The following is a 67,945-nucleotide window of genomic DNA, read 5'->3' as shown; positions in this document are numbered from 1 at the left end:
GAATCTGCCTGCCTATGCAGGGGACACGGGTTCGAGCCCTGGCCTGGGAAGATCCCACATGCCGCAGAGCGGCTAGGCCCGTGAGCCACGACTACTGAGCCTGCGCGTCTGGAGCCTGTGCTCCGCAATGGAGAGGCCGCGACAGTGAGAGACCCGCGCACCGCGATGAAGAGTGGCCCCCGCTCGCCGGAACTGCAGAAAGCCCTCGCACAGAAACGAAGACCCAACACACCCAAAAATAAATAAATAAATAAATTTATTTAAAAAAAAAAAAAAAAAACAGGATGGGATGGAAGGGTAGCAAGCAGAGCTGCAGAGCCACAGAGCATGCCTCTGCCCCAGGTGTTTCAGCCTCAACCTTGACCCCAAACCTGCTACTTCTTCTCAAGCAGCGAGTGACACCACTGTCCACATAGCTCTGCAAGTCATAAAACTGGGAGTGAGGGAATTCCCTGGCGGTCCAGTGGTTAGGACTCTGTGCTTTCACTGCCATGGGCCTGGGTTCAATCCCTGGTCAGGGAACTAGGATCCTGCAAACTGTGTGGTGCGGCCAACACAAGCAAACAAACAAACCTAGGAGTGAGTCTACCTCCCACTGCCACTGACATGCAATCAGTCATCAAGCACTACCGATGCAAAAGTGCTTCTGAAAAGTAGATAACTCACATCTTGTCATGTCATAAGGATCTGTGAAACACTACCAGGATTGTGTCGAAAGAACATAGGAGCTGGGATTTCCTTGGCGGGCCAGTGGTTAGGGCTCCGAGCTCCCAATGCAGGGGAAACAGGTTCGACCCCTGGTTCGGGAACTAAGATCCCGCATGCCACACGGCACGGCCTAAAACAAAACAAAACACAGGAGCCAACCTGAATACACTTCCACTGGCCAAAGGAAGGATTACTTGAGCATCAGTAAGAATAATAACTGTAATAGACTGATTGACACCCATCAAACATGTTTAAATCCACTGATTCATATGCATTTTTAAAAGTAACTCATTTGTCCCTTTAGGAGGCTGCTAGGCAACTGGTAAATAAAAGGAAAGCATCAAATATTTAGCCTGTCTTTTATATATGATCTCTCCCTCAGGGTAAGTAAATAATCAATGAGGGGAAGTGTCACTTTGTAGAAGTATGCCTGCTAATAAAAGAAGAATAAATGATGTGGTTAAAATATCACAGCCCCGGGCTTCCCTGGTGGCGCAGTGGTTGAGAATCTGCCTGCCAGTGCGGGGGACGCGGGTTCGAGCCCTGGTCTGGGAAGATCCCACATGCCGCGGAGTGGCTGGGCCCGTGAGCCACAGTTGCTGAGCCTGCACGTCTGGAGCCTGTGCTCCGCAACAGGAGAGGCCGCGATAGTGAGAGGCCCGCGCACCGTGATGAAGAGTGGCCCCCACTTGCCGCAACTAGAGAAAGCCCTCGCACAGAGGCGAAGACCCAACACAGCCTAAATAAATAAATAAATTAATATTAAAAAAAAAATATATCACAGCCCCTCATGAATCCAGGCAATGAACATCAATGGCTGCAAATGTCACAAAAAGAGAGCCAACCAGAGATTAGGTGCTCCTGATGGGAGCACACATCACTGCCTAAGAAGCAGTCTTTAAAAAAAAAAAAAGTTGGATCTGAATTTGCTCAATTTACAGAAAATACAGAAGACAAAAGAACATACTAAATGGTACCACAGGGATGAAATCAGCCAAGTCCAGACTGTGGCAAACTACAATGATGAATGATCCAATTTGTTTCACAAAACAGTGTTACAAGGGACTTCCCTGGTGGCACAGTGGTTAGGAGTCCGCCTGCCAATGCAGGAGACACGGGTTCGAGCCCTGGTCCAGGAAGATCCCACATGCCGTGGAGCAACTAAGCCCGCAAGCTGCAACTACTAAGCCAGCGTGCCACAACTGTTGAAGCCCACGCACCTAGAGCCTGTGCTCCGCAGCAAGAGAAACCACCGCAGTGAGAAGCCCGTGCACCGCAACGAAGAGTAGCCCCCACTCGCCACAACTAGAGAAAGCCCGCGCGCAGCAACGAAGACCCAACACAGCCTAAATTAATTAATTAATTAATTAATTTTAAAAAATAAAATAAAAATAAAAAAGAAAATGAAAGAGAAGAAAATTATAAGATAATAAAAGAAATATAAATGCTGACTGGATTGCTGTTTCTGTTAATGAATTATTATTGATTTTTTGCATAATGTATTGTCTTATTTTAATTCCTTATCTTTTGGAGCTACATACTGAAATATTTACAGATGAAATAATATGATCTCTTGAGCTTGCTTCAAGATAATCCAGGAGTTGAGGGAGGAGTGGGCAAAGGTATAGGTGAAACAAGATTGGCTATATGACACAGAGGTACCCAGAGGTTCCTCATACTATTTCCTCTACTTTTGTATATGTCTGAAATTTTCCATAATAAGTTTTTAATGCCTCTATATTAGTCTGTTAAGAGCTAAAATGTGGCTGTGTAATAAATGACCCCCCAAAACTCAGAAGCTTATTCACCATGGAAAAGGCACTAGATACCAAGATGACTTGGCCATCTGACATCAGCCAACTTCAGTCATTGGCCACTCTGGTGCTGTCACAATGGGCACATGAAGGAAGTAGCCACAGTCAAAGGGATGGAGGCCATGCATGAACCCAACAAACAGTGTAGGTTCCCACTAACCAAGGCTGACTTAGCTACTGTTGCTAACGAATGTCCAAACTGCCAGCAACAGAGATGAACACCAAGTCCCCCATTTAATACCATTTCTCCAGAAGACCAATTGCCTCCTTGGTGGCAAGTTAACCTGGGGGCAAGTTAACTATTCTGGGCTCCTTCCATCCTGCAAGGACCAGTGATTCATTATCACAGGATAATGTTTATTCCAAATAGCATCTTAACCAAATAATCCCAACCAGTAAGAATATATTCATTTCAATTCCCAGACTCAAGTCACTCCAGAAAGGTTATGCTAAGAGGTATTGATTGTATTTTCCTACAGCAATTATACCAACACCCTGGTATGAACTATATAGCTAAGGTCTTAGGCTTCTATACTCCCATCTGTGAAATGATCTCCTGGGATTCTTTACTCTGTGCTTTCACTAGCAGTCTGTACATGAACTTGAACCATCTCAGCACTCTCCTGACTGCCTTTGGAATGTCTTCTGTGTTTGGGGGTTGAATGTTGCTTGATGGTAAGCTTTGCTGTCAGCAAAATGATGGTTGAGTTTATAAAAGCCTGCTAAATGCCATTATTTTTTTTCTAGCTTTATTGAGATATAATTGACATACAACACTGTATAAAGTTCAAGGTGTACCTAAAGTGCCATTATAAAATGATTACTTGTGCTATACCAAAACCAAAACAAAACAAAAACCACTCAGAAGCTTAAAACAATAACCACACATTGTCATGCTCATGGGTCTGTAAGTCAGCTGTACCTTGAGTCATCTAGTTTCAGGCTCCAAACCAGGTTGAGTTCAGGTGTGCTTTACATGTCTCTCATTCTCCTTGGACCAGTGGCTACCCAGGGCATATGGTCTGTTCCTGGACACTCATTCCAGGACCCAGACTGAAGGAGCAGCGGCTGTCCGGGGATTGTTTTTATCATGACAGATTACTGCAACACAAGAGGGCATGTCCTGTGAGCAAGCATATTTCAAAGCTTCTCTTGTCAGATTCACAAACTTCCTAAGAGCCAAAGCAAGTCACATAGCCAAACACAAAGTCAAAATGTGGGAAAGTATTCTCTGTCCACTATGACAAGGGTATGGATGGAGAATTCTTTTACAGGGAGCAAAGATTTGGACCAATAATTCAATTATCACAGCCACTTCAGCTCCATGCCACTTGCTTGGTTCAAGCTCTAGCATTAGACAATAGGAACATTCTGCTAGGAGCCCTGCCTGCCTCTTGTCTGGTCGTTCCAAACCTTGCTGCAGCCAGAGTGATTGTTTTTTCAGTAGTCCTCCTCCAGTTTTTTTTTCCTAATTGTGGTAAAAAACACATAACATAAAACTGACCATCTTAACCATTTCCAAGTATACAGCTCAGTAGTGTTAAGTGTATTTACGTTGTGGTGCTACCAGTCTCCAAAATTTTTTCAGCTTACAAAACCAAAACTCTATACCCATTAAACAACAACTCCCCATTTCCTACCCCCCACCCAGTCCCTGGCAACCACAATTTTTCTGTTTCTATTAATTTGACTACTCTAGAAACCTCATATAAGTGGAATCACATAGTATTTGTCTTTTTGTGACTGGCCTATTTCACTTAGCATAGTTCATCCAAGTTGTAGGATATGTCAGAATTTCCTTCTTTTTTAAGGCTGAGTAATATTCCTTTGGATATATATACCACATTTTGCTTATCCATTCACCTGTTGATGGACACTTGAATTGCTTCCATGTTTTAGCTATTTTAAGTAATGCTGCTATGAACATGGATATACACATATCTCTTTGAGACCCTGCTTTAAATTCTTTTTAGTACATACCCAGAAGGGGAATATGGTAATTCTATTTTTAAGTTTTTGAGTAACTTCTATACTGTTTCCCACTGTGGCTGTAGCATTTTACATTCCTACAAGCAGTGCACAAAAGTTCCAATTTCTTTGCATCCTCACCAACACTTGTTATTTTCTGTTTTGTTTTGTTGTTTGTTTGTTTTTGATAGCATCCATCCTAATGGGTGTCAGGGTTCTTTTTTAATTAAATTTTTATTTTGTAATAATTGTAGTCACATGCAGTTATAAGAAATAATAGAGAGATTCCCTTCGTTTGATTCCCATCCCCCAGCTTTCACCAATGATGACATCTTGTAATAGTAATAATAGCTACACCCTGGAAATTGACATTGATACAATCCACCAGTCTACTTCAGATTTCAGCAGTTTGCATGATTTTTTTTTTTTTTTTTTTTTTTTACTTATTTATTTATTTTTGGCTGTGTTGGGTCTTCGTTTCTGTGCGAGGGCTTTCTCCAGTTGCGGCAATTGGGGGCCACTCTTCATCGCGGTGCGCGGGCCCCTCACCATCGCGGCCTCTCTTGTTGCGGAGCACAGGCTCCAGACGCGCAGGCTCAGTAATTGTGGCTCACGGGCCTAGTCGCTCCGCGGCATGTGGGATCTTCCCAGACCAGGGCTCGAACCCGTGTCCCCTGCATTGGCAGGCAGATTCCCAACCACTGCGCCACCAGGGAAGCCCTGCATGATTTTTTAAACAGGTGAATCTGATCTGATTGTATCACTTCCCTGTTTAAAACTTTTCTAAGTATGTTCATTGCATCATTGTTTAAATTATTTAAAAAATAAAATAAAATAAAAATTAGAGGGCTTCCCTGGTGGCGCAGTGGTTGAGAATCTGCCTGCCAATGCAGGGGACACAGGTTCGAGCCCTGGTCTGGGAAGATCCCACATACCGCGGAGCAACTGGGCCCGTGAGCCACAACTACTGAGCCTGCACGTCTGGAGCTTGTGCTCCGCAACAAGAGAGGCCGTGACAGTGAGAGGCCCATGCACTGTGATGAAGAGTGGCCCCCACTTGCCACGACTGGAGGAAGCCCTCGCACAGAAACGAAGACCCAACACAGCCAAAAATAAATAGATAAATAAATAAATAATTTTAAAAAAAATTAGAAGCAATCCCAAATGTTCAGCAACAGAGGAACGGTTTAATTGATTACATTACATTCTTATAATAGGCATATAATGCAGCCATTAAAAAGAACATAGCAACCGTATATATACTGATACAGACTAGTTCCTATGGTCCATTATTTTGCTACTGAGAAGATGCAGAATAGTGAGTACCTTTTGGGTATAAAGACAGAGAATGTAGGGAAGGATAGGTAAGACATTGTCCACAGCAGTGGTCTTTGGAGAGAAGCAAACAGTAGGCTGTGATTCAGGAGTGAGATGAAGACATTCACTCTGTTTTGCAGCAGTTCTCAGACTTTTTAATTTGGGACCCTTTTATACTCAAAATTATTGAGGACCCCAAAGCACTTTTATTAATGAGGGCTATTAGAAATTAAGACTAAGAAAAATTTTAAATATTTATGTATTAATTCATTTAAAAATAGCTATAATAAACCAATTATATATTAATGTAAAGAACATATTTTTATGAAAAGAAACTATTTTTTCCAAAACAAAAAAATTTAGTGAGAAGAATGGCTTTGTTTTGCATTTTTTGAGAGCCTCTTTAATCCCTGGCTTAATAGAAAACAGCTTGATTCTCATATCTGCTTCTGCATTCACTCTATTGCAATGCATTTTTTTGGTTGAAGTAAGTGAAGAAAACTCAGTGTCACAAAGATATATAGCTAGAAAAAGGAGGAACCTTCTAATAGCCATTTGTGGATATTCTTTTCTGATAGCACATCAAAATTCGACAAGTGGCATTTTCTTAAAGGTTAGTTGCAATGTAAATCTGAAACCATAGCAAGAACATTTTTCATACTCTGTTACCTTAAAATCTATTGTTCTGTCTTGCACTTTGAATGAATCTTTTATATGTGCATGGCTTTGTAACATCATACATTTGTCATTTGGAAAATATTGATTGAGTTATACAGATCTTCCAAATTTTAACACATTTCATTATACAATATTGAAAAATCACATTTGTTACTATCACTACTAATCTCAGGCCTCCCATCTTCCCCCTTGTCCTCCAGGCTCCTGGTGGGAAGGAGCAGGAAGTGCCCAGCCCTGCAGATTCAATCAGAGTGAGGAGTGGGGCCAGGCCAGCCTCAGGAGTATTGCTAGGAGCCCCACTCTTCTCTAGTCTCCCGACCACCAAAGATCAAAAAGTGGGTGGTGCCAGAGAGCTCCCTTGCCCTCTTTCCACCATGTGAGGATGTGATGAGAAGAGAGCAGGGTGCAATCCAGACGAGGGCTCTCACCAGAACCTGACCGTGCTGGCTCCCTGATCTTGGATTTCTAGCCTCCGGAACTGTGAGAAATAAACTTCTGTTGTTTATAAGGCAAAAAAAAAAAAAAAAAAAAAAAAAAAAAGTTGTTTACCAAAGGTCTTTGAAAGGGATGGATTTTTCACATGTGTGGCAAAGGAATCTCTCCTATTTGTGCATTCTACTATGATGCTTGTGCACTCATAGCAATGTTATATTGCTAATGTATTGTCAGTTTGTTATTGTGCTTCTTATTTTTAAATCTTTTATTCAAAAGTAATACATGCTCATTGTAATCATTCATACAACATAAATATGTATAAAGAAAAAAAAAATGGCAAACTGTTTTGCTAAATTTGTGGGTAGTAGGTTTATGGGCTTGTGATAGATTATTCCTTGTACCTTCTTCCATGATGGAAATATTTTATTGTTAAAAATTTAAAACAATAAAATAAAAGTGTTATCAAAAAAAAAAAAAAAAAAAGTGGGTGGTGGCCCAATTTCTGGAAATCCCCACCCTTTCCCCAAAATAACTGGAATACTCCTCCCACTCATTAGCCTATGAAATTACCCACCCTATAAAAACTGACAACCCCATACCCTAGCGCCGCTCTCGCCTTCTGAGATGGCCCACACTCTGTCTGTGGAGTGTGTTTCTCTCTGAGTAAATCCACTTCTCACCTATCACTTTGTCTCTCACTGAATTCTTTCTGTGGTGAGACATCAAGAACCTGAGCTTCATTAAGTCCTGAGACTAGGTGTGTGATCTCAGTTAAAAGAACGTGGGTTCGAGACTTCCCTGGTGGTCCAGTGGTTGAGAATACGTGCTTCCAATGCAGGGGGTGCAGGTTCAATCCATGGTCGGGGAGCTAAGATCCCACATCCTGCGTGGTGCAGCCAAAAAAAAGAAAAAGAACATGAGTTCAAGTCCCAGTCTGGGTTTTGGCTTGCTTCAAGTCCAAGCACGTGGGTTCAAGTCCCAATCTGAGTTGCACGGTTTCACAATCCCCTCTAATCTTATGATTAGTTCCTCTGGCAACCAGCCCAACATCCTTCAGAAGTCATCTCAGGTGTGGTTGAAAGGGGCTTATGATGAATAACAAAAGACCTTCTTTCACCCCTATGACTCTGGAACTTCCAAGGGTTATAGGAGCTCTGTGCAAATAAATGGAGGAAAACCAAATACATATTTCTTATTATATCCCAGTTTTGATGCCAAAAACTCGGCCTCCGTGCCGAATTGAATCCTGGAGACAGAGTTTTGGGTGATGTAGAAAAGGATAACTTTATTGCTTTGCCAGGCAAAGGGGGACACAGCAGGCTTGTGTCCCTCAAAACTGTGTGTCCCAGCCTAGGAGGATTTGGTGAGGAGTTTTATAGCAATGGTTCAAGGGCAGGTTGCTGATAAGGATTAGGGTGTGTGCAGGGTCTGCACTCATTTAATCTGGCCTCAGGTGGTCTCCTCCTAATGAGCTTCTCTGGTTCCTTTAATCTGGCCTCAAGTGGTCTCTTGATGAAGTTCTCAAGATTATTAAACTATGATCTTCTCCAGAATGAAGAATGCTAACATCTTCCATTTGTTAGGGGTTTTAGTTCTGTAAAGAGCTCAAAGAGGGGGGGTGGTGGTGTGATGAATTGGGAGATTGGGATTGACATATATACACTAATATGTATAAAATAGATAACTAATAAGAACTTGCTGTATAAAAAAATAAATAAAATAAAATTCAAAGATTCAAAAAACAAAAAATAGAAAGAAAATAATCCAAAAATACAAAGATGGTTGTACAAGAATTAAATGTAGCTTTAAATGATAAAAAAAAAAAAAGAGCTCAAAGACATTGTTATGTATAACCCTTGAAGCAGAACCAGGACCCTGCCCCAAGGCTGCACTATTGTTTCTTGGCTGCTCCTCCCTTGTCTCTTCATCCCCTCCCTTCCCTGATTAGCAACTGTTTGAAAGGCTTCCATGCCTAGGAGCCCCACAGGGTCCTGCTTGGTTTCAGTATCGCAGTAGGAAGCTGTGAAGCTCACAGTGATGAATACAAGTTTTCCAAAATTCTAACTTTTGCTTGAAAGTTCAAATTTTACTGTAAGCAACAAATAGTGTCCATCGTTTTCCATGAAGTGACAGGTTCACTATATTCATTTTCAAGAAAATGTCTGCCAAATTATCAGAGTCTGAATCATCATTGTTTGTCACTTTTTTTCAAGTAAAAATGGTATTCCATGAAAACAGCTAGTTTAGCTGGCAACTCAAAGAATCACACAAGTGCGTTTCCTTGAGACAAACAACATCCTTTGGATGTTGAAGTGCTTCATGCATACTTTCCCCTTTCTCACACAGAATATTAAAAAGACAGACATGTACTACTCACAGATTGAGATTTAATAAAATTAATATTTTTTACTGCTCCATCAAGGGCATTCATATTGCAAATACACAGCAATGAAGCTTAGAGTGACTACCAGTATAGTTTGGTGTGGTGGGGAGGAAAAACTTTTCCTCTACCCTCTTAGGTTCAGAATCTGGGGGCCTGTGAATTAAACAAACAAAAGACAGATTTACAGGAGAAAAGCATACAATTTTTATTAATATTTACATGTATGGGAGTTTACAGAAAAGAACTGAACCTCAAAGGAGTTATTAGGGTTGGGGGCTTATATATCATTCTAACAAAGGAAAAGGGGTTTGGGCTTTGAGGAATAGTAAACCATGGGAAAGTGGCTAGGAAATATATGAAGGAACTGATGGAAGATAAGGGTTATTCTAGTAAGGTCTGTCTACATAGACTCATCTTTGTGTTCACTCTTCAACTCTAGTGATGAGTCTCTCCTCCCTTCCTGGTACTGAGGGAAACACCTCTGCAAAGGGAAATCGATGCCCTACTTTTAGGTAGATAAAGTGAGGATAAAGAACTCTTCCTGCATCTGTTGATTCTCAATTGCCTTCAGGTCACAATAATCCTTATGCCAAAATGGAATACTTTGGGGTGGCATATCCTGATTCCTTCATGTGCCACTGCCTTAATTTGTGCTAAGGCACTAACAGATTTACCCACCATTCTTTTGAGTGATCAGTCAAATGATAACATAAATGAAAAGGGTAAATAATGTCTTAGTATTGTTGTAACTGAGCAGGACCCTGTGGGGCCCTCCTGGGCACAAAAGCCTTTCTGTGATCTGCCCCCGACCCTCACTCCTTGTTCCTTATTTGCAGGATAAAGGCTTCAGCCTCCTAGATTTCCCTGAGTTCTAGGGAAGAGATGTGAACAGTTGCTAATCAGGGAAGTAAGGGAATGCAGAAACAAAGGAGGAACAATCAAGAATTTATAGTGCAGCTATTAAAGCAGGATCCTGGTTCCTCCTCAAGGAATATACATAACAATATCTTTGAGCCCTTCTACAGGGACTAAGGCCCCCACCCAGGTGGATGATGGTAACTTCAGGCTGAGCACAAGATTCCTGGAAAACCACCCTGTTACCTCACCAGCAACCAATCAGAAGAATGCCACACCTTGCAGTCCCACTCCCAAATTTTGCCTATAAGTACTTCTCCCTGAAAACCATCAGGGACTTCGTGGGGTTCTGAGCACAAGCCACCTGTTCCCCTTGCTTGGCCCTGCAACAAACCTTCCTTGGCTCTTCCAACTTTTTGGCTTGTTTGGCCTCATTGTGTGTTGAGCACACCAACTTGCCTTTGGTAACAGGAGTCCTGTATTTTTATTTGCTCCATCTGGCAACCTTAGGCAAGCCATTACTCTTCAGCACCCCATGCAAGGTAAACCCCTTTTTATACACAATGTCACCTCTGTCTTTGTTAGTCCTTGCCGCCTCCATGGGAAGCTTAAACAGCTTACTGGAATGAATACTTTCAGTCTCAAAACTGCCGAGACGCAGGGGACAGAGGCAAACCGTGGGCTGGGATGGATACTAGGGGTAAGGGCAGGTCTCTTCCTGTAAAGGGGTGGGGGGCTCTCCATTTCAGCTTGGTCACAACCTCCTTTTTTTTTTTTCCCCCATTTATTTATTTATTTATTTTTGGCTGTGTTGGGTCTTCATTGCTATGCGCAGGCTTTCTCTAGTTGTGGCGAGCGGGGGCTACTCTTCGTTGCGGTGCGCGGGCTTCTCATTGCAGTGGCTTCTCTTGTTCTGGAGCACAGGCTCTAGGCATGCAGGCTTCAGTAGTTGTGGCACACAGGCTTAGTTACTCCGTGGCATGTGGGATCTTCCCAGACCAGGGATCGAACCTGCATCCCCTGCATTGGCAGGTGGATTCTTATCCACTGCACCACCAGGGAAGCCCACAACCTCCTTTCTTAAGCCACCTCTTCTCCCCACAGTCCCCTCAGTCCTCCCTCTAACCTTCCAGGACTGGTGTCTCTGCAAACTCTCCCCCCATAAGACTGACCACCACTCCCCACAGAGCACTGAAACCCACCTCTACCTCCCAGCAGGCCCCCTGGGTGTGTGTGATTTCCCTGGCAGGCGGGCTCCACTCTGAGGTTGGGGGTGGTGATGGGTCCTCCCTCCCAGCCCATTGCTCTCCACCAGCCCCAGCTGCTTGCGTTTTCTCCCTTTAAGGACCTGAGAGCAAACTCTCCTCCCTGCTGGACTTCTTCCTCCCGAAGATCACAGAGTGGGGGATGCACCCTCTAGCTTGCATGAGGCCCTGATTTTCCTCATTAACCTGACCTTGACCCTTTTCCCTGCTGAGAGTACAGCCCCCACCATATTAAGCTGAAGATGCCTTTCCCTCCTGCTGGGCTGCCATTCCCATGTCCTAGAAACTGAAAATGCTTGCTGCTGAACCACCTGATTGAATGGTGCAAATCTGCCCTCTCCTCCAGCCCAGGGTTCCTCTCTGAGAAGAAGACCACAGAGGGAGAGATTTGGATGAGGCGACCCCAGCCATGGGCCAGTCCCTAGGAGAGGCTGTGTGAAGTCAGATGCAGCAAACATCTCCTGTTGTTGGGCACTGATCTGGAAAATAGCTGTGATCGAAATCAGAGCAGGTTTGCCCCCATGGAGCCAGGGATGGGTATATTCTGGAAGGGGTGATGTGTTCTCCTAAGGAGGTAACGGGAGAGCTGGGACTTGTGTGAGCAGGCGGTCACAGTTGCTGGGTGTGGAGGAGTGGGCAGAGGCTTTAGGGCCAGCCCAGCCCGCCATCCCGATTCACAGGGGAGGAGAGAGTGAGGCTGGAAGACAAGTGAGTTGTCCAAGATCACACAGTGACTGAGGCCTAGAATTTAGGGCTTTGGGCTCTCCATCAGGATAGGAGACCTCATGGCCAGGTGGCAGATTCTCCCTCCCTCTGCCCCTGGAGGGGAAAGGGTGGGGTTTCCTGGTGAGTCTTGTGCCAGAAAGAACTCTTGGGACTAATTCAATCATTCCTCCCCTCTGAGGCCTGTACCCTAGCTGCTGCTGTTGGACTCACAAGGTCAGGGAGACTGGCTGTGGGGTCCTGGCTGGACACCTTCTGGTTTAAACAGAATGGCTTCCCACAGGTTGGACACCTAGATCAGAGGAACCTGGGTGACAAAAGACTGCCACCGCCTGTATCATTTGCAGGCCTGGGGCAAGAGAACATATACAGAGGCTCCTACCCGTGGTTGGCTTCCCTTCTCTTTGGTGGCATGTTGCATATTTCAGAGGTGGCCACCACAATATATCCAAGTGCCTTCTTACAATGTACTTTGACACATGTCCCATTAAGACGTGGAGGCCTGTGTGCCCTGCCCTCTCATTTGGGCAGCCTTATGACTGCAGCAGAAACGATGCTATATGATCTCTATAACCGAAAGTTATAGAAATCACAAAAGGTGATACAGCTTCTGCCTGATCCTTTTCAGGACTCTTGCTCTTAGACCCCAGCTGCTATGCCACAAGGAAGTCTAGGCGCACACCAGCATAGGTGGAGGTGCAGTGCCCACAGTCAGCACCTGACTGCCACCACATAAGAGACCCGAAAAGAGAACAGTCCAGCTGAGTCCGGTCAAACTCCAGAACCGTAAGAGATAACAATAAAATGCTTGTTCCTGTTTCACACCACTAAGTTTTGGGGTGGTTGGTAATACAGTGGTGACTGGAACATATTCTATCACAGGCTCCATCCTGCACCATGAGTAGCCTCGGACTCCTGTGTGTCGGCACCCCAGAACGTCTGTTCAAACTCTCTACACTCTCCCTATGTCCTCTTGCACAACAGCACCATTGGCCAGCCCTCAGGAAGATAAGGTGGGCAGAAACCAGCGCAGGTCTGGAAAGTGGGCTGGGGGCCTTGTAGGCAGGGGACCCAGAGTGTAGTCTAGAATGGAGTGTGGGTTCTACTCTTGGTCCCAGTGGGGCAGGGAGCAGGGCAGGACCAGAGTGAGACCTTCTAAAGCACAGCGCCCAGGCAGGGGCAGTACTGGCTGAGTACTTTATATCTATTGTCTCTTGTTCCTCCCCCAGCCCTGCCCCACTGGGCTCATTGTCCCCGTTGCCCACAAGAACACAGAGGCTCACAGAAAGTCAGTCACAGGGCACAGGCACACCAGCAGCAGCCAAGGTCACATGGTGGCCTTTGTCATACCACATGGCCCCCAAGGCCCTCCTTGGCTCAAAGACACTTGATTGAGCATTTCTTAGACATACAGTCTACCTACCTTTGTTTAAAAACCAAACAAAACTGTACCCACTTTAGACTAAAAGGGGAGGCCCAAGGAGCCTGAAATAGGAGAACCCAGCCTTGACCGTGGGGGATGAGGCCGGAACTCAGAGCGCTGGAGGCGTCCAGCTGCTGTCCATCCAGGAGGCCAGTCCTGTTGGAGGTCACCAAGCCAGCTGGTGGAGACTCATTTATCTCTTTAGCTCCGCACCAAAGGTTCTCTTTATCAGCCCAGTCTGTAAACCCAATGTCCACCCCAAGGAGTGTCTTTTAAAACCGTTTGGCCTTGAGAAAGGCAGTCTGCCCCTTATCTCTCTGTTTTGTTCTGTGTTGGCTTCCTGGTGGGTTATCAGGGGAGGCTTTGGTTTCTCCGTCTCCTGTTATCTCCCTGCTGGCTTTCAAGGCTGCCCTCTCAGCAGCTCCTGGCCTGAGCTGGTGCCTTACCCTGCAGAGACTAGAGAACTGGCGGGGCAGGAGGCTTCCTGATTCCCAGCTCCTGGAACTTGTCTGCCCCTCGCCCAGCTGGGCGCTCAGCAAGGCTGGCTGCGTGTCACTTATGGCTTCTCCAGGGACATATGACATCAAGAGGGCAAGCCCCATGGAGCCTAGATTTGGGGAGTTCACAGAGCAGCCACTTTTAGTTTTTTTAGGGAAACCAATGTAGGCTTCTCACTTCACTTTTGTATGTTTATTTATTTGCCAAATACATTACAAAAAGTAACTTCTGTTTCTTAAGAAAGGATGAGGGGAATTCCCTGGCGGTCCAGTGGTTAGGACTCTGTGCTCTCACTGCCAAGAGGGCCCGGGTTCAATCCCTGGTCGGGGAACTAGGATCCTGCAAGCCATGCAGCGCAGCCAAAAAACAAACAAAAAAACACCTCCCAATAATGTCAGATTAAAATGATGGCGTCCCCCCACTCCCAGCCCTATCCCCTGACAAGAAAGGATGCTGGCAGCCTCATATGATCCCTGAGGCCTGGGAAAACCTTGTCTGGGTTGCATCAGCTCCTGGATAGGTATTAAGTCCCAGATCTGAGGAAACAAGGCTCTGGGAATTCCACAGAGCTGCCAGGTCCTCATACACACAGGGCTGTTTCATGGCCTGCATAGCACCCTTGCTTGCGATGCACCCCCATCCCCTCCCCCACACACTCACACTCATGCTTCAGACACAGCCCAGGTGTCTCCTCCTCTAAGCAAGGCCTGCACTGTGGGTGTAGGATGTGTGCGGTCACACAGGCCCTGTGCTGAGAAGGGCCCAGTGCTTGGTTTAATGCTCTGCCATCGCCATCTCAAAATCTGAGCAAGGGGCCTTGCATTTTCATTTTGCATGGGGCCATACAGGTTATGTAGCCGGTCCTGCTTCCATAACATCTTTCTGATGTCACCTCTCACCCTAAGCTGAATCTGGGGCCTCCACTGCACTCAGACAGCCCCTCTGCTCACTCCCCGATCACTCTACACTGAAAGCCCTACTCACTTATCTGTCTCCCCACTAGACTCTGAACCCCCTGAGGGCTGGGGCAGAGTCTACATGAGCCCCACACCATACTTAGTACATGGCAGGTGCTCAGTAAATGTGTGTTAACATAAACAGTCCAGGGGAAGGCCTGGCCCAGTTCCTTATGTGATTCTGGCTAGAGCTGGGCTTTGACCCACTTCTCTTGCTTTGGGGCCAAGACAATCTTCCCTGCCCTCTTGCTCTCCTGACTAGTGGCCAAAGGCCAAAACCAACCCAGACCAAAGCCAAACATAAATTTGTTTTTCTGACCTAGGACCCAAATTAATGTATTTTGTTTTTTGCCAAAGGTACTCACCATTTTCTAGAAGAGTTAAAGCCAACTAATCCAGACCATCAGAACACCCTCAACTCTCCAGTGCTGGGTGGAGTAGAGTCAGAGTGAGGGCCAAAATACCACCCAAGGAGGACTAGGACCCCTGCTGGGTCATAAGGGACTCAGACTAGGTCCCAGATATGAGGAACCAGTAAGCTGTGAACAGGGGGAGTGGCAAGTGCTGAGGCTAGATTTTACAGGAGCAAAAAAACCGAAGGGTATGGCTTATACCAGTTCTGCCAAATCTACCATGCAATCCCCTTACAGCCTTTCATTCATTCATTCATTCATTCAACCACTCATGCAGGGGATGTCTAGTGTGGAAGACTGACAGATTCCAATCTTTCTAATGCCTAGGTTCCAATCTTCTTTGGAACAAAGCAGAGTCTATAAATAATATGGAGGAAACAAGCCATGGATACCCACCTGGCTCTCTGCACTGGACAGAGGTTCCACAGACGCACCTCTTGGGCTTTTGCTGTCTTTAAAGGCAGCCCTCTCCTTGCTCTGGGACCCAGGCCCAAACCAGTGGTTATCTGAGCATGCAACAGGCAGCACTGTGCTGTGCTCTGAACTTCCCCAACTTCCCCAGGGCCCCTCTCTCCTCCCTTAGCTGAGTTCTCACCCAGCTGCTCTAGGCCCCACCTGATTGGTCCCTAGTGGAAGCCAGACCCGGAGCCACAAGGTCTCCTCTGCCTGCCCTGGAGGCCTGGGAGGTAGAACTGACTATGCCTTCCCTCAACAAATATTGAAACACCCTCTGGTTGCCCAGCTCTGGGCTCAGGAGGGTGTACCCAGCCCCAGGAGGGAAGGGATCTGGTCTGCTTTCTAGAGCTCTGGTCCCCATTGTGGGCACCCGAGAAAGAGGTGTTGAAGGAATGAATGACCAGGCCTGGGCAGACTAACTTCTGGACAAAGTTGAGGCACAGATGATCAGTGCTTGGCTGGTCAGAGATGGAAGAAGTCAGGAGTGTGGGGGAGGTGAAAATAAAACGTTTCTATTCTCTAAATTCAAGAAAAGAAAAGACTTTTGGGGCCAAGCCCTAAGCCACGAACAGATCCATTTTAAACCTGGCAGAAGTAACCATTGACAGCCTTATGGCAGTACCCTGAGAGCCAGCCAATCAGTGGCGGTCTCATTCCAGTGACCACGCTTCTGAGAGCCAGCCAATCAGCAACAGCCTTATTCCCCAGCGCTACCGCTTCTGAAAGGCAACCAATTCCTAAACTTTAAGGTTGAAAGTCAGCCAGTCTGCAAACAGTCTGGCTTCTGAAAGTCAGCCAATTGCTGAACAGCATGCTTTCCATACCCTGTGTAAGATCAGCTCTTGCGTTGCACAGATTTTGTGCTTTCATAGCAAGTAAAGTTTTGTTTTTTTCTTTTTGCAAGTAATAAATACAGCTTCATTGTTTCAGATACATATGGGGTGGCCGGGGGAGACTTGCACTCAGAACACGTGTCCCAGCGTGACCGGTGGTTTCTGGGCCTCTGGGCCACTTCTCCATAATCCTGTCCTCTTCTTTCCCCAGTGATGTCTTGAGAACTGGGGAGAGAGAGTGTGTGTATGGGGTATCTTCACAAGGTCCTCTGTGGGACCCCACAGGTGGGGGAGAAGGGCTCAGCCTAAGGGGGATCCATGGGCAGACACAGCCCAGCTGTCCCAGGGCTGCTCTGAAAGGGACACTGATGGATGGGGAGACATCCATGACATCACATCTGATTGGAGTGACATGGTCTGATAGAGAAGGCAGGACACCTAAAAGCAATCAGCAAAACAACTCTGGATCTCCCAGTCTCACTCAGACAGGCCCCTCTTCCTGGCCCAGGAGGTACTGAGGAGGGTGGGGAGGGTAAGTCAAGGAGGGCTTCCCAATGGAAGTGACGTTCAGAGGACTAGAATGCCTTCCCCAGTCGTGCTCACATTATTTGCCAGCGCTTCGGGTCAGGGAAAGGAAGAGGAGAGCACAGCTTCTCCTTTCCATCTTCTCCCAGTCCTGTCCTCCAGTATCCCTCAGGCTAAGCCGCTGATGGGGTTGTTACCAAACGCAAGTTCGTGTGCCCGACACACAGAGGCCAAACAAACCCAATCAAAATGTCAGAGTTTGAAGCAGAGAAAGATTTATTGCAGAGCCTTGCAAGGAGAATGGGTGGCTTGTGCTCAAAAAACCCCTGAACTCCCGAAGGGTTTCAGCAAAGCATTTTTAAAGACCAGGCGAGGGAGGGGCATGCCGGGGTATGTGATCAGCTCATGAACAATTCTCTGGTTGATGTTGAGGTAACAGAGTGGTTAACATTATCAGTCCTTAGGCACCAGTAGGTCTGGGGGCGCCATGCTCAGGATCATCAAGTAGTTAATTTCTTCCATTTGGCGGTAGTTTTTAGCATCTGAAAAACTCAGGAAATATGCATGAGATACTATTATCTGGGTACTTCAGAGAGGAGCTACAGCAGAGGATATGGGGGAGGGGGTCTGTCCTGGGAAGGCCTCAGAGGGTCCTGCTTGGTTACAGGGTAAGCCCAAGGCAGGACCCCAAGGAGGAGAGTTTCTGTGAGCTTCTTGGAAGAGGGGCCTGGGATGGCCTGAAGGAGGTCTGGTTGGGGCACTCTGAGTGGCTGGTACGATAAGCAGAATCAGCCTCTGAGAAGATTCTGTGTCCTCTGTCTGCTTTGCCCCACTCTTCTCCTCCCCACAAACACCTGTCTCTGCACCTCCCCTTCACTGAGTAAATGAAATACATTAAGGTGTCTTTTTCATTCACTGGAATAGACCTAAAGTGGCAACCAACCATCTCAATAAGTTGTGCTTTACTAAGTCCTGGTCTGGTTGGGAGTTTGAAGTGATTTTGGACCTCCCCTTGTGCAATGGGTGCAGCACCCACCCAGGTGCCCTCCCTCCAGTCTGGCTACTGGTGCTCCTTCCTTCAGCCTCCCACCCTCACCCCCATGCAGACCTCCAAAAGGCTGATTTGCATAACATTTTGCCTGTGTTTGCGTGGTGGCTCCTCTCTCCTTTTGGAGCCAGCCTGGAACTCCTGGGTTCTGGCTGCAAGGAGCTCTGTTCCTTCGTGCCTGCCTGCGTGCAGAAGGACCAGGTTCCTCAATTCTTCTCCCCTGATGTTAATCTGGGGCTAAAGTAAGGCCAGCAAAGTGCCTACACCAAAATAAATAATAATAATTTAAAAATAAAGAGATACTCTTTTTGGGGGGGAGGTGGGCGCCACACCACACGCCTTGCCAGGTCTTAGTTCCCCGACCAGGAATAGAAACCGGCCCCTGGCAGTGGAAACACCTAGTCCTAACCACTGGACCGCCAGGGAATTCCCTCCTTTTTTTTTTTTTAAATTGAGGTGTAGTTGATTTACAGTGTTGTGCTAGTTTCTGCTGTACAGCAAAGTGACTCAGTTATACACACATGGACATACTTTTTTTTAATATTCTTTTCCATTATGGTTTATCCCAGGAGGTTGGCTATAGTTCCCTATGCTATACAGTAGGACCTTGCTGTTTATCCATTCTAAATGTAATTGTTTGTATCTATTAACCCCAAACTCCCAGTCCATCCCTCCCCCTCCCCTCGCCCTTGGCAACCACAAGTCTGTTCTCTATGTCTGTGAGTCTGCTTCTGTTTTGTAGATAGGTTCATTTGTGCCATATTTTAGATTTGAGATTCCACATATAAGTAATAACATATGGTATTCGTCTTTCTCTTTCTGACTTACTTCACTTAGTATGATAATCTCTAGTTGCATCCATGTTGCTGCAAATGGCATTATTTCATTCTTTTTTATGGCTGAGGAGTATTTCATTGTATATATGTACCACATCTTCTTTATCCATTCATCTGTAGATGGTCCTTTAGGTTGTTTCCATGTCCTGGCTATTGTAAATAGTGCTGCTATGCACATAGGGATGCATGTATCTTTTTGAATTATAGTTTCATCCAGTTATATGCCCAGGAGTGGGATTGCTGGATAACATGGTAGTTGTATTTTTAGTTTTCTGAGGAACCTCCATACTGTTTTCCATAGTGGCTGTACCAACTTACATCCCCACCAACAGTGTAGGAGGGTTCCCTTTTCTCCACACACTCTCCAGCAGCTGTTATTTGTAGTCGTTTTAATGATGGCCATTCTGACTGGTGTGAGGTGGTACCTCATTGTAGTTTTGATTTGCACTTCCCTAATAATTAGTGATGTTGAGCATCTTTTCATGTGCCTACTGGCCATCTGTATGTCTTCTTTGGAGAAATGTCTATTAAGGTCTTCTGCCCATTTTTCGATTGGGTTGTTTGTTTTTGTTGTTGTTGAGTTGTATGAGCTGTTTGTATATTTTGGAGATTAAGCCTTTGTCGGTTGCATCATTTGCAAATATTTTCTCCTGTTCCGTAGGTTGTCTTTTCACTTTTTTAATGGTTTCCTTTGCTGTGCAAAAGCTTGTAAGTTTGATTAGGTCCCATTTGTTTATTTTTGTTTTTATTTCTATTGCCTGAGAGACTGACCTAAGAAAACATTGGTACAATTTATGTCAGAGACTGTTTTGAAGAGACACTCACCCTTATGTGCTGACCCTGCACTTGCAGGACGCTGAGGGTGAGAGCCTCCTAAACTTTTGCCCCCTAGATGCCTCACTTGCCTTACTGGAGCCCCTGCTGGGAGTGTTCAGGCCTCTGGGGTCTGAAATCAAATCTTATCAAATATGCCCTAAAAGCTGTTAATCCTGAGTCTGTCCTTGAGCTGACCTAGGCACCCCCTTCCCTGGCCCCTGACCCCTCTTGGAGGGGAAGCTAGAAGAGGTAAGAAGGAGTCTGAGGCAGGTGGGATTGTGAGATCAATATCAGGATCAAGAGTCAGAAGGGAGCGCCCCCCCACCCACCCCAGGAACTGAAAACCACACGGAAGGAATCTTGGAGTGACCTGCCCTCAGAGGGAACCAAGCAGGCCAGACAGTGATTGGGACTAAATGCTGATGTGAAACCCAGAACCCTGGGCTGAACTTGACCCCTGCACAGCCTATCCTGGGGATTACCTGGCCCTTCCCAGAAAGATCTGAAAGGCTCTGGGGAAGGCCGGGCTGAAGCATGAGGTTTAAACTCCAGGTCTCCAGGTCTCTGATAGGAATTAGCTGTGAAAGAGGACTGTTGTGAGACCAGGAGAGACAAGGCAGTAAAAGATCCGCCTGTGTTGTGGAGGACCTGGGTGGGGGGGGGGCGGGCATTGTCAGTGGGCGTGGGCGTGTGCCCCCATCTCCATGCTTAGGCCTCAGTACCTGCTCGGGCACTGGGTGACCTTCCCCCTCTCTCGGCCCTGCCTGTTCCTCACTCTGCAGAGAGCTTTATCCTGCCTGACCCCTTGGGCATCCCTCCTGCTTTCGAAGCTCATCCAGAGCCTGGAACCCCATAGTGCCTGGGTCACTGTTTGTGGCCTCAGGAAGTGTTTTCTTGGGAATTCCCTGGTGGTCCAGTGGTTAGGACTTGGCGCTTTCACTGCTGTGGCCCAGGTTCAGTCTCTCATCGGGGAACTAAAATCCCACAAGCCGTGTGGCATGGCCAAAAAAAAAAAAAAGAAGTGTTTCCTTAAGTCTAGCTGGAGGAGAGCGTGCCCCGGCTCACTGGCCTCTTCTAGCAGTTGGGTGGGGGTGGTCCACAAGCCCACGTGGGCAGGTTGGGGGGTAAATCAAGTGCAGGGTGAGCGCCCTCCTGTGTCTGGGGAGGTGCCGAGCCAGGGCTGGGTGTGTGTGTGTGTGTGTGCTCGCGTGGAGGTGCTCCTGGATTATTCCAGGCTGGGTCTTCTGCATTCCCTGCGTGTCTGAGAGGCCTGAGCTCACTGGACAAACACAAACCTGGCAGGTGGCAGGCAGGCCATTGTTTTCAGGAGGTGTTTCCTCACTTCCTTCTGGGAAAGGTGAAAGCAAAGACAAGAGCTGACTAATGGTTCTGAGCCCCACCTCCCCAAGTGTGAAGTGATCCCAAACTCCCCGCCTCCCATATTTCTCCTCCCACCTCCCCCAGGGCTGGGGAACCCAGGAGGCTCCTGACACTTATGAGACCTCTGATAGGCAGGCCTCTAGCCTTGGCTTGCAACTCTCTAGTGACTTATGCCACCCAGAGAGTATGAGGTGATAAAAAACAGAACAGACTTTGAGACTGGCCGAGAAGTGGTGACGTGGGGAGGCTGGAGGGAACTGATCATAAATCAGAACTTGTGGGGCACACCCCACACCACTGGCAGGTTTGACAGTGAGGGGAAGCAGAATATGCCACCCCAGAAGGTGTCAATTTCGCATGTGGATTATTTTGAACTGAAGACAGTGGGGGCCTGGAGGGGTCAGGAAGAGCTTTTTACTTTCCCCCTAACTGCCTAAAAGGATTTAGAGAGGGGCCTGTACCAGGAAGGATAACTTTTCATATCAGGAAGACTTATCTGCAGGGCATGACAAACATTTGTTTACCAAACATCTGCTCTTCTCATCTTCCTGTGAATTGTCTTCCTCCCCTTTGAAGCCCCTGACCCCTACCCGCTTCTCCTTAGCTCAGGATGGTATATAAGCCTCAATTACTCCTGACTGCCCTTGGGAGTCTCATATTTTTACGGGGCTCCCACATGTATGAAATTTGTTTTTCTCCTATTAATCTGTCCTATGTCAATTTAATTATTAATCCGGCCAAAGAACCTAGAAGGGAAAAAGGGAAAAGTTTTCCGCCCCTACAGCAGTGTCTGGGGCCAGGCCAGCCAATGGGGTGAGTTCCAGGGAGAGAAGCTCCAGCTCAAAAGGAAGAAACTTTTCCCAGCAGAGCTAGTGATGCCGAAAACTTGACCTCTGTGCACCGGTGCTGAATCGAATCTCGGAGATAGAGTTTTGGGTGACGTAGAAAAGAATAGCTTTATTGCTTTGCCAGGCAAAGGGGGACACAGTGGGCTCTGTGCCCTCAAAAACCGTGTGTCCCAATCTGGGAGGACTGGTGAGGAGTTTTATAGCAATGGTTCAAGGGCGGGATTGCTAATAAGGATTAGGGTGTGTGTAGGGCCTGTACTCCTTTAATCAGGCCTCAGGTAGTCCCTTGATGAGCTCTTCTGGGATGAAGAATGCTAACATCTTCCATTTGTTGGGGGTTTTAGCTCTGTAAAGAGCTCAAAGATGTTGTTATGTGTATCCCTCGAGGTGGAACCAGGACCTTGCCCCGAGGCTGCACTATTGTTTCTTGGCTGTTCCTCCCTTGTCTCTGCATCCCCTCCCTTCCCTGATTAGCAACTGTCTGAAAGGCTTCCGTGCCCAGGAGCCGCATAGGGACCTGAGCAGTTTCACTAAGGGCCCTGATCATGATTTCGGGGAACTAAAGAGCTTTCTGTCACTGGAGGAGTGCAAGTAGACAGTGGGCATCAGCAGGGCTGTGGTGGCTTCCAGAAGGGCCCCCAGAGGGGCCCCAGGTGATGGGATGAGACTCTTCTCTGGGAGCATGGCCAGGAAGGGTATCTCTTCCCCAAATCCAGCCAGGCTGTCTGAGCAAGGGCTGGGGGCTGGAGGGTTGGGCATTGCCTGAATATCCCACTCTCAGGATGGGCTTCTCCTGTGGGCATCAGTAGTTGGCCCTTAGCCTCCTCCCCCAGCTCTGTTTCTGTCCCAGCTCCTGTCACCTGACTCAACTCATTCTCACAGCCAGGTGAAAGCAGGACTGGCGTCCACAGGCCATCTCTGCCCAGCATCAGACCAAAGCACCACAGTCCCCTCAGGCTCTTCAGGGCTGGGCCTTACCTCCCTCTAGTGCCTCTTGGACCCAGGTGAGTGATGGGTTTCCCTTCTCAAGGCCCAGACCTGCTTGCTACTCAGGTGAAGCGTCTGGGATCGAACCAATAGACCTTGCCCCTCCCATGCTGCTCACCTCTCCCAGGGAGAACTGCTTCACCACCAGGCACAGGAAGGGTGAGGCTGTGTCATGATGGGCACCGATAGGGAATGGGGTTCAGTGACACTGCACAGGGGAGGTGGTGGGGGCCAGAAGGGATCTTCCTGAGCCCTGGGATTCTATAAATGGGGCTGCTCTGGCTGTGAGATGCAGGGGCCTATTCAGATGAGATGCAAATCAACCCTGCAGTGCCCCAGCCCATCCCAGGGCCTCCCTTCACCTTCCTCCTGCCTAACTGTTGCAGGGAAGCCGAGCTGGGGCTGAGCAGTCACCAAGGGGGCTGGGAGCTGGGTCAGGCTCCTGCCCTCAGCTGCACCCCAGGAGAGGTTCTTTCCCTCTTGCAACCTCAGTTTGCCCACTTGAATTATGTCTAAGAGCTCGTTTCATGTGAATTGAGGTCTAGGAGGCTGTCCAGCCAGGACTGGGTTGGGGTGGAGTAGGGGATGGGGAGGTCTTGGAGGCCAGAGAAAGTAGGAAGCCATCTTGGCCTTGGGGCCTAACATCCCAGCAATGTGGCCAGCCAACCTCTGGCTCAAGGTTGAGAGGCGAGGAGCCTGAGGGTGGTCATGAGGGTGGGGAAAGCTTGTGCTATTGATATGCAAAGGTCAGGATGGTGGAAGCTGTATACTCCAAGTGTAGGCAATAAGGGGGGGAGGGGGATGTATGCAGAGAACTTTAAAACAGTAACAGAATAAAGTCTATCTGCCTTTTATTCTCCCATGTGCTGGCAGTTCTAAACCCTGGCAGTGGCAAAATACTTCCCTCTGAGAGTCTTTTATTGGTTGACGTTCTAAACAATTATTCCAATTACTGTAATTTTTATAGTAAATAAAATAAGCTTCAAATTACCACTTTTACTGCATATTCATTAATAAATGTTGTGTTCTACAGGAAAGCTCACTCAGAGAATTCCCTGTTACACACAGGCCAGCCAAGCTCCAAGCACCGTTTCATTTGTCATTCCTAACCGGGCCGCCCCATCTCCAGTCCCTGCAGCACAAATACCCACATTTAAACAGTGGATTCTAAATAAGCAAGGACAAAGTGATTGTAAAGACAAAGAAACAGAATTTGTAAAGTGATTGTAAAGACAAAGAAACAGAACTTGAGGGTTCTGTTTCAATTCTGCCACTCTGTGTGACACCTTGGAGGTTTTATTTGTGAAATTAGAGCCAAGTAGGAGGTGTAATATTTTTGTTTGATAAATGCAAACTTTACTTCATTATGGAATGTATTCATTTCATTTCACGATCTCTACAGTGTAATCACTTAGAGGAGGGAAGTGTTAAAGAATGGTCCACCATGAGTCAAATATGCTCAGTACGCCGCTGGCTCCTGCAGCTCTGCAGAGGGGGACCAGGCAAGTTCTCTACCCTGGGGGACCTTGACGTCATGGGGCGGGCAGGGAAAACGGTCAGCCTCCCTCGTAGAGGATGGCCTGGGGACTTTTGCAGCCCAGCAGTAGTGCCCCCTCCCCCCATCCCAGCTTTATTCACCTGTGGATGTAGTTCCCTAGTGTCGCCTGCAGCCACCCCATTGCCCCAGGTGGGAGGGATGGGGGATGGAATGGCTCTAGTTTAGCCCTGAGCAAGCTCTGATAAGGAGCAGAGGCCAGCAGTGCCCCAACCTCAGCCAGGAGAGGAGTCTGGAAGGTGTCCTGAAAACCGACAGGTGCCCTCCAGCCTAGGCCTGCATCTCCCATCCTCCCCACTCTCTCCCCTGTAATGAGTGGAGGGGTACAAAATCTACCACTGTGTCCTAAGGATTATTTTGAGCTGAAGATATTTGAGAATCAACAGATGCAGGAGGAGGCCTTTCTCTGAACTTCCCCTTATCTGCCTAAAAGCAGAGCCTCCCAAAAGAATTCACATGTCATAAATTCCCTCCTGGGGGTTTCACAACCAGAGAAGACGGACTCCAGTCACCTGAGACCTGGATAAGAATTCACCTAAACAGACCTTATCACAACACCTCTCACATCTCCCAGCTATTCTCCTAAGGGCCCATTTATCTTTCCTAAAAGCTGTTTGTTTTCCCATAAGTGCCCTTTCTCCTCTTTCCCTATTAAGATGGTATATAATATCTGATAAAGGGTTAATATCCAAAATATACAAAGAACTCATACAACCCAAAGCAAACGGAAAATACCGAACAGTCCAATTTAAAAATGGCAGAAGAACTGAATAGACATTTTCCCAAAAAAGACATACAAATGGCCAAAAGTTACATGAGAAGGTGCTTGGACATCACTGATCTTCAGGGAAATGCAAATCCAAATCACAATGAGATATCACCTCACAGTTGTTAGAAGGGCTGTCATCAAAAAGGCAAGAAATAACAAGTGTTGGTGAGGATGTGGAGGAAAGGGAGGTCCTGTACACTGTTCTTGGGAATGTAAATTGGTGGAAAACCATCTAGAGGTTCCTCACAAAATTAAAAACAAAACTACCATAAGATCCGGCAATTCCACTTCTTGGTATATATCCAAAGGAAATGAAAGTGAGATTTTGAAGAGATAGCTGCAGCCCCATGTTCACTGCAGTGTTAGTCACAATAGCCAAGACATGGAAATAACCTAAGTGTCTATCAACAGATGAATGGATGAAGAAGATGTGGTATATGTGTATACACACCATGGAATATAATTCAGCTATGAGACAGAAGAAAATCCTGTCATTTGTGACAGCAAGGACGAACCTCGAGGACATGCTTAAATGGAAGACATGGCGAAAGAAAACTACTATACAATATCGCTTATGCATGGAATCTAAAAAAGTTGCACTCATAGAAACAGAGTGGAGTGGTGGTTGCCAGGGCCTGGGAGGGGGGAGGAAATGGGCAGATGATGGTCAAAGCGTACAAACTTCCCTGTATAAGATGAATAAGTTATGGGGAGTCTACTGTAGAGCATGATGATTATAGTTAATAATGCTGTGTTACATACTGAAAAGTTGCTAGGAGAGTAGATCTTAAATGTTCTCACCACAAAAAAAGAAATGGTAGTTGTGTGACATAATGGAGGTGTTTTAGCTAATGCTGCGTGGTAATCATTTTCAATGTATGTGTATCAAATCAACACATTGTACACCTTAAACTTATACAGTGTTATGTCAATTATATCTCAATAAAGTCGGGAAACAAAATAAGACGGTATATAAGCCCCAAATTCTAACTGCTTCTTTGAGCCACATTTCCTGTGAGCTCCTTTGTATTTATGTGAATAAACTTTTACCTTTTCTTATGTTAACCTGTCTTTTGTTAGTTTAACTCACAGGTCCCCAGTCACTGAATCTAAGTGGGCAGAGGAAAAGTTTGTCCTCCCCACCGTGATTATAATAAAAATAGTACTAAAAATAAAAATATATTGAGTGTGTACTGTGTGCCAGCCCTATTATAAAGCTTTATATGTGTTATCTAATTTAATCCTCCTCCCAGTAACCTTTTGAGGTGAGTGCTGCTGTTAGTCCCACTTTACAAATGCAAAAATTGAGGTTAATCTGCCTAAGGCCCAGAGAATAAGTGGCGAAGTTGGGATTTGAACCTAGTCATACCCCCGGAGCTCAAGCCTCTGAGCGGGGGCTAAGCCACAGGTACTGGGAGTCCCACTTCTGGCTCCGCCTCCACTGGCCTGTTTCCCGGTCTTCACAGCAGATTGGTAAGGTCTCTCCTAGCTCTGACAGTCCTCAATCACAAGACATAGGCTGTCAAGAAGGAGACCAGCTTGAGTGTGACCTGTCTACACGGTTAGCAGAGGGAATGTCATGCGACAGAAAAAAGCCACTGGCTGCAGAGGGAGGGGTTCTGGGCTGAGTGTTCCACCCATCTCTGCCACTGCCTTGCTGTGGACCTTTGAGCCAGTCGCTTGCTCTCTCTGAGGCTCAGTGCCTTCATCTCTCATCTGCCTGATCCTCAGTCTAGAGGATCCAAGGAGAGGGTGTAAACTATATAGAGTATACTCAAAATGTGGACTATATGACTTCATGAATTATGACTCCCAAGTTCCAGTGATATGGTGATCACAACATCTTATCAGCATCAACATATGAAGGCTGCCTAATCTGCATATCTATCAGACCTACAGCCAAATGTGAAGGGGTTGCAGAACCAGCATATGTTTGCTAAACCTGTCAAGAGCCACACCTAAAAGCTTAGTTAATTTGCATGTAGCCAATCGCAGCAAACAAATGAATGGCAGTGCCCTGAGGGGAACTGTGGTGTGATAAAAATGCTATGTATTATATATGATATTTATACTATAACATATAATATTATAGAATATATTTTATATGTGAAATAATATTCTATATATAATATACATGTAATATATCTCTATATTATATATATTTATTATTTAAATATATTTTTATATAAATGTATGTATAAATTTAAATATATCTATATATTTATTTATTCCTGGCATAGAGCTCCTAAAACCCTTGTAATTTCCTGAGTGATAGGAATGTCTTTTATTATTCATAACAGGCTACTTTGACTTTACCTGAACTCAGGTTAACGTGGTGACTCAGTGTGGGGCCTCTAGATAATGTCAGGATGGGGACTGGTCACCAGAAAGACCAAATATGTGATTAGGAAATGGGAATTTTCCACTCCACCCACCTCATTCTACCTCCAGGAAGGGGAAGGGGCCCTGGTGATTGGATTATAAAAACTCTTACCCAGTGAGGTTCAGAGGACTTCTAAGTTGGTAAATACATCAAGGTGTGGCAGGGTGACAACCCTGGAGAGGGCATGGAAGCTCCCATCTCACCCCCCGCCCCCCTGCCCCATACCTTGCTCTATACATCTCTTCCATTTGGTTTATTTGAGCCTTTAAAATAAACCTTAGTTCTGTGAGTCATTCTAGCAAATTATTGAACTTGGGAGGGAGGAGTTGTGGGAACTCCTGAATTTGTAGTCAGCCCAGCAGAAGTATGGGTACCCCCAGATACCCCATTTGCAACTGGCATCTCAAGTAGGTTAATCTTATAGGACTAAGCCCTTCAACTTGTAGGATCTGACACTAACTCCAGGTAGATAGTGTCAGAATTGCATTAAATTGTTGGGTGCCCAGTTGGCATTGGAGAATTTGTTGGTGGTGTGGAAAAAACTCCATAGGAACCAATTACAAAAAGAGAGTTCCCCACTGCAGAGTATAAGGACCCAGAGCTTTCTTACCCCCTTGCTCTATTTATCAGCAATATGCAAAAAAAGTTTGAAATAAAAGGCAAATCTCTGGCAGGAGACTCTATGTATTGCTATGAAGAGCTTCAAATGAGATCTGATGCAGAATAACATTCTAGGCAGCCACCACTGCTGGTGAGAGAGCATCTGTACCAGCAAGTGGATCACCACAGGCATCCACCTGGAGCTTAAGGTACTGTGGTCTTTCTACTCTTGCTCAAAGAAATGTGTATGTGTGGTGTACGTATTCATAGAGACTTTTATCTGAATAGATGGAATAATTCTATATAGGGATCTTTTATGTTGAATAATCCTATAATAAATACAAATAATTTGGAAATGCTGCCCATCTTATCCTGGGTCCTCTGAAAAACAGAGCTTTATGCAAGGATTAAGATGCTAATACTTTATTTGGGAGGTGCAAGCCCAGGGTAGCAAGGGTGAAGAAAAGAGAAGTAAGGCTGGGAAAGGTGGAATAAAGCAGATTGTTAGGGGAATCTGAGCAAGCACCCAAGATTTGTACCCCCAGATGCTATTCTGTTTGGATTCCAAAGTTACTTTGAAGCCAGTGGAATTAGTGTAATACATTCATGGCAGATTGACACAGTTTCTCCATCTGTGAAATGAGAGCGCTTGCTGAGGATGACCTTTCCCCTACAGGCCTCCTTACTCCAGTTCTGTTTCTTAGGGGGGAAAGGCCACTGGGGGCCCAGCACAGCTCACTCACACCTCCATCTTCTGCTGCCTGTGACCACACCCCGGTGAGCCATTCTCTAGTTGTAGCCCAGCCAAGGCCCAGTAGTTGAATTCACATTCCCCAGTACCACCTGTGGTGTACCAGGGACCCAGAAGTGAATCAGACCCTGTCTTTACTATTTGATTGCCAATAGTAATAATAATAATAGCCACCCATATTGCCATCTTTTATTGTAGCACCAGCTTTGTGTCTGGCATATAAACATAAACACACACACACACACACACACACACACACACACACACACACATGCATCCTGTTTAATTCTGACCACAACCTTGAAGACATGCATCACTTTTCCATTTTACAGATGGAGAAACGGGGGCTCATATGTGTTCTGGACCTTGCCCAAGAACACCAAAGGGCCCTGGGTTAGACGCAAAACACTATGGTTTGAATTTCTATGAGGAGGTCAATCGAAGAACATGCTAGGAGGGACGCCCATTGTTCCTTAATTGTCAGGTTTTCTCAATATGCTATAAAGTAGTTTATAGCCAATGCACCACAATGCACTTCGGGCTAAGGTATCTGGGTGGCTTCCCGCCTGGTTATTTGTGTGTGCATGTGAGGGCTCACCTGGAACAGCGAGGCCCCCTTGCCCCTCCTCAGTGCAGCATAGCCCAAGAGCTCATGGGCTGAGCCTGGGCCCCCATGATGGGGCATCACCTGGACAGAGCTGTGGGGTCCTCTAATCCTTTGCCCTCACTTTGCGGCCCTCCTCCCTGGTGAGATGTCCCCTCCAGCAGCTGCCCCCTGGGGCATATGGCCACTCCTGAGAAATTAAACCATAATCCCCTCGTCTGAGGCTGGTGTGGTGTGAAAAGTGCCCCTTCCAAATTCTCATCATCACGAAGTAGAGGCCTGGGACCCCGTGGTCATTCTCCTTAAAGGAACAAGCAACCATTCTTGATAAGTGGAAATATTTTTTTAAGCCAAGAAGCTGCTGCTCTAAATTTGCTAAAACTGAGTCAATCTTTGGCTTCAATCCCCAGGACAAATATCAGTATAGAGAGAACTTTTACAGTTGTGGGTGCTCCATAGACCAATGAATGCAACCAATTATATGTTGTTCAGATGGGCAGTGAATTGGATGTTTGAAAGTGTTATCTTTCACTTGTTTAGAAGCAAAAGACACATTTTTATAAAGTCTTTACAAAAAGAGGAAAGTGGCACAATGCAAATATAAGAGACATGCAGATCATTGATGATAAATGTTCCATAGCAGGCTGTATTTTTGTTGTTGTTGAACAAGTTTTTGCCCAGTTGCAATGCCCTGTGAAGCTTCCCCCAGGGTGGTGGAGATTTCTCTCTGAAGAGGGAGGGTTTGCGAGTCTCCTTGGCCTCTCTTTGGCCCAGGATCCCCAGGTATCTCTTGACTTGAGGACTGAAGTTCCTGAGGGAGGACCCTGTAGGGCCATTCCTCTCTCACTTGGATGACACATACAGTCAGAGCTGGCTTCATGGGTCTGAGACCAGGACAGCCCACAGGGCACTCAGAAGGACACCTAGCTTGGTTAAATGCACTGAGATTGATCGGCATCTTGAAATTTTTCATAATTTTATCTTTGAATTTGTGTCTTGTAAGGAAAGTCCAGGGGGGTAATGGAGTCAGTGCCAAGGGCTTGGGGCTTCCTGCTCACAGCACTCTCCTACCTCCTGCCACCTTCCTGCCTCTTTAGAACGCATTCTTATCCTCTGGTACACCTGGCCTCACCTGGCCTCACCTGGCCTTCTCCTCCTCTCTACCCTGCAACCACTGGCCACCTTTCTCTGGTCAGGCAGCAATATGGTGCATTCAGTGGGGTGGCTTGGCCAGGGCAAGCCTCTTTCCCATTCCCATATGGGTGCCTCGCATAGCCTGGCTTGAAGGTTGGGACGTGGGTGGGGACTGTGGGCCTTTGGGAAGGCAACATGCCTGACTCGACTTCCTGGAGCACGTGCCTGGTGGCTGATATGAGGGACAACCTGGAAGTCAGTGGATCCTATACGTGTGTGCCAAGTCTTGGGACTTGCCTACCCCACCGCCCACCTGTGAGGGTCTGCACTTGTCCTGTGAGTATCCCCATGCTGGAAGGAGTGTGACATTAAATAAATAAAAAGAGCATTAGGATGGATTGAGAGAGAAATCGCAGAAAGAAGGAAAAAGCTTTAGCTTTTTCCCTGCTTTTCGAACGAGGGACCCTGCGATTTTTTCATCTTGCACTGAGCCTGGCGAATAACGTAGCTAATCCTGTATGCAGTGTTGTGCTGTAGCCAGCTCTCACCGGCTCCCAACTCCGTGTTCAGTGATGTCATGTTGGAAGCTTGAAAGCGGCCTGGTGATAATATTAACAAGACAGAAATCAGGCAAATGCTGCAAACCAGCACCTTTTTTCTTAGAGCTGGTTGTTAAACATTTACCAGCACACCACTGCACAGAGCACTCAATCATGTTGGAAACTTCTTACTCTTGTTATTATTATTGGCGAAACTGGGCAGGTCCAAACTTCTAGGGGGACAGTACAGAGCCAGGGAAGGAAGGCTAGGGAAAAAAACAACTCACTAAGTGCCCAGGCACTGACCCAAACCATTTCACCACCATTTCAGGGATGAAGAAACAAGCTCAGAGAGGTAATGGACTCACCCAAGACCACACAGCAGAACAGCTCAAATTTGGGCCCAAGGTCCTAGCTCTTAGGAGAGGCTCTTTAGAGCCACCTGTCCCCTGTCCTTTGCACAGTGCCTAGCACAGGGTTATGAACTTCAAGACTAAACTGGGATGAGGGGCTCAGGAGGAAAAGGCAGGAGGGGTGAGGGGGAAGGACCCAGAAGTCCCAACCCTACACTTTTGTCTTCTTTCAGGATCCTCATGGCCTGAGGCAGAGGCCTAGACGAATGGGCGGCAGGACAGAATGTTCTGGCAGCCACCGACTAGATCAGAGGCACAAATATTTGCTAAGCCCAGGGGCCTCCCAGACATGCTGGCAGGGTTCAGGGAAGCAAGTGTATGGAGCCTCTTCCTGTGGAGCCAGGGAATCCAGGAGAAGGAAAAGCCCCTCAAAGAGTCCTCCCTGACCCCATTTGCTTTGTCACATTTGTATACAAGTCCCTCACACCCTCAAGTATGTAAAGTCCAATCACAAAGCACCTTCTCAGCCATGAGCTGAATAGGGAGATGACCCCCATTTTATAGATGAGGAAACTGAGGCCCACAGAGGGAAGAGAACATGCCCAAGGGCTGGGAAATGGGAGAGCCTGAAGTGGAGGCAGGATGGGAAAGCTTACCCCCAACGCTGACATTCTTGATCCTGCATCTGGTCTGCTGCCCCCCCCCCCCACTCAAGAACTGCCCTTGAACTTCACTGGCCTGGACTATTACTTGCTAGTCCCCGACTGACCCCCAGACCCTCCTCTCTGGCCAGACCTCTCATACCCTCGCTTCTTACGGCTCCCGAGGGCTGCTCTCTCCCCAGGGGAACCTCCCCTCTCTTCTTTTTTATTTTTTTATTTTTTTTAATTTATTTTTTTATTTTTTTCCCCTCTCTTCTTACTTCCCAGCTCAGGGAGCACTTCCTATCTCACACCCTCCTCAAATCTTGACCCTCCTGCCTTACCTAGCTTGGACCTGGCCTCCAGTCCAGGAAGCCCTCCTGGACTGCTCCTGCTCACAGGGCTCATGCCCTCTCAGGAGTGGGAGCATGAGGGGTCTGGGTCCTTCTCAGGAGTGGGAGTAAAACAGGGGTCTGGGGCCTAGTTGCAGCTCTGGCACCAACTCACTGGGTGATGTGGGGCTACCCTGTTCTCTCTGAGCCTCAGCTGCCTTATCTGGACTCAGCTTGCCTGCCTCACCAGGGAACTGAGAGTATGGGTGGGAAAACCTTGGCAGTGAGCACAGGTCACAGCTGCTGGAGTTCTTGTTGGCATCAGCAGTGCCCCAACCTTGGGCTCCATCCAGACCCACTGTCATCCAGCCACACATTGTCTCGACTTCTGCCTCTCCTCTGCGGGTGGGAGGCCTGAGTCTGGCCTGAGAGCTCAGCTGGGCTGGGTGCTGGGCACACAGGCACTCCACTGGCCCCAGCGAGCCAGGCCTGGGAATGGGGCTGGGAGGGGCTGCAGCTAGAGAGGTTGGAGGCCACCTTGAGTCCCAGCCCCTAGGCAGTTCTGCCCTTCAGCCCTCCAGGGTGTTAGCAACTTTTCCCAATCAAGAGCAAACTCTATCTCCATGGCAGCAAAATTAGGAAGGGCCCCCCGGGAAATACTGGAGTTTTTTTTCCCCCGGAGGCTGACTTTTGGAAGGCCCAAAGAAGTGCTCCCCACAATGCCTAGAATCAGAGACTGTCATGGCAATGCATCGTGTGGAAGAAGCCTGCTCCCCATCGTAGAGATGAGGAAACTTGACACCTAGAGAGATGCAGGGATTTGCTACCACTGCAGGGGAGACGCTAGTATGTTCGGGTAGACGGGCCCTCGTCTTGAAGTTGCGTGGGCAGAGCAAGCTCCAGCTTTTTACTTAGTTTTAATGCTATTGTGAGTTGCTTTGGGGGCTCAGGCCCTTTCAGAGTCACCCCTTTGGCACCGCCACTGCTTCAGGTCTTCAAACGTCTAAGACTGAAAGAAGACCAAAGCCCTGGAGCTCAGTTCCGAGGCTCCGGACCTCGGAATCCCACGGAGGAGGGAGCCTCGCTCGCCCAGCAAGGGGTATGGGGGCTCCGCGGGGCGGGGCCCGCCGGGGGCGGGGCCGAGGCAGCTATGGCTCCACCCCCGGTAAACTGCGGACTCGGGTAAACAAGCCTAGGCGACGCCTGGGGCTGCTCCTGCAAGCCGGGCGCCGAGTTACATCACGGTTCCCGGGAGCTTCCCGCCCGGCCGGCAGGTCCCCGCGGCCCTCGCTCGCCCGCCGCCTGTGTCCGAGGAGCAGAGGGCCGGCGAGGAGCCTCCCTCCCCGGGCCCCCCAGGCCAGGAAGGCCTCCAGGTTTTCTCCGGAGGCCCCTGGGACTTCGTTGACACCGGTTCAGCTAGAGGGAAGGGACTACGCAGTGGCAGCACAAGAACTGCTCCCCAGTTTCCCCACCTGTGAAAACAGGAGGCTGCGTTAGGGTTCTGTGCCTCCCAGCTGGGGGAAGGAGAGGTGCGCCCTGAGCCCAGGGCGAGGGGCCGCCCCCGACCGAGCTGGCTGTGGCTTGGAGCCGGGCTTTCTACTTTAGCGGTGTAGTGGGTGCTCGCACAGCCAGGTGTCCCAGAACGCAGACCCTCCCCTCCAAGGGGTCTGGGGGACCACTCAGCCGCGCAGAGCAAGGATGACTCTGTAGTATCCTAGCATCTCCCTCTCCCGACTTGCTGCGGGACACCGACCCTCTGGGTAACAGGAAGACTTGCCCGCCACCCTCACAGCGGGTTTGTGCCAGCGCTTTGGAAAAGGTATTGGGTTGCACAACCAGTGGGGGAAATTGCCGCTCAATATCGACAGCTTGCGCCTCGGAGCCTGATCCGAGCAACAGGCTGCCTGAGGAGGCTGTGGGCCCCCGCCCCTGGCAGACACTCAAGCAGGTGTGGGCCAGAACAGGTCATGGAGGCAGCAGAAGGGATGCTTGCCCGATCTCTAGGAGCTGCCCGGTCCCGGCACCCAGCGATTTGGTGATTCTGCACCTGCGCTGTCCAATAAGGTAACCACTAGCCACTTGTGCCTGTTGAGCCCTTGAAGTGTAGTTTGGGGACTCACTTGGAACCCCAGAGTTGGCATGAAGATCATTTTAAGCTGAAGATATTTGAGATTCAACAGATGCAGAAAAAAGCCTCCTGGGAGCTTCCCTTATCTGACGAAAAGCAGCAACTTCTGGGAAAACGAAGCTACCATAAATCCCCTCTCCAGGGGAGTTTCACGGCCCTGAAGAAGACGAGAGACCTTTCATACTTGTATAGACAAATATTATCACAAACTTTCTTATGTTGGTTCTCCTAAAAACCCATTTATCATTCCTAAAGAAATCTATTTGGTTTTTTTTTTCCCCATAGAAGCCATTATTTCCCCTCCATTTTCCCTAAGTTAGGTTTGTAAACCTTTAACGTTAATCATTTAATGAGCCAATTACTTCCTTTGTTGGCTCCTGTGTGCATATGAAATACACTTTTTTCTCCTGTTAATCTGTCCTTTGTCAGTTTAATTCTCTGGCCTCTGCAGCTGAACCTGGGAGGGTAGAGGAAGATTTTTTCCCTCCCTTGCAGTGGCTAGTTGGCATGAATATGTGCAAGAAGTGTAAAATACCCACAGGATTTCAAAGACTTAGCTTGAAGTAAAAGAATGTAAAATATGTCATTAATAATTTCATATATTGATTACATATGAAACAATATTTTGGATAAATTGGGTTAAATTAAATATATTAAAATTTAATTCCACCTGTTTTCTTCTTTTTTTCGTGTCCACTAGAAAATTTTTAAAAAACATATGGCTCATATTATATTTCTATTGGATAGAACTACTAAATGTCAGGTGACCTTGTGTCTTGGGTTTACTTTTACCAGGCAACATCAACATGGCTTTATTAACTGAATACTGTGTCAGGTCCTGAGCGGCTCCGGCGGGTTGGGTGGAGTAGGGGGCTGCCACGGAGGCACTGTGCCAGTTCTCGACAAGTTGCCAAGCCCCTTTTGGCTCCCTGCTCAGCCTGGCTGGGTCCTCCTGCAGTCCTGCCTCCCTTCCTCCACAGGACACTCAGGCCAGCAGAAGGCTGGGCAGAGGATTCTGGGACCTGACAGGGCTCTGGGAACTCAGGGAAGGAGCTCCACACAGGCCAAGGGTTCAGAAGACAGTGTGGCCAGTGGCCAGAAACCATGGCTGGCCCTTGAGAGCTGTTCCCATAGCCAGGACCACAGAGGAGCCTTTCAGCCGCCCAGTCCCAGGCTTCACTGCACAGCAGCACCTCCTGGCCATCTCTTAGTGGCAGCAAAGCCCTCTACAAGCCCTGCCAGTATCACCTGGCAGTGATGGAACAGGCTCCCCAGCTCTCTCATCCTCTGCCACCTCCCATTCCCCAGGCTCTGCTTGATTAAAAGATGTTCCTGATAATCACAGGGCTGCAGGCTGAAGTCTGGGAAAGAAAGATATCCCAGACTCACACACACACACAAAACCCCACGCAACTTCTGCAGCTGGCATTTCTGATTAACAGTCCACACCTGGTAATTTGAGGGCTGTCCTAGTTGGTATGACCCAGGTTTAACCCATGCAGCTGATATGAATGTGACAGCTTTACGGCCCTGTAAAGCTAACCAGACCTGTACATAGTTAAGCAACCTTATCTAACATTCCTTTTTCTTCTCCTATATAAACTTGCTCATAATAACAATAGCTAACAGTCTTTCATGCTTATTGTGTGCCAGGCACTGTGCTAGTAGCTTACACATATTAATTCACTTAATTTGAATTCAATTAGATTTCAGGCACAACAACAACCCTATGACGTATGTGCTATTATTATCCATTGTTCACGGATGAGGAAATCGAGGCACAGAGACGTTAAATCACCTTGCTCAAGGTCACACAGCTAGAAAGGGACAAAACTTGGATTGAAACCAGGTGAGTCTGGCTTTAGTGTTTGTGCTGCCAGTCACTTTATTACACAGCTTCTCCCAGGATACTGGAGGAATCTATTGTGTTTTGTTTTCCTTGACTGGTTCCTTTGCTAACCAGTTTATGGTAAACCTGTAACACATGCTCACCATCTAAAACCTGTCTGAGATTGGCTTTCACAGATTAAAAATGAAGAGGTAGAAAAGTGACCAAACTCATAGGGAAGAAGAAAAAAATCCCAGAGGAATAAATCTTCCTATCATTCTTTGTCCATTTCTCTACGTGGGTGGGCAAGAAAGCACTGTCTGAGAACGGGTGTAGCTTGTTAAAAGAGACACTGCAGCGGAAGGTTGTGAGGCCTGGGCTGATAGGTGCCCTTAGTTTAGCAAGCTGCCTGGGCGGGCTCAGAAATGGGAGACATAGCTGGTTTGCTGGGGTGGGGTGCTAAATTGCTAGGAATGAGGATGGGAAAACAAGCATTTCAGACGGGGGTTGGGGGGGAATCCCTGGAAGATGTCAACAGGCTGTGACCTGAGTTGGGAGTGGCAGGATGGGAAACAGCTGATGGGTTTTAAGATAAGAGGGCCACCGTTTCATCGTCTGACCTGCTTAGCTGTGACGTTGCTCCTCTGCATCGTCCGGACCTTTGGTCAAAGCCTAACACCAACGCTGCTTTGCGCCGGTCAGTGCTGAGGGGCTAAGGGCTGGAGAGGGGGTGGGGGTCCAGCGTGGGGAGGAGTGGGCTGGAGGCCATGGCGCAGGGCGAGCTGCTGGGTGGGAAGTCTGCCTGGAGAAACAGAAGCCACTCCGCCAGCCTCAGAGTTACTGGAGGGCCACTGGGTCCCTGCCATTTGCAGGTTGGGCAATGCACAAGGGTGTCCAGCCCCTGAAATCCAGCACATGCTCTGCTCCCCCGTCAGGCGCCCTGACACAGGGCTCTGTCTGCCCCAAGCGGTGCCTTTTCCCAGTCCAGGTGGGCTGGCAGCAGCCCTGTGTGGAGCCTCTGCTGAAAGCTAAAGACTTGAGGCCCCTCAGACAGTAGCCGCTTGGGTCCTGCACATAGTGCAGGACCTGGACTGCTGCTAGATCATCCTGAGTCAGAGAAAGACCCGTAGGGCCTCATCCTGACTTCAGACTCAGCCTCCTGCATCTTTCTGGGGCCACCCTAGGCCAACCTCCTCTGGGCAGCCTGCCTCTGCAAATGCGTCCAGCCCGTGGGACCTCAAAGACACAGAGGTGGGGCCTATGATGGGAGTCCCGAGTGATACGCTATGAGCAATAGAGCACCTGAGTTTGCTAATCAGCGTTTGGTTTGGTTTGGTTTGGTTTTGAAGAAGTTAGAGCAGACTCAACTTTTATCCATTCATTCCTGTTGTTTATAATGAACCTGTACACCAGATACATTGATTTTCTAATTTAGTCTCACAACATACCATTTGGTGTTTTTATTCTTACATTACAGATGAGGAAACTGAGAGCCAAAGAATAGCTGCGACCCAGCCCCTGTCTAGATGGTACAGGTCTTCCCGTTTGGTAGGGGTGGGGTGGTGGCAGCCCGGGCTTCAGGTGGGAGAGGGTGAGCCAGTGAGGGCTGTGCCAGTGCTTTTCATCTGCTTCCACCATAAAAAAGGAAGAAAGGCGTATGAGCCCCATTTCAGAGATGAGAAAACTGGCCAACCGTGTCCAGTGACTGGCCTGAGGTCACAAAGCTCGGCTGGGGTGCAGCCAGGATGCAAACTTGCCTTTGCTAGTCTGGTGGAGGAACTCAGTGTAAACCCCAAAGCAGTGAGTGCAGGGACAGGGGCTGGGGATGGGGGAGTGTGGGGGGTGGAGGTTGGGGAGCAAAACTGGGGCCGGGGGCAGTGGGTGATTGAACACCCTCCCCCCAACACCTCCTTATTCTGGGCCAAAAACGAGAGGCCAGGGGGGCTTTTAGGGTCCTGGGTGACTAGTGGGTCCTGTGGGCACACACAGAGGGCACGCATACCCTGGCATAACAGGCCTGGCAGAGTGTAGGACACAAAGAACAAGGGGGGAATTCCCTGGCGGTCCAGTAGGATTCCACACTTCCACTGCAGGGGGCACGGGTTCGGTCCCTGGTCGGGGAACTAAGATGCTAAGATTCTGCATGCCATGCAGCGCAGCCAAAAAAAAACCAAGGAGTGAGCCAATGAATAAATGAATGAATGGGGGAAAGAATGAATGAAAAGCCATGTTCCAAGGTGTGTCTGTCCGTGAGGGGTTGTGCTCCTGTATGGTTGCAACATCTTCTCCTCCTGGTCCTCTGAGCTCCTTCCTGTGAGTCTGGCCTGGCTGGGAGAGCTCCATTCCAGGCGCAGTGGCAGGAGCACAGGGCTGGGAGTGAGGGACCACAGCTTGGGGTCTGCTTCTGGATCTGCTGCTTCCTGGCAGTGAGAGCTTGAGCAGGTCACTTCACCTGGGCTTCCGCCTCTGCACGACTGGCCTACTAACCCGCAGCTCGGGAGACTGCTGTCCACTCCAGTCTGCTAAGCTTCATGAACTGTGAGGCTCTGGACTGATGTTGTCCTCATTACGAGAAGAGTCAATAGTCCTGGACAGAGTCCACAGGCAGCCGGGTGGACAGGAGATTGGACAGGAAATGGGGAGGGGTAGAGGAGGGAATGCGTCCAGCTGAATGAGGGCTGGGGAGGGGGGCAGTGGACACCCCGGTGCAGGCCTGTACTGGGAGAGGGGGCTCTCTTGGTTGTCCCAGGCCAGTCCCCCACATGCACACGCACCTCCGGCTGCACAGCCCAGCTCGGTCCACCCCACCCCTCTGGTTCATCTCCAGGAAGCACTGAACATTGCTGAGCCCCAGCTCACGCTGGGTTCCTCACATTCACAACCTCACTTAGTCTGCCTGATTGTCCCACAAGGTGGGTGACAATTATCCTAATATTATACCCGCAGAAGCTGTGCTACAGGGAGATGAAGTGACCTGCCTAAGGTGACATAGCTAAGAAGCAGCAGAGGCAGGATTTGAGCTGAGGACAGGGCACCCATCTCCCCCGGCCTCTCCAACCCAGAGTGTGGGCCCCTGCCCTCCAGTCCCGTGGCCCCGGAAGCACATTCTCAAGCTCGGGGAGGGCCCTCATTCTGCTCTGTGAGGCCTGTCTCGACTTGTCACGGGGTGGGGAGGCCACCATCCTGGTAGAAGCCTATCAGGTCACGGTGACAGTCCTGGCTCCCCAGGGACTGGCTCCCAGCCACAGCCCTGGGGGGCGGTTAGCACTCTACCCGCACTGACCTGGAGTCACGGAGTCAGCCAATCAGGGAGCCCCTCAAAGTCCACAGGGGTGCTTGGGACCAAAAGGGTTGCAGGAGTGGATGAGAGGTGGCCCCGGTTCTGGGCAGACCCTGACTGAGAAATAAAGAAGACTGATCATGGCTGTGGTCACCTGGGCCCCAGGGAGAGGCCCAGGCCTTTCACGTCCAAGCCAGATCCACTTCCTGAGTTCACCAGCTTCCCCTGCTGCTTCCCTCAGCACCCCCTTCCCAGCTGAGAAGTACAGTCTCCACAGTTGCCTCCAAATGACTTCACAAATGCTTTGCCCTCAAGGCTTTATGCTGCCCCTTCTGGGGACAAACAGGGACCATGGTCACAGGCAGGGCTCAGGCTGACCAGAGCCTGATACTTCTGCCCCCCACCGTCAGCGCCCGTGGTGTGGGTCACAGGAAGCCCCCGTAGACTTGAGTTTGACACTCAGAAGATCACTGTGGGCAAGGAGGACCAGGCCAGAGGCAGCGGCCTGGAGGCAAGGAGCCATGGTTTCCGAGTCCCTTCCCCTTAATTGAACAAACCCACCTCAAGGCCTTTCGCCCTATTAGGATGGTCCTGCTGTGTTTCCTGGTTGTTGCCTCAGAACTGGGATAGGAATGGGGATAGAACTGGAACTGGGATCCAGGATTGGGATGAAGATGGGCTGGGAGCTGGAGGCTTGAAAGCAGGAGATGTTACTGGAAGGACTTGCCTGCCCGCTCCCCTCCAGCTCAGAGCCTCTGGAGGGAGGAGGGACTGGGGAGCTGGTTTTGGCTTTCTGGCCTTTCCGCCGTGACTCACAGAACTTCTCCTTTCTAGAGAAGGGAACGCGGACCTCGACTTTCTCAGGGTCCCAAGGCCTTCTCAGGAACTGGCCTGAGAAAGGAGGGGGAACACAGGCTCCCGGAGTGCTTACTGCCTGCCAGGCCCAATCAAGTGCCTGCGAACACTGGGCACTTGAGCCTCACCATGAACTTGGGGCAGGATCATCATCCCACAGTCAAGGACCCTGTAGCTCAGAGAGGTGAAGGGCCCTGCCTGAGGTCCCACAGCCATGAGTGGCAAGTTGGGATTTGGGACTGGGCTAAGTGGCTGGTGGCATTTTTTCACCAGACCATCTTTAATAAGGCAATGCTTATCCCAGGGAAGGAGACACTTACAGGGACTTCTGGCACCAGAACAGTGAGGCAGCAATGGGACTTTTCTAGACTGAACCGGAAGAGACTCATTGCAGGGGCAGACCCTGCCCTGGCCAAGTGTCTTCCCAGCTGCACCCTATTTGCCCTTCCTGCTGCTAGGGCTCCAGTCTCGTGGCTGACCACAGACCGATGTCAGCCCCAGGTTGCCCCGATCTGTGGGTTTTGGCTTGGGGTGAGGCTGACTTCCTGCCTGTCTGGGTCCCCTGCGCCGTTCAGACTGGTTGCTTACCTGGGCCTGACATGCCCTCCCTCACACCCTCCCCCAGGCTGAGCAGTACCTTAGGGGCACCCCCAGCCCTGTCAAGGCTTCTCTCCCTCGGCCAGTGTTTCTCTGACTCTGGGGAGGGAGACAAAAGCTGGCTTCCCGTGATGCTCACCTCCTGCCCCACAGCCTGGGTGCCGCTGCCACCTGCCTCCCACCTCCGTAGCACTGCTGCTCCGCCCCACACCCCACATCTTGTAATTCTCCCCGGAACCTGGGGGCTGTTACTGTGACTGTTCCTCTGTTAAAGATGTGGAGGGCTTCCCTGGTGGTGCAGAGGTTAAGAATCCGCCTGCCAATGCAGGGGACACGGGTTCGAGCCCTGGTCCGGGAAGATGCCACATGCCTCAGAGCAACGAAGCCCGTGCGCCACAACTACTGAGCCTGCGCTCTAGAGCCCGTGAGCCACAACTACTGAGCCTGTGTGCCACAACTACTGAAGCCCACACGCCCTAGAGCCTGCGTGCTGCAACTACTGAAGCCCGCGCGCCTAGAGCCCGAGCTCCACAACAAGAGAAGCCACCGCAATGAGAAGCCCACACACCGCAATGAAGAGTAGCCCCTGCTCGCCGCAACTAGAGAAAAGCCTGCGCGCAGCAACGAAGACCCAACACAGCCAAAAAAAAAAAAAAGATGAGGAAATTGAGCTCAGTCAGGGGACATCTTGGCCTGCCCCTCACGCCAGAGCCCCTGCGCTGTGCTGTGGCCGCGCACACTGACAACCCCTCACATCTCTCCACTTCCTTTTGTCTCCTGCAGGAGGCCCTCTCCGACCCCACCAGCCAGAGACCATCCCACCCCCCCTCAGCTCCCTGATCTGACCCCAACCGGTTTTGCCTCCTTCCCTTGGGGACCTGGCTGTCCTCGCACACTTCCCCTGCCCATCACCCTGATATCCCAGCCAGCCAGGGGTCCCTGAATAAGCAGAGCTGGTGAGGAGGTGTGTGGGGGTGCTGAGAAGGGTCCCAGCGATTGCTGCAAGAAGCCTTGTCCTGGGAGGGGCTCCTCTGCCTCCCAGCCCCCTACTCCAATCCCAGAGGGGTTCTTCAGTTGGCTCCGCTGCCCTGTGCTGGGAATGCCACATCAGTGAATGCTGGGGCCACCTGTGGGTGCAGGGAGACTGACAGGGGGCTTGCAGCCTGGCCCCTGGGCCTGCATGAACTTGCCCCAGCCCTGGGCCCTGAGGTCATGGAGACCTCCTCAAACCCCTTCCCAGGGGAGCCGTTCAAAGGCAGACAGGCCGATGAGGTGCTAATTACTGAGCTAATTGGAACCGAGTGAGCTACAGATGGCCTGGTTGTAGGGACTGCATGAGGGGAGGGGGCTGCCCGCAGAGGGTGAGGAAGGAGGCTCGGGTTCAGAGCAGGCTGTGTTTGCTCAGGAATTGTTGATTTACTAGCACTGGCCAGCTGTCCTGCAACGTCCTCGTCTCCTCCACAGCTCAGCCCTGGCCCTGGCTTTCTTGCCACCAGAAGACTTGTGTTCTGAGGCCACACTTGTTGGAAGGGTTCACTGAGCACTGTGGGGCAGAGTGCTGTGCTCCGGGGGAGACTGGAGGAGGAGGGAGGACACTCCTGTCTGGGGTGGCAGATGTGGGGCTGGGGGCCCTTGAGGCTGCCTGTGAGAACAGCGGTGACAGCACTGAGCTGGGTCATCCTGGCAGGGTCTGGGCTCATGCCATGCCAGCCCTGGCTCTTTCTGGACCTCGGCTTGGGCTCTGTCCCTCAAGAACAGGCCTGTGTGGCCTCCCGAGGGGGCTGGAGAGCCCAGGGAGATGGATTTGTGCTCTGTGATGATGGAGGCTCACAGATGGGGGATGAGATTGACCTCCAGACAGAGGGCAGGCGAGTTAGTGTGGCCACCTTGATGCAACCAGAAAGGATTCCCCTCTTCACAGCCCACCTTTCTGGCACATTCTCAGCACCCTGGAGTAAGGGGGTCTTTGGTTGCCTAGGGTCAGACCCCAGGCCTCAGCAGGGCAGTATGTGACTGTCACTCACATCGGCCTAGGTGTCTCAGCCCACCCCGCGTCTAGCCCCATTGGCTCCCGTGGCCCCTGACCACACTCTGCACTCTCTCTGGTCTCCAGGCCTTTGTCAAGGCTATTCCCCCAACCAAGCCTACCCTCTCTGCTCCTTTCTGCCTAGTTAAATCCCTCCCCACTCTGAAGGCTCTGGTTCCATCTGCATCCCAGACTGCTCTGTGACCTTCTGCTTGACCTGCAGCCCCAGCTCCTCCACACCCCTCAGGGGGCCCAGGACCCCCAGACCAGGTAATCAGGAGACAAAGCTGGGAGGCTAAACACCTCCCCTAGGTGAATGCCTGCCCCCACTCTCCTTCCTCTCAGGGTGCTCTCAGAACTCAATGTGATGATGGGTATGAACAGTCATCGGTAGTAATACAGGTTTAATAGCATGATGATAATTGTCCCAATTTTCTGAGTCCCTACTTCTGAGCCAGGCATTGTGCTAGGTACTTTCCTTGAATATCTTCTCACAGCAACGCTCTGGGGCTGGAGTTTCTATTATCTCCACTTGTCAATGAGGAATTGGAGGCTCAGAGAGGTCAAGCAACCCATCCAAAGTTACACAGCAACTAAGTGACAATCTGGGGACTCTCGAGTCCCTCCCCTCACAATGGGAGGGGGGTTGTTATTATTTTTTTGCCAACCTGTTTCCTTCCCCCTTTCCCCTCCTTCCCTCCCTGCCTGTTATCCTCTGCCTGGTGAGTTTGCATCATTACTAGGGCTCAGGGGTCCAATTAGGGGACCTCCCCAAAGGAGCTGACTGAGGCAATCCCTGCCCCAAGGGGGCCTCCCTGAGCCAAATTTTTTTTTTAATTTATTTATTTTATTCATTTATTTTTGGCTGCATTGGGTCTTCGTTGCGGTGCGCGGGCTTCTCATTGTGTGGTGGCTTCTCTTGTTGCGGAGCACAGGCTCTAGGCACGGGGGCTTCAGTAGTTGTGGTACGCAGGCTCAGTAGTTGTGGCTCGCGGGCTCTAGAGCGCAGGCTCAGTAGTTGTGGCACATGGGCTTAGTTGCTCTGTGGCATGTGGGATCTACCCGGACCAGGGGAGCCAAAGTTTTAGTTAGCATTTTACAGGCTAAACACTGCCTAATGAGACAGGGGTTATCATCCCATTCTACAGACGAGGCAACGGAGGCTCAGACAGGCAATCAGCATGTCCAAGGTCACACAACCACTGAGAGGCAGAGCAGGATTTAGACCCAAAGCCCAAGCCCTGTAACCTGGGAAATCATTCTCCTCATGGACCCCACCTCAGGCCACAGAGTGGTGGTCAGTAAGGCCACAGGGCTGCACCCCCAGTCCCTAAAGAGGGAAAAGTGCCCCTCTCTGCTCGCACTCAGCCTCCCCTCAACCTCCCAGAAACCTGAAGGCTCTGAGTATGGGTGTTTGTGTGGAAGACCCTGGAGACCCCTTTCGTGGGGCAGGGCTATGGGTCTAAGCTGAGAAAATGATAAGGAGTTTCTGAGGTTACAGATCTGAGGCACCACCCCCATCCCTCCCAGGCACATGAGGCCTCCTGACCATGACCTGAGCTGGCCTGACTGCAAGCCTCCCCGCTCAGCAGCAGCGGCTGTGCCAGCCCAAAGCCAGAGCCCAGCCCTTGGATGCAGTTGCCTGGTAACCAGCCCTAAGTGATGGAAACCCCAGCGGGCCACTAACGAGGGGGCAGCGCTAACCACCTGGCCCGAACCCCACTGCCCCAGCCGGCCTTAGGAAGGCTTCAATGGGCAGTCTACCCGGCCTGCCCACGATAGGACAGGAGGGTACTCCGGCACTGGGGGAGGGGGCCCAGGCAGGGCCAGGAGGACCTGGGTTGGCAGCCTCCCAAGACCTTTGAACTGGGGAGCTGGGGGAAGGTAATTCCTTATGGAGGCCAAAGCCTGACCGAAGCGAGGCGGGCACTGGGCAGGAGTCAGGGTTGTGGGTACAGCTTGCCCAGGCCCAAACCACCATCCTGGAAACAGCTGGGCTGCTCTGCCCAGGGCACAGAGGCCCGGGGGAGGGGATCCCCAGAGAATGGCCCTGGATAGGGAAGGAGGGGAGGTGATTAGGGAGGCTGGCAGGAGTCCAGGCTCAGGATGGGGGGAGCAGCCTCCTGCGACACCGAGGGAGAAATGCATCAGCCTCTCCCCTTCTCTCAGGGGCTCCCCCTCCTCTTCGCCTCACTCCCAGTCCCAGGCTGGGGGCCTCCGAGGAGGGGGCTGCAGGCGTGCAGGTGGAGCTCAGCCAGGTGTTTCTCCCTCCTGGGGGTGGGATGCGGAGGCAGCATCGGAACAAGAAGGAAGCCAGTGTTCAGACTGGACAGGCCTTCAGGAGACCTGGGTTCCAGGCCCGCCTGCCCCAGACCCTGGGCATGTGGTTGCCCCTCTCTGGGCCTCAGTTTCCCTATGTTGACCAGCAGGCTGCCGCTGGCCTCGGGTTTGCGGTCTCGGGTCTTGAGAGGCTGAGAGGGGAAATGCAGGGGCTTCAGGGGAGATTTTGGCAGCAGAGGCTCCTCTTAGGCTCTCACCTCTGGGCCCGGGGAGGTTTTTCTGCCTTTCTTCCCTTTCAGATGTGCACAGTCCCCCTTTGCCATGAACCCTTCACTCCACAACCACGGCCTGACTTAGGCTTGTGCTGGGCACTGGAGTCCCAGCGCTCAGGCAGACCCAGGCTAGTATGGGAGCCAGGCTTGCAACTAGGTAATGGAGATAAGTTCATGGCTAGCATGGAGATAAGTTCAGAATGCTATGAGGCCTCAGAAGAGGTGACCAGACTGAGCCTGGAGCTCTGGAAGGCTTCTTGGAGGAAGGGGCCTGAGCGGAGCCTTGAAGACCAACAGGAGTTAGCAAAGAAAGAGCTGGCCAGGCAGCCAAAGCTCAGGGAGAGCATATTCCAAAGCATGGAGGTGTGACCCAGCAAAAAACTTTGGCTCTGGTGGCTGCAGTGGCAGGCCGGTTGGGGAGGGTCAGTCAGGAGGCAGGCAGAAGCCAGAGTGGGAAATTGGATCCTGAGGGAACTGGGGAGCCATGGGAGACTCCAAGCTGGGGGCAGGGAGAGTGACAGGGTCAGATGTGGGCATTAGAAAAACCTCTCTGGAGTCAGCACCTAGCCAGACCCCCTACCCCACCCCACCCGCCAGTGGCTGGGTTCTGGCACAGCCAGAATGCGGGACCCTCCCCTGACTCAAGGCCCAGTACCCTATCCCTCAGGCCTCTCTCAGGCCACAGCAGCCCCATCCCCACACAAGCAAACATCACACTGGAGTGTCATGGTCTATTTTATATCCACCTCTCTCACTGGCCAGGGAAACAGTACCAGGGTCCCACTCACTGCCAGCATAAAGCCTGTGGGTCCTCAGTAGTTGGTGGAAGGAAGGAAGGGAAGGACAGTCAATCCACTCTGGCTGTTAATTAATCAGAAAGTCCTCCCTCTCCTGCAGTAAGGTCCCCAAATTATTGTGTGCGGGCTTTTTTTCTAGCCAGAAGGCAGGCATGGTCTTCAGAGTGGCCTAGTGAAAAGTCTTCTCCCTTTCTTGGTCTTTGGGATCCCCCTCTGAGAGACTGATTTCCTCTGGAGTTGGGGTCGGGCTCCTCCAGAGTTGGGGGGGGTCCCCACTCCCTGCTCACTCAGGAAGAGTAGCAGTTTCCCCCTGCCCCTAACCTGGCCCTCCCTGCAGAAGGAAACCCTGGTTTTCCAGCACATCTTTGGGAAGTGGCTCACCACATGCTGATCAGATCCTATGAACCTGCCCCACCCCAGGTCCTATCCAGTTCAGACCCCCTGATATGCCCTGAGCCCAGGCTGACAGCCCCTGGTACAGGGGACCGCTCAGGGTATGCATGCTTGAGTGGCAGAGGCTTCCCGACCACCAGCTGTGCCTGAGCCTTCTCTCAGAAGGGTTTGGGGTCACATGGTCCTGGGCGTGGGGGAGAGTCTCAGCTCCTCCATTTCTTGGCTATGTGGGCAAGCCGCTTCCCCCTCTAGAGCTACCACTGGTTGAGGACTTACTATAAAAAACAAGCTGTGAACTCCTTGGATCTGCATGAGCCCTGTGACATTTTCTAATCATGCCCATTTCACTGATGAGCAAACTGAGAGGTTAAGGGGTTTGCCTAAGGTGACTCAGCTCAGTAGGTCACACCTCAGTTCACTTGTTTTTCACACCCCTGCCTCATATGTTTGTTGTAAGAATTAAATGAGATCATGTCTATCAAGCAATGGACGGCAGGGCCACGTTCAAGGCGGAGCTCCTTGCCTTCTTGCCTTGCCCACATACCAGCACTGAGATGTTCCTCTGCTGAGCAGGAGGAGGGAAGGGATGAGGAAATAGAGAGGACAGAGAGGGCCATAACAGCAATCTGGGGGCCTCCCTGAAGGAGCCAATGTCTATAGCCGGGTCTGAAAGTATTGGGGAGAGCATTGCTGTGTGTCTTGGGAAAAGACACCACACTTCTCTGTTTTTCTGCCTGTAGGGTGGCTACCAGCACCACATCTCCCTCCCCTGGGGTGAGAAGGAGCTCCTCTGAGGAAGGAAATTTGTAAATAGCAGGGGTGGCCTCATTAGAGAGAATGGCATTGTTATTAATAGCCATGTGTAAGTAACAAGCAGAGGTTCAGGAAGCTGACCTTTTACCTCGTCTTCCCAGGGAGCCAGGAGGAGTAATCAGTGTCTGGTGCGGGGTGGAGGGGGAGAATCTGCCTGTGGAGCCTGTGGAGCCCTGGTGTGTGTGTTGGAGGGGGGGGTGGTGAGTGTGAAACCTCCTTTCCAGGCTTCTCTATGCCACTGTTCTTTGTTAACACCAGCCAGGAAGCCCACATAAGGGCAGACTATTCCCTTCTCTGTTTTTGCTCACACTGTTCCTTCTAGCCACAATACCATTCCTTCTCTCCAAGACCACAGCCTAATAAACACACGGTGCGGGGGGGGGGGGGTTCCCAAGGCAGCCACCTTGTACTGATTACCTTCTTTTATCCAACAAAGGCTTGATAGGCACCTCTCCCCACAGGCTCTGCACATGACCTTGGGATAGAGAAGAAGAGGGCAAGGTCACGCCTTCAGGAGCTCATAGTCAGCTGATACTCTACAAACTTGTTATAGTTTACAAGCAATTTCCCACACTGATTTTGTTCATTCAACACTCACCACAGTCTGTGAGGCAGGTTTCATGGTTCCTGTTTTGCAGGTAAGGAAACTGAGGCTCAGAAAGTTACAAAGTGGCTCCCAAGTCCCCTGCCCTGTGATATCTCTTTTGTAGTCCAAGGTGTCTAAGTGATGCCTAAAAGGAATGGAGAAGACAATGATTAAGTGAAGATACTTTGTGAAGTGGTCTCTGAATTAAGACAAGACTCAATGGGACCGCAGAATCTTTTTTTTTTTTAAGATTTTATTTATTTATTTATTTATTTGACTGCCTTGGGTCTTCATTGCTGTGCACGGCTTTCTCTAGTTGCAGCGAGTGGGGGCTACTCTTCATTGCAGTGCATGGGCATCTCCTTGCAGTGGCTTCTCTTGTTGCAGAGCACAGGCTCTAGGCATGCAGGCTTCAGGAGTTGTGGCACGTGGGCTCAGTAGTCGTGGCTCGCGGGCTCTACAGCACAGGCTCAGTAGTTGTGGCACATGGGCTTAGTTGCTCCGCGACATGTGCCCAGGGCTTGAACCCGTGTCCCCTGCATTGGCAGGTGGATTCTTAACCACTGTGCCACCAAGGAAGTCCTGGGCTGAAGATTCTTAATTGGCCCCCTTGGGGTCTCGCCAGGCTCATCCTGGCCTGGGTGGGCTCCGCTCAGGCTCAGAGAGATTGAAGGGAACACCCAGCCCGCTGAGCATACAACCCGAGAGTTCTGAGACTAGACCCTAAGAGCTGAGAACACTGCCCTCCACCCAGCCCCTAATTACAGGGCAGAGGCGGGGGAATGGGTGTCGTGGAGGGGAGGCCAGGTTGGTGAAGAGCAAGAGTGGGGAAGAACAGCCTGTGAGCTGAGGCTTGGCCATGACTCCTAGTTGTCAGCACACAGATGCACTTTCCTGATCTCAGCCTGCTGTGTGACTTTGGGAAAGCCCCAACCTTCTCTGAGTCTCTGCTTGCCAGCTCTCTCCGAACTCTATTTCTAAGGACCCTCCAGCTCTCAGTTAAGTGACACCCTCTCTGCTGCCCCCAGGTGACCTTCACTTCCTCTTCCTCCCTGCAGTGCCCAGCCCCTGCTGCTCAGCTCCAGCTGCTCTAGCTGCTTCCTTACTCTTGGAACCTGTGGCCTTACGTTTGCTCTACCCTTTGACTCAGGCAGGCCTGACCTTTGGGATCTGAGCAAGTGGCCTGGGTGGTTTTGCCCCATGAACTTGCTCTGACCTTTGGCATGTTCACCTGTTCCCTCCCTCCACTGCACACACCTGTCCCCAGTCCTTGGGCAGCCCAGGAAATGTGAGGGACCAGGTTTTTCAGAGAAGGTAGCAGCACCAAGGGGCTTCTCATCCAACATCAGATGGCCCAGAGAGGGCAAATAGAGAAAGCCCTTCCACCACTCCAGCCCCTCTCTTGGTAACAGACCATTCCTGGCTGGGGATACTCCACCCCATCCCACCTCCCAGGCTACACGTGCTCAGGCTTGTCTTACTGAGGGAGATTTGTCCTAAAGGTTCAGAGGCCACTTAACAAACCTCCCAGCATCCTCATTCCTGGCTCACTCCAGAGATGGGGAAATCACCCCTTCCTCAGACAGGTATGGTGCCCTAACAGGAGTTGAGATACATTTGTTTGGAATTTGCCCTCACTGGCTGCACCGAGATGAGGGGACAGACTAAGGAGCCCTTCTCCAGCCTCCTAATGCAACTGTACTAGCCCAAGAGAGCCAGATATTTTATTTATTTTTTTGAGAGCCAGATATTTTATTTATTTTTTTGAGAGCCAGATATTTTAATACAAACTCTTCTAAGCCTTACGACACAACCACTATGATATAATCCCAGTTTTACTAAAATAAGGAAACTAAAGCTCATGAGGTCAAGTGGCGGGCGCAAGGCCGCATAGCTAGAAAGTGACAATGAATGAATGATCTAACGGAGTGACTGAATGAAGGCGTGGGATGGGCGCGCCAGGCGATGGTTCTCAGAGTGCGGTGGGTACAGACTGTGCACAGCGCCCGCGGCCCGGTCCCCAGAGGGCTGGCAGAGGCAGGCCCTTCGCACCCCGGGGCTCAGGGGAGCGCAAGCTCCCAGAGGCGCGGCCGGGCTCTGCCCCAACCGCGCGGGCCGCCCCGCCCCCGCTCCGCCCCCAGCCCGCCCCGCCTGGGACCGCAGACGGCGCCCGGCGGCGGCGCGAAAGGCAGCGAGGAGGGTGGCTCCGGGCTCGGTGCTCACCGCGACTTCCCGTGCAGGGCCCGGCCGGACAAGGACCCGCGGCCTCGGTGGCGCTGGAGGATGCGGCCGCGGCCCCGGGCAGCAGCAGCGGGAACCCCGGTGCCCTGCAGGTAGGAGCTCGCCCACTCTGCGGGCGCGGAAACTTGGGCCGAGTTTGCGGGCGGCGCGTGGGGAAGGGGCGGGTGGCGCTGCCCCAGGGCGCCCCTGCCGGCCGGCCCGGGGATGGAGCGCGCTGGGCCTGGGCTGAGGTGGCGTGGCTCCTGGCTGCCGCGGACCCCCGGCTGGCGGGCTGCGGGGCCAGGGTCTCGCCGCTGCCCCAACTTTCCCCGGACTTCGAGGCCCCCGGGGCCTGGTAGCTCTCTGGAGCCCCGGCGGGGCCCCGGCGCCCGATCCGGCGTGGGGCTGGCGAAGAGGAGCTCAGGCCGAGCCCTAGGGCCTCCCGCTGGGCCCGGCTCACGTGGACTGCCCGGGCGGAGATGAGGGGGTGGCGGGGGGCTGGCCTGGGGGGCGTCTGGCACTGAGGCGCCGCGGGGCCCTGGACGCGCCCTACTGGGACGGGACGGCCCTGCGGTTTCCTCGCTACGGCTTGACTCACCCTCTGGCCGCAGCCCAGGCTGGCGGGATCGCCCCGAGGCGGTGGCTGTCCGGACTCTGCTGCCGGGCCGCCCCCTGCCCCCGCCCTCCCGCCAGTCTTTGGGTGTCGGTCCGTGGGGCTGGGTGCGCGGGGGCCCGAACGAGGGGAGAACGCAGTTCTGGAGGGGCGTGGGTGCAGATATGCGCCAGGCACGTACTTGCAGGCACGGGTTTGCATGGGTGGCGGCGGCCTGTGTATCGGCCTGCTGGGGTGCACGTGCGCCCCAGCGCCTCAGGGCAGGGCCTGGGGACACCCGGAAGCCGCCGGGGTCGGGTGTGGCGGCAGCCCCAAAGCTAGGTCGGCTGAGGGCCCCAGGCACCGGAGTTATGGGCCAGGCAGGTAGGGGAAAGGCGGTGGAGCGGATCCCGCGACCCTTCCCCCACCACGAGAGCCTGGGCTGCCCCTAGATGCGGTTGTAGCGTGGGCAGGGCCCAGAGCCTCAGCTAGGGGAGGTGTGAGAACACGGGAAGGGGAGCCGATTCAGCCCTCTAAGAGAGTCCAAGCGCTGGCCACAGCTGGGCAGGATCGCTCTCTTTTTCCTGGTCTTGCCCAGCGTCCATCCGGAGACCCCTTAGGCCTTGGAAGAGGGAATTGAGCCACGGAGCTGTTTGCTCCCCCTGCTGCTTAGGGCAGGGATGGCACAGCGGTGGTGGGCTCTTCTCCTGGGCGCTGCTCGAGGTTGGTCCTCCCAGCCCAGCCGCAACCTCAGCCAGCAAGCAGCTCGGTGGCCCAAAGGGTGATGTGACCCTGCCCCCTGGGGTCCCGCCCTTCTCCGAACAATTGCTTGCCTCTTGCTGCGTGTGTGAGGGAAGGAGGCACCTACATTTTGGCTACCGTTTAGAGTGGAGAGGGGCCTCGCTTGAGGGAGTGTGTAAAACACTGGGCTCTCCCCATCTCCTAAGAGCCGGAGGTAATGTTACCCCCATACCCTTCATAGTCCTCTGCTGCCTCCCTGGAGCCCCCATCTTTCCCCCAAAGACTTGTGGGTCCCAAGTGGCCTCACCTTTATTGGGCTAAGTCCCGGGGGGTGTCTCAGGAAGTCTCCAGGGTCAAGGGCACGCAATGGGCAGAGCCTAGGAGAGAAGGGCTCTTGGGGCCGGGGTTGGGTATGGAGAAGGCCCCAAGGAGTGTGTGGGGGAGGTGAGACTAGAGCCAGCACTTATTAACCCAGAGCTCCCCAAGGGCAGGGAGGCTCAGCACTCCCCAAACCATACAACCCCTTCTTGCAAAGTTGCTGTGCAGCAGGGTGGGGGCTTTCCGCCTGGGGTGCAGGGCCCTGTCATAGGGCACGGCTATCTGTATTGTTGCTCTGGTGCTCCTTCCTGTCTTCTCGGAGCATCCACTTCTCCAGGCTGGCCTGGGGTGTTGGATTCTGGCCCGGAGATGAGACAGCTTTCTTTCTGAGTCTTGTCTGGCTTCCTTGGTGCACTTAGGCTGGGATGAGAGTAGGCATTGGCCCCCATATTACCCTTGGCTTTTTCTGTCCCCAAAATGTGCTGGTCTAACTCTGAGCGTGTGGGTGTCGTTGGCCACCAGCCGGAAGGGAGAAGACTGAGAGGGGGGCTGGTCTTGGCTTGGTGATAGAAACTTGTGACACCTGTCCCATGGCCTAATGATAGCAAGATTGAGCTGATTCATCCTTTCTAAGCCACCTGAGGGTTTCAGGGAACAGGGCACTGGGGGAGGTAGAAGCAGGTCAGTGTGGTCCTAGTAGACTGGCCTCAGATGACCCCCTCCTGGGCCATTGGGTGCCTGCTGCCTTGAGGAAAGCCACAGTTGACCTCTCTGAGCCTAGGTCCCAATCCTTGCTTGGCCTTGCTTGGCCTTGCTTGAGGACCTTAGTCTTTCTCTGGTACTCAGTTTTTCCATCAATACAATGGGAGTCGTTGCCAACTAGCACTTTGTGACCCCTGGAAGCTCCTTCCTTGCATATTCACATCCTCTCGCCTCCCCACCTGCTCCATGGTCCTGTGCTGCCCCCATGTTCTTGGAATAGCTGCAGTTTAGGGGCTGGGATGGGCACAGGTTCTCCTCCCCTACACATTTGGGAGCTTCCTGTTGGCGCCACAGCACCATCTGCTGGACAGCCTTTGCTCTCCTCCTGGGGGTGGGTCTGGGGTGGGTCTAGGGTGCGGGGTGGGGCTTATACAAAGGGTTGCGCTGGGGCACTGCCCTCTAAAACCAAGCCCAGTATCTGTCCTCCTGGGCCTAGGGACCTGGGTTCCAGGCCTGGCTCTGCTATTTTCCATGAGACTGGCAGGTCAGAAAGTGAGATCTAGAGTATCACAGGAAATCTGAATTTGTAGACAGTGCCTGATTCCACATCTTGGCTGCTGTAGGCATCTAGAGATCACTATGGCATCTTGGAATAAGAGCTTGTAGTGAGAGGTAGGAAGCCTGCCTCTCCTCCCATCTCTTTCATCAGTGACTTTGGGATGAATGGGTCTCCTCATCTGTAAATGGGTGGAGGTGTGGGCAGGAGGAGTAGCCAAGTGAAGCGATCCTCAGACTGTGTTCTACAAAGTCTGAAATTGTGGAAGGGGTCTTGGGAGTCATGTGGAGGAAAGCTGAACAGAAGGGGCTCTTGGAGTGGGAGCAGGGGTATGTTAGGGCTGCTGTACAAGAATTCATTAAACAAAGGATTCTGCAGCTTACAAAATAAAGTTGGCTTATGCCTTCATTCATTCATCCATACAGTCTTTATTGAGCATCTACTAAGTGCCAAGTTCTTGGGCATGGCAATGAGCCAGTAGGAGCAACAGCCTTCTGTTGCTTGCCTGTAACCGTTTTTCTGACAGCCCCTGCCTCTCCCTCTCTCTCCCAGGTCAGCAGTTGAGTAGCTGGGGCCCTGGAGGGCTTGAAGCCTTCACAGTGATGGCGGAGAAGCGGCCACTGGGGACCCTGGGGCCTGTGATGTATGGCAAGCTGCCCCGCCTAGAGGCAGACTCTGGGCCCGGGCACAGCCTGCCCCCCTCTGCTGGTAACCAGGACCCCTGTAGCTACAAGGGTGCCTACTTCTCCTGCCCCATGGGGGGTCCTCCGAAGACAGGGTCTGAGCGGTTGGCATCCTGGACCCCATACCCACCCTTGTACCCCACCAACATGGCAGGACCCCCACTTCGGGCAGACAACCTTCTGACCAGCTGCCTGCTCTACCGCCCACCCACAGAAAGCTCCGAGAAAGTACAGGACTCTGGCCCCGTTGAGCTCCTGCCCTTCGGTCCCCAGGCTCACTCCTACCCAGGCCCACCACTGGCGGCACCCAAACCTGTCTACCGCAACCCTCTGTGTTATGGGCTCTCAACCTGCCTGGGGGAAGGGGCAGCAAAGAGGCCTCTGGATGTTGATTGGACGCTGGTGACTGGATCCCTGTTACCCCCCGCCGACCCATCTTGTTCTCTGCCCCCAGCTCCTGGCAAGGGCCAGTCCCTGGATGGCACCTTCTTGCGTGGGGTGCCAGCTGGGACATCTGGCAAAGACTCCTCGGTGAGCTTCTCCCCGTGCCAGGCATTCTTGGAGAAGTATCGGACCATCCACAGCACGGGCTTCCTGGCCTCCAAGTATGCAGGTCCTTACTCTGGGGACCCCAAGCAGGCATTGTCCGAGGGACCCCCCAGTCCTTGGACCCAGCTGGCCCAACCTCTGGGACCAGCCTGCCAGGATGCAGTGCCCACCCACTATCCGCTGCCCCATCCCGCACAGGCCTTCCCTTGCCCTCCAGCCTGTCGCCACCCAGAGAAGCAGGGCAGCTATGGCTCAATGCTTCCACCGCAGCCTCTGGGAGCCCACAAGGGGGCCGGGTACGCAGCTGGTGGGCTAAGCAGCCCCTACCTGCGGCAGCAGGCAGCTCAGACACCCTATATGCCCCCAGTGGGGTTGGATACTTATTCCTACCCCTCTGCCCCCCTCCCAGCACCCTCGCCAGGCCTCAAGCTGGAGCCACCTCTTGCCCCACGCTGCCCAGTGGACTTTGCCCCCCAGACGCTGGGCTTTCCTTACGCCCGGGATGACCTCTCTCTCTATGGAGCATCCCCAGGGCTCGGAGGGACGCCACCTTCCCAGAACGGTGTGCAGGCTGTGCCACAGCCCGGTGCCTTCCAGCGGCCGTGCCAGCCTCTGCCTGCCAGCCAGCCATGCTTAGAGCCTGCAAGGCCTGCGGAGAAGCCAGCGCAGGAAGCCGAGGAGAAGATGTGGCTGCCCAGCTGCAGGAGAGAGCAGCGCCAGCCCCAGCGCGATGAGCACCCTGGGGCACCCATCATCATTGGAGATAGTCCAGTTCCACGCACCCCACCGGCACTCCCGCCCTGTGCCCAGGAGCGCCAGTCTCTTCCGCAGAACAATGGCACACTGCCACCCAGCTCCCCACCCATGCCTATTATCGACAACGTCTTCAGCCTGGCCCCGTACCGTGACTACCTGGACGTGCAGGCACCTGAGGCCACAGATGAGCCAGACCCGGCCCCAGTCCCCGATGAGAGCCACGACAAAGACTGCAGGGGATCTCTGCCTGGCCGGGAAGCCCCCTCGAGTGTGCACGCCTCACTCAAGGAGGAGGTGGCACTGGACTTGAGTGTGAAGAAGACCGCGGCAGAGGCCCCCCCTACCAAGGTCCCTCATCCCGCAGGGCATGCCAAGCCCACCGCAGCTGTGGATGTGCCAGGCGTGGGAAACACAGTCTCCGACATGCCAGGTGTGGGGGACATGGTCTCAGATCGACAAGTCCTGAAAAAGGTAGTCACAGAGGCACCAGACCTGCCTGGGGTGCCAGTGACCGCAGAGGCCACCCCAAGGACCAACTTCCACAGCTCTGTGGCCTTCATGTTCCGAAAATTCAAGATCCTCCGGCCAGCACCCTTGCCTGCAACTGTGGTTCCAGCCGTGGTCCCAGCTGTGCCCACCTCAGCCCCTGCCCAGCCTGCACCCACCCCCACACCTGTGCCCGCTGGACTACAGATTCTCACCCAGCCCTTGCCCGTGGCCTGCTTCAACCTGGCGCTGCCCAGCCCTCCAGCTGTAGCCATGACCTCCCCCGCCTCGGCCCCTGCTCCGGCTCCATCGCCTGCACCAGCTCCAGCTCCGGCTCCGGCTCCGGCTCCGGCTCCAGTTGCAGGCCCCGCTCCAGCTTCTACTCCCGCCGCAGCAGACTCCCCAGAGCAACACTTTGCAGGACTGCATGCGTCCCTGTGTGACGCCATCTCAGGCTCAGTGGCCCACTCCCCGCCGGAAAAGCTGCGCGAGTGGCTTGAGACGTCTGGGCCTTGGGGCCGGGCGGCGTGGCAGGACTGCCAGGGTGTGCAGGGGCTGCTGGGCAAGCTGCTGTCCCAGCTGCAGAGCTTCGTGTGCACGCAGCAGTGCCCCTTCCCCCACGTGGTGCGGGCCGGGGCCATCTTCGTGCCCATCCACCTGGTGAAGGAGCGGCTCTTCCCGCGGCTGCCACCCGCTTCCGTGGACCACGTGCTGCAGGAGCATCGCGTGGAGCTGCGGCCCACCACGCTGTCGGAGGAGCGGGCCCTGCGGGAGCGCGCCCTGCACGGCTGCACGTCGCGCATGCTGAAGCTGCTGGCGCTGCGCCAGCTGCCCGACATCTACCCTGACCTGCTGGGCCTGCAGTGGCGAGACTGTGTACGCCGCCAGCTGGGTGAGCATGGGGCAGCCCCAGTAGCCACCGGAGCTGTGTGAGCGAGTGACAGGTGTGTGGGCTGTGTGAGTGGTCACAGCCAGGGGCTGAGGGATTCCCGGGCTTCTGGAAAGAGCTCGTGCCTGGGGAGGGGGCTGGCCTTCCAGGGTAGGCTCTGTGGACGCCCCCCATCCCTCTTCACCCCCAGCATCAATGAGCGCCTGCACAGCCTCCTTTGTAAGTCTCTGAACGTGCCAACTGCTCTGTCCCCAGGAAAACTTGGCCTTCCCTGGCGCAGCACCCTCCCAGGTTCCCCCCTCATCCTCCGTTGTGCCTGTCTGAGGTCATTTCCCCCTGTGTTTGTCCCGCCCCGCCTCCCCTCTTCTGAGCTCAAGCCCCAAATACCTGACTGCATGCTGGGCTTCTGCACCTGGGGTCTCTTCAACCCTTAAGTCCTCCCAAACCACACTCCTGACCTTTGCCCTGAGCTCACTTCCCACCCCAGTCTTTCCCGTCTCAGCAGCACTGCACTCATCCAGCACCTCATACCCCAAACCTGGGAGGGGTCCCACCCTCCCTCCCTGAACACTTTTAAATGTGTAATTCCCCAGTCCTCCCAGATATTTACACACACAGAAATTGCCTGTAAGTCGGAGCGTCATTTTGTGGTTTGCTTTTCCCTACCAAATAATCTGTGCACGGTGTTCTCCAATGTGCTGTTTTTGTGTCCGAGAGCATCTTCTGCATCAGTTCAAGTAGCTGGACCTTGCTCTCGGGAGTGGCTGTAGTGCCTCACGGCGTGTACCATCAGGATCACACTTCTTCAGCCGCGGCTTTGGTGATGGTGTCAACTGGTGTCTGTCGTTGCCTGTCCTACTTCAGGACATCTGGCACTGAGGCCAGAGGCCCGCTCTGTAGTCCCCCTGCCTTATGTCCGCCAGGCCTCTGATTGTGTCTCCACAGAAACTCTTTTTTGTCCCCTCCCCATCCTGGCAGCCTTGCCCTGGGCATTTACCTGGTCCAGACTCCATATCGGGGTGGAGAGGGGGCCTGAGGCAGCGAGGTGCTGATGTGGAGTTTGGGGTGTGGGTGATGAGCATTACTGAGCACTTACAAAGTTGGGGCATTTGCCCTAATGGGGTGCAAAGAAAATGCAAGTACAATAATTCTATTCCTGGGTGGGAAAGAGTGAAAGTGGGTGTCATGCCTCACTCACAAGCTCCCCAGCCAGTCTTCTCTCTATACATTTGGGCTCTCTGGGGCCCAGAGAGGGACAGGTCCGCTGGACAGTGGGTCCCAGGCACGTCACAGACCCCTCCTGCTCTGACCAAGCCTACGAGAGTCTGGGGCCCAGCTTCCTACCACTGGCTGCATTTTGGTGCCCCCGCCCCCATTCCCTCCCGTAACCTTATGGGGCCACTCCTCAGTGGTGTCCTTAGACAGTGCTCCCCTGACAGCTTCCCTTCCAAGTAGGTGTGCTCTTGGTCAGGAGCCCCCTCCCATTCCCTCCGCCCCTTCCTCCACTCCCTCCCTCCGGGCACTGCTCTCAGGGCAGTCCCTGCCTGGCTCTTGTTCCGGTTCTGGGGGTGATGTGGCAGAAGAATGATGGCACCCTTATACGTGGCAGGGTCCTCTCTCTCTGTGCCTCAGTTTCCCCACCTGTTCAGTGAGCCTTTGGATCAGACCAATGGTTTCTGGCCTGTTGAGCCCCTTTCCTCTTGTCCTTGCACCCAAAGGGTTCCTGGGGGGGTGCCCTCATTAGATAGAGTGCTGGTATCACCTGGGGAGAAGCACACCCTTTCGGCTTGACGGGCATGACAGTCTGGCCAGTGTGCGCGTGCTGGGAAGGGTCATGATGTCTGTGACCCTGCCAGGGCCGCCCTGACCTGGGACAGTAGAGCCACTGGTCTAGATGGCTTTGGAGGCCTGGAGATGGGACTTGAGGGTGTTGGGGGTCTGCAGCCTGACGGTATGTTCATTTTCCAGGTGACTTTGACACTGAGGCTGGATCTGTGCCCTCCTCAGAGCCCACCGTGGCCAGAGAGGAGCCAGAGAGCCTAGACCTGGCTTGGAAGTTGTCTGCCCCCAAAGCCAAAAAGCCGGGGAGGAAGCCACCAGCCCCTGGCCTGGAGAAAGCAGAGGCGACTGCTGGAGGAGGGTCCCGAGGTGCCTCACCCACCCCTGCTGCTGGTGCCAGCTCGCCCGGCCCCGCGATGAGGGCGCGCTTCCGCAGCCTGCTCGAATCCGCCTGGCTCAATGGCCTGGCTCTGCCCACTTGGGGCCACAAGGCCTCAGGACCCGACCGGACCGCGCCCCGCCCGCAGCTGTTGGGCAGCCAGAGCCATCAGCTGTAGCCTTGGTCGCCTCTGCTGTTTGGAGATCTGGGGATCACTCTCTATGCCCTGCTTCTGCCGGTCCAGCTGCTGAGGGCCAGGAGTGGACATGGCCTTGGGGTTTCTCCAGCTCTTACCCTGCCCCCACCCCCCACCCCAGGCTGGGGTGAGAGCCCCTGAACTTTTAACTTGAGGGCCTTTATCAGAAAGGACTACTTCCTATATTTCTTCCTTAGAGAAAACGTGTGGGCTTTGGAGCCCGACAGACCTGGGCTTGAATCCTGGCTCCTGTTCCTTGCTGTGTAAACGGGCGGGCCACTTCCTCTCTTGCGCCCTCAGTTTCCCATTTGTAAAATAGGACAACACAGCCTACCTCACAGGGTTGTTGTGCGGTGATGCCTGACACACACCCATCACGGTTTGCTCTCTGCTTCCTGCCCAGGACAGGAGCCTAGGTCTCAGCCAGGGCCTGGAATAGGAGGCTGAGGCCCGCAGAACCTTCCTCTAGAAAGTCTTGGTCATCTTAGAGTGGTACATTGTCCAGTGTATATGGCTCACACACTTTCTAGAGTCATTTCCCAGAAAAGCCTAGGGCTACATACAGCCCCAGCATTTGGGGTTGGGCCTTAACCCCTGAGTCTGGAGCTCCCTGAGGGAGCCTTCCCCTCCCATCCCCTGCTACAGGGGGTGCAGGGATACAGCCTGGGGCTGGCATCCTTGTCCTGGGCCTGCTGCTTTCACCCCTGGGAGGCCCCTGCCTGTGCTGAATTGACACCAGTGACTTCCCTGAGGCGCCGCCCCAACCTGGTGCATTTTCCCAGGAAAGTTGTGTGTTTGCCGGAAGCCAAGCAGCTGCAGGGACTCAGGGACTAAAAAAGGGACAGGCTGAGTGACAGCTCAGTCCTGGGAGGTCTCCGAAGATGTCGACTAAGGACCTTGGCCCTCCCCAAGCCAGGGCCCCATCAGCCAGGCCTGCTGTGGGTTACCTTCTTGCAGAGTGCTGAACTGAGCCAGAGGCTGGCAAGCCAGGCCCTTGGCCTAGTTAAGGTCTGTAATAAGGCTGCGGGCCCTGGAGGCAGGCAATTAAACATAAAAGAATTTGGGTTGTGTTTGGACCTGGGGCCTGACTGTGTCTTGGGGGGAGGTCATAGATTTCATATGTCATCGCTAGCCCCTCACTCAGAGGCTGCAGCTCTCCCTGCTCCCAGCCCAGAAGATGCTAGGCCGACAAGCACGCTGTGCCCACTAGCTGCAGCCATATGGGCCCTCACCACATGCCCACGGGGCAGCCGTTTCCCTGCTCAGGCAAAGCGTCTCCCTCCTGAGACCCATGTGGGTCCTGGTGGTTGCTGGTCTGTAGCCCACCGCCCAGTGAGAAATGCTGGTCACCAGACCCTATTGTGTGCCCCTCTGCCAGGACCAAGGATGTGCCTGCCCAGCGCTAGGTAAAACAGCTGTCCCCATCTCTCCACTGAGGGACGGCCCCTCCTGCACCTTAGCTGGGCTTAGGTTCCCTCCAGACACCCTGCCTCTGCTGGCATGTATTCCCACATAGGTTTGTTCTCAGGGCTGCTGAGGTTGCTTCCTGGCCGTGGTTTCCCACTCCATCTGGGCAGAGCCAGTCCGTGAGGGCTGGTCACACCTACCAGCATCTACCCTAATATTTGTGGGTCTTCACTGAGCTCAGCTACACTATTTGTGTAGACCCATTGCCCCCAGTACTCTATCCACACAGGCCCGAGGAGTCCCCTGGCCTGGGAAGGGGACAGGTCAGGAGATAGGTAACTCCAGCACATGTGGTGACTGCAGTGCAGAACCTGGGGGGAGGGTGCCATGGAAGCTCAGGAGGGACCTGGCCTAACCGGGGTGTGAGGAGGTGTCCTTGGGTCCCAGAAGAGGTGCTGCCTGAAGTGGGCCTTGGAGCCAAGTAGGAAGATGTGGGTAAATGAGTGCCAAGTGCTTCCTGAGTCAGGTGAACAGCACGTGCAGGGTCCCAGAGGTGTAGTATTTGGGAAATAAGTGCGGCTGGAGTGCAGGAACGAGATGGGAGGAGGCGGGGCCCGGAAACAAAGCTCAAATCCAGCCTGCTCCTAGCAAGTCAACTCAGTCTGTCTTGCAACCTGAAGAGCTGGGGTGTGGTTCATGTTTACAGAAAGCTGAAGTGTTGGAGAGTTTGAATCACTCCGGGCTACTAGCGTAGGCAGGGAGAGACAGGATTGCAACGTAGGTGGGGTCACTCTGAACCCCCAGGCCCTGGGCTTCTGCAGCCTGCCAGCCTCACCCACCCGGCTACCAGGGCCTTGCTGGATTTGGCTCTGATTCTTTCCTTCTTTACTTTTTATTTTCTTTTCCTTCCTTCCTTCTTTCCTCTGCCCTCTTCCCTCCTTTCCTGCCTTCCTTGTACACCTACTGTGTCCCTGTCACGTGCCAGGCCTGCATCTTGCGCACAGTTACCTGGCAGGATCTGAGGCCTCGAGATAGGACTCCGCATCCGAGTCCGCCTGGGGCCCTAGAGGACCGTAATGGTGCAGAGGCTGGGTGAGAGCAGTGCAGAGCTGGAGCTGGTGGGGGGAGGCGGCTGCCTCCCTTGGGATAACTGTCCTGGGAGACCAGTCTAAGGGGAGAGAGCTGGCCCTGGCCTGAGGGGTCTGTTAAGGGAGGAGATATGACAGCATCCTAAGGAGCCCAGCCTAAGGTGGTGGGGAAGGGAACAGAACTCTGCCCCAGGACTCTTGTCAGGGAGGCAGTGCTACCACCCCTCACAGTTTTTCACAAAGCCTGTTCCATTCTTTGCTGGGGATATTGATGGCTAAGAGCTGAGGGCAAGGAAGGGGGGATGGGGTGTGGAGCTGAGTGTGCTGGGTGCCCCCCAGCCCTCAAGGAAACTGGAGTGGGGCCCACTCTGCTTCGGTTACCTGTGGCTCTTCTGACCCCACCGTTCCCTGTAACCGGCTAAGGCTCCCAGGCAGGGCTTTTCAAACAATCACCTGGGAAATGGTTTCCCGGGCACCGTTGAGAAGGGCCTTGGGCAGAGCCCAGGAACCTGGGTTTTAATTGAAGGTGATGCTGAGTCAGGTGTTCCAGTAACACGGACTCCTACTCCCTCTAGGTTACAGATGGGGAAACTGGTACAGGAGCTTGCTGATGGTCACATCAAGTCAGGGCCTGTGTCAACACCTAGAGCCAGTCCTGAGGGTTCTGGGCCAGCGGGGAGGCCAGGAACCTTTGTACCTGGCTCGGCTCCGCCCCCTGTTGGCCTGGCCCATACCTGCCCTGGCTGGGCTTCTCTCCGCACCCAGGTGGGCTTGCTAGACATCACGTGCACCTCTTGCCCTAAGTTAATAAAAGGAGGAGGGCGCTCAGGTGAGCCTCCAGCGTGAGTGAGGCCCTGCCCCCTGGCCGCCCCACCTGGCTCCCCAGCCCAGTACAAAAGGCTGAGAGGCCGAACCAGCTAGTTTTGCTGCCAGGAGTTAAGCGTGCAAGGAGGTGAGTGAGGGTGAAGCTCTGTCTCGAGCGGGTGTCGTGGGGAGGAGGAGAGCAAGGCCATGCAGGGGTTGAGGGGTACGAGGCTCCCCCCCTCCCCTCGGTAACCTCCACGGCTTCCTCCCTGGCTTGTCGTCCCTGAGGGGGTTGGAGTGACCGGGCTGCTCTCCCTCAGCCCCTTGCAGGGGAAATGGAGTGGGGCCCAACTCCCACCTGACTGCGTGTGCCTCTTCTGACCACCCCAGGCCCCTCTGGAGGTGGGAGTGGTGCCTCCAGCCCTGCCTGCTGCCCCTTAGGCCCAGCCCCAGCTGAGGAAGCCTGGGGAGGGCGTGGGTGTGAGGAAGGCCGCAGGGGCGCTCGGGCCGGTGAGCGCTGGGCTCTGCTCTGGCTGTTGTCCTCTGTGCTCTCAGGACCTCTTCTCGGGCAGCTCCCCCAGCCCCCGGCCCAGGGGGTGCCGTAGCCCAATCTAATGCAGCCCTTCCAGGCCCCAGGGCAGGGGAGGTGCTGCAGAGCCCCTCCTCTCGCTCCCCTGGCTGGACTGAGGTTGGCAGGCAGATGGGGGGGCTCCTTGGGTACACTGCTGCCTCCGTGGGGACCCCAACTCTGGGCGTCCTAGCTGCTGCCCACCCAGAGGCTCGTACGTCCGTTGATGGAGCCGTCCACCCCATCTGACACCCCCTCCACCCCTCCCCAGCCTCAGCCTGAACTGGTCACTCTGCCTCCTGCACCGCTGCCTCTGTCCTCTAGGGACCCCACCCCCAGGCCCCTGTGCCTTCTCAGGGCAGCAAGAACCTGGGCTCCTGGGAATGATGTGCTGAACCCCTGTGCTCCTTGGAAGGACCTCAAGAGGCCTCTCCAATGATTACTAAGCCTGGCAGGGGGGTCCCTTGCTCCTTTCTCCACCAGCCACCAGATAAAATCATCTACAAGCCCCTCTCCTTCTCAGGTGGGGGTGGTGAGCCCGGGGCAGTCTTCTCTCCTCTCCATAGTTCACAGCCTGCGATTCCAACCGTGGCGGCTGTTTGTCCTCAGATCCTACCAACCTCCCTTCCCCAAGCCCCGCTGTCAGAGGGGCTGGGGCTTTGGCTTGGGGCCTCACAGCAGAGAAGCTAGGGGCTTCCGCCAGCCTCTTGCCTGCTGAGGCCTTGGCCCTTCCTTCTGAAGTGTCCTCAGTGAGGCTTGGGCTCCCATCCACTGTGAGTGGGCAAGAGACCCTGCTCAGGGAGGCCTGGGTGCCCCGGCAGTCCTGGGCCCTGCCTGCCTTTCCGCAAAGCTTGGCACCTCCTCAGTGTGGGAGAGCCAGGGTAGCCCTGACCAGCCTTCCCTGCCACCCCTCAGCTTGCCACCTGTTGGTCCTGAGGACACACGGATGCCAGCTTCCAGGGGCATCTTCCCCAGCCCTGTGCACCACCACCCTGGTGAAGCCAAGCCTAGCAGGTGGCACGAGTCCCAGCCACTAAACCAGGTCCCCACCAGATCTGCCTGGTGCTTCCCCAACACTGCCTTCCAGCCCGGTGTGCATCCCAGGCCCCCAGCTTCTGGTACCACAGCCTTTGCCAGTTGTCCAGCTTGGAGCCTCTCTGGACCTGGTGCTGCTCCATCTGGAGGTAGCTCAGACCCCTCTCCTGGTCGTGGGCACCTCTGGCCCCAGCCCCTGGCATCCCGGGCTCTCCCAGCGTTCCTCAGGACTGGTGGGAATGTTGCCAACCGGGTCCTTGGCCTCCTTAATTAGTAAAACTTGATCAGAGGCCAGAAAAGAAATTCAGGCAAGGCTTTATTCGGGCCCCTGCTGCAGCAGGGGGGAGCGAGAACAAGTGACAAGTAACAGGTTCCATTGCTTGCTCGCTAGCTGAGGTGGGGCGAGTCAGTTCCTTATGTGGGGTGTGGGTAGGGGTATGTCCAGGGGTCGGGCCGGAGGGGTGGCTTAGGTGTTTTGCCCACCCCTTAGGTGGTGGTGTGTGCAGGGGGCATGCCGAGTACCCTGCTTTTGCTCCCCACCCCCTGCTTTTGCTCCTGGCTCTTCAGCAGTGGCAGTTGGGCTTTTTGGTCTCTTTGTATCTCGTTGTCCAGAATTTGCCCCAACTGCGCATGCACGCAGTTATTTTTAGTCCCTTATATTGATACTTTCTTTGTATTTTCTTGCTGGAGGAGGCTTGTGTCCAGGTGCAAGCCTGTCTCAGGGAGACCTCGCCCTGCTCAGCTGATGCCACGTTCTGTACACCAGGCTTGCTTTCCATGCGGCACCAGCAAGTAGCCCCTTTCTCTTGTGGCCCCAACGCCCACCTCCCTGATATGGGCCCTAAACCTCCAGCTGGGCCCACCCTGCAGAGGAGGTGCCTGAGGTTTCTGCAGTACTTCCTCTCGGGCTGGTCTTCCTTCCAGGGACCCTTCTGGAGCCTGGTGCCACCGACTTCAGTGGGGCAGAGCCCAGTGCCCCTTCTCCCTTACCCATTGGCTCTGTGGCCACCAAGGCCTCTGACTGCTGGGGGACCCACACCAGGGCCCCAGACCCACGGCCTCCTTCTTTTTGACTGCTGGCCCACCCAGAGCCTGGACACCTGAGCCTCTGGGCAGAGAGGTGTAATGACCCCCAGGACGTTCCTCTCAAGCAGAGAGCCTACTTGGCACTAGGCCCTGGCTCTCTGGGCTGAACTGGGCAGCGGGAGTGTCTCTGAGGACATCTGGGCGGAGGTGCTCAGTCCTGAGGAACCAGCTCTCACAGCTTCTGCTGTGTTCCCATCCAGTATCCATCAGGGGGACCCAGCTCTCCTCCCACCTTGGCTGCTGGGACCCCCAACTCGACTCACTCAGGGGCCTGGAGACCACCACAGCAAGCCACAGCCAGCTTGGAGGAGTGCCTGGTGTTTCTGCACCCCTTTTTATGGTGCCCACTTGGGTAGGAGGGGTGGGGACTTTGGGGGGACTACAGGTCCCCTCTGGTCAGCTTATGAGTCTGACCAGAGGATGGGACTGCCCCTGTCACAGAGGTAGGTCTGAGTGGTCCAGGCCCAGTCCTTCCCTCAAGCAGAGTCCCTCTGTCTTTCCAGCTGGCCAGCAGGCCCCAAACCCCAGTAATGGCTGGGTGGCCTATGTCCCATCCCACTCTGTCTCTTGCCCCTGAGGGGAGGCTGGCTCCAGTCCTGGCCTGGCACTTGGATACCTTTGAATTGGAGGCCACAGCTGGCAGGTTGTTCCAGCACGGCCTGCCCGTGCCCAAGGCAGGTACCATGTCGGAAGCCCCAGGCCTGGCCTCCAAGGCTCCCATGCTCCTCTCCACTTCTGTCTCATGCACGTCACCTATGCACTGCCCCTCCCTCACCCCCGGCTCAGCCTGGAAATCATACTGGCAGTAAGAATAGTGCCACCCAAGTTACGGCTGAGCCTGCTTAGAGGGTGGCTGGAAAAGGGCCTGAGGCAGCATGTCTGGGAGTTCCTCTCTGCTTATCTTCCTTTCTCCTAGGCCCTCAAAGAAGGCAGTTTTCTCCGTATCTCCTACCCTGCCCCAAGCACACACAGTGCTGCCCCTGGCCTCTCCCTCCCTAGAATGTACCCATGTGGGACTGATGCTTTGTTTTGTCCTAGGATCCATGTGAGAGGCAATTATCCCTCCTTTCCTCAGCAAAGGGGGCCAACTGAGGCAGCGAGGTGGACGGTTCCCCCACAGCCCCAGCTCTTAATGGTGGAGTCGAGCCCAGCCCTTCCTGGGTGGTCATGCCCGATGCAGTCCACGCTTAGAGGCTTCCCTCTCCTCGGTTCAGGTGCTGGCTGTCCTCCATGCCTGCTTCCTAAAATCCAGTCTGTTTCTAGTAAGTCTTCTCGGCTCCATGGTGTTGCGTGGGGGGCTAAGCCTAGGGGCCCTGCCCGCCTCTCAGGCCCCTTCCAGGCTGGGGAGGGGCCCCGGCCTCCAGTGCTGGCTAGCGCGCCAGCTGAGTCCTCACCGCACCGGCTCCCTGCAGCCAGAGGTCAGTGTGGGTGCAGAGCCAGGTGGAGGCTGGAGGCAGATTCTGCTCGCCGACTCAGACTTCCCGAGCGCCGTGGTAGCCAAGGCGCGCCAGCGCAAGGGTACCTGCTGCCCCTGGTGCACGGGCCTGGCCTCACTCAGCCCCAGCGGTGAGTGGGGGGATGCCCGCTCTCTTCTGGAACATGCCCACCACCACACCTTTGTCCCTCCTGGGTTCCCTGGCTGATCTTGTCAGGATGCCTGTCACCTACCCTTCTGACTGCCCTGTGGCCCAGCTCAAACCTTCCCCTAGGCCTAAGAACCTTCTCCTGAAGGGTCATCCCCCACCCTCCTGTCCCCGCACTTTAACGCTTTCCGTAGGGGTTCACATTAGGGTTGGGTTTTATGGGATGGCCTGTGAGGGTCTAGACTAGGATCCAGATGGCTGTGATTCCCTCGGGGCAAGGCCCTCATCCGCCCCAGCCTCACCTTCTAGAACAACCCAGAAACCTGCTTCCTTTGGTCTTGGGCCTGCTGGGAGCTAAGGTTGCCCTTGTTTGCTTTCCAAGGCAATATTGACATCCTCATGAGATAGCAGGGAGGACTGAGGCCCAGCAGGGGTTGCCACAGGTCAGAGTCGCCATGGCCAAACAGAGCTCAGGTCTTGGCCCAGAGTGGCCTGGGGCCCTGTTCAATGTCTTAACACCCTTCCGGTGTTGTGCCCTGCAGGGACTACCTCGGAGCACCTGTAGCCTGAGAAGCTGCCCATCACCTGGGTGATTGCGGGATCAGCCCCCTGCTCAGGACGTAGGCCAACTCACACCTACAGAGCAATCTGAAAGCAGGTGCAGCCCCTCCACCTCCAGGGCCTCTGAGCTGGGAGGACGCTGTTCCCAGGGGCCGGGGGCAGAATCGGGAGGACAAGGCTCCATAGGCTGTCCTCTCTCGGCGTAGCTCTGGGCTCCAGGATCAGGACCTCCAAACCTGGCCTTTCCCCTGTGAGTCTCCTGGCCCCAGAGATAGCAAGCAGCTTG

The 67,945-nt window shown here is 52.7% G+C and overlaps 1 protein-coding gene across 2 annotated transcripts; it reads left to right on the top strand.

The window, feature by feature from the left end:
- Positions 1–50,857: 50,857 nt before the first annotated feature.
- Positions 50,858–60,591, top strand: C3H15orf39 (chromosome 3 C15orf39 homolog). Of its 2 annotated transcripts, none has more exons than XM_057544498.1 (3): positions 50,858–51,014; positions 54,363–57,176; positions 59,142–60,591. In XM_057544498.1, the coding sequence occupies exons 2-3, from the start codon at positions 54,413–54,415 to the stop codon at positions 59,507–59,509; spliced, it is 3,132 nt and encodes a 1,043-aa protein (XP_057400481.1). In that variant the 5' UTR covers positions 50,858–51,014; positions 54,363–54,412; the 3' UTR covers positions 59,510–60,591. The 2 variants fall into 2 exon arrangements, with proteins under 2 accessions (XP_057400481.1, XP_057400482.1); XM_057544499.1 differs by having other exon boundaries at positions 54,363–57,228; positions 59,142–59,279.
- Positions 60,592–67,945: the final 7,354 nt, after the last annotated feature.

Source organism: Balaenoptera acutorostrata, chromosome 3 (assembly GCF_949987535.1).
Source record: "Balaenoptera acutorostrata chromosome 3, mBalAcu1.1, whole genome shotgun sequence".
NCBI classification, from domain to species: domain Eukaryota; kingdom Metazoa; phylum Chordata; class Mammalia; order Artiodactyla; family Balaenopteridae; genus Balaenoptera; species Balaenoptera acutorostrata.
This window is presented reverse-complemented; position numbering and strand designations above follow the sequence as displayed.

Bases quoted from the DNA above. Each gene is read 5' to 3' on its own strand.
- C3H15orf39 (XM_057544498.1), top strand. From the start codon at position 54,413: ATGGCGGAGAAGCGGCCACTGGGGACCCTGGGGCCTGTGATGTATGGC. The intron at 57,177-59,141 runs GTGAGCATGGGG...TTCATTTTCCAG, and splicing joins CTGTGTACGCCGCCAGCTGG to GTGACTTTGACACTGAGGCT.